We start from the raw sequence: 72,089 nt of genomic DNA on the forward strand, positions 1-72,089 counted from the left end.
CGGATAATCCCACCACCTCACCTCTGTCTAACGGGGTTCCATACATACTATCGGGATTCACCGGTCAGGAGCAGGCGGGGGTATACTCCAGACCTGATTCAGTCCATCTGGGCACGCTTCAAACTAAGTGGACGTGCATCCTGGCAAAGTGGAATAAGGAGGAAGGAAAGGGGATCCTAGGGGCCGACTTCATGGTGAGCCATGGGATCCTCGTGGATCTCCGCAACCATTGCCTTTCGGGGGGCTAGCACAGACAGGAAATAAAGTGTAGTGGTCATCCCGGGCAAGGAGCGGAAGGGGACCTTGTGTACTGTGAAGCCCAAAGAAGGTTACAACCTCAGGCTCATGGTAAATGGTGTCCCGGAGGCACTGCAGGCAGTCGTGCAGGCAAACCTCACAGCGTTTGCCACCCATAAACACGACTGCGGGAGGATCACAGGGTTTGAGGTTAAAATAGACGGGGACCCCATGGCCCGACCACAGAAGCAGTACAATTTCCCCAAGGAGGCAGAACCCGACATGGAGACAGCCATCACCTCCTTAGTTAAACAGGGAGTGTTGAGGCCCATAGCCACTCATGTTAATTCTCCACTTTGGCCGGTTAGGAAACCGGACAACTCATGGAGAGCCACGGTGGACTATCAGGTGCTTAACAGCAATATCCCCGCGTGTGCCCCCACAGTAGAAGCAGTGGCTAATCTTATTAGCAGTATTCCAGCATCCGCGAACACATTCACGGTGCTGGACATTTCAAAAGGTTTCTGGTCCATCCCTTTAAAACGGGAGGACCAATATAATGTTTGCCTTCACCTTTAAGGGACAGCAGTACACCTAGAACTGTCTGCCACAGGGTTTCCACAACAGCCCCAGCATCTTCCACCAATGCATGAAGGATAGTTTAAAAGAGTTCAGTCAGCCCACTCAGTTACTGCAGTATGTGGATGACCTGCTCTTATTTACCGACTCGGTCGGGGAGCATGGCCCACTACTGGCTGAGCTGCTGGAGCAGCTGCAGAGAAAGGGGTTTAAAGTCAACCCCAAGAAGGCGCAGATCGGTCAGCAAGAGGTTAAATTCCTGGGTCTGGCTGTCCGCACAGGAGAGAGGGCCATAGATAAGGCAAGGAGGGAAGCGGTCCAGGAGTTACTGATTCCCAATTCAGTAAGAGGGGTGAGGTCGTTCCAGGGATTGATGGGGTACTGCAGGGATTTTATAGCGGACTATGCAGCCACAGCGGCCCCTCTGCTCCATCTCCTACACAAGGGAGTGGAGTGGTCCTGGGATGAGGGATGCCAGGCGGCATTTGTTAAGTTAAAGGGAGACCTGCAGACCGCACCAGCCCTAGGAACGATAGATGGGAAAAGGGAGCTTTTTCTGGAGGTAGCAGCCAGTGGGGATAGCCTGAGTGCTGTGCTGCTCCAAGAATGGCACGGTAGGCTGAGATCCATGGTCTATTCCTCCAGAATACTCACCGATGTAGAGAGGAGCTGCTCAATGTGTGAAAGGCACATTTTAGCCACATATTGGGCTGTGAAGAAATCCCGGATCTTCGCGGGCACCTCTCCCATCACCCTCCTCACACACCACACACCCACTCAGATGCTTTTGGATGGGAGGATTAAAGATGGGACAGTCAGCAGCATCTGCATTGCGCGCTGGACCCTTCTCCTCTCACAGATGGATCTGAAGATAAAGGGCCTTTGCGAGTCAAAGCTTGCGGCCAATATGGTATACCCTGGGACAGCCCATCGATGTTCCATAGATGAGGTATGGGAAGTGAACATAGGTTTACGGGCCGGGATTCATCCCACGGGCCGCAAGATCTATGTAGACGGTTCCAGCATGGTATCCACTGGAGTACGACTCACGGGTTGCGGGATCTTTGACCCAACGGCAGACATTGCCTTGGCAATCAAGCTCCCTAACACCATGAGTGCCCAGCAGGCTGAAATGTCCGCGGTGATGTACATGGTTACACACCCCGACATCTTCTCTACCCCGTATACGATTTGCTCTGACAGTATGTATACTTGCAACTCGTGTACGGAGTACCTAGCCATCTGGTCCCGTCGTGGGTATACCTCCGCCGACGGGAAGCCCTTGACAGTAAAGCCCCTGCTGGAGAAAATCCTGGCAGCTGTGGGGGAGGAAGGTGCAGTTTTCATCCATAAAGTGAAAGCCCATTCCTCCACAGAACCCCGCAGCCAGGGCAACCAGCAAGCCGATATGCTGGCCAAGGAGGGTGCACGTGCAAGCACTTTCTCGGACCCATATGAGTCCGGGCCAGGTGCAGCGATTACAGGCAGGGATGGGACACAGGGAAAATCCGGAATAGTGTTGGCCCCGGACCTTAAAACGGTCCAGGCACAGGACCCCAGCCTAAAGGCAATAATTAGCGCAGTGATGGAGGGCAAAAGGATAGAGGGCCCCTACAGCACAGCCCCTCTCACTGTAAGGGAGGGCATGCTGTTCAAGGCAGAACAATGGGTAGTACCCCAGCAATACCGGAGGGAGTTCCTTCAGCTGGTGCATGAGGGGCTGGGAGCGGGACACCCTGGGCCTGAGACCACCTGGCAACGGGTGGAACAGGCGGGATGGTGGCCAGGACTCCGGGATGATGTCCGCGAGTTCTGTGCTAGCTGTCTTGTGTGTGCAGCAAATAATCCCGATCCCCACAAAAGGAAGGTGCCCATGGGACACATTAGGAGGGTGGAGGGATCATGGCATTGGATCCAGATCGACCATATAGGGCCCTTGCCCACCACCCAGGGAGGCTACAAATACTGCCTCGTCCTGGTGGATGTGTTTTCCAAGTGGGTGGAAGCCTTCCCCTGCAGGATGGCCACAGCAATGGGGACTGCAAAGATCTTGGTGAAGGAGGTGTTCTCATGGTGGGGACTGCCCCAGTTCATGGAGTCTGACCAGGGAAGCCATTTCACTGGCCAAGTCATGCAGAACATCTCCTCTGGACTGGAGAGAAACTTGGAGTGGGAGGGGGAGGGTCCAGTTGTCGTGGTCCATGTTGGTACCAACGACATAGATAGGACAAGGAAGGAGGTTCTGCTGAGGGAGTTTGAGCAGCTAGGGGTCAAATTAAAAAGCAGAACCACAAGGGTAATAATCTCTGGATTATTACCTGAGCCACGAGCGAATTTGGCTAGGACACATAAAATTAGAGAGTTAAATGCGTGGCTCAAAGACTGGTGTGGGAGAAATGGGTTTTGCTTCCTGGGACACTGGCACCAGTACTGGGGCAGGAGGGAGCTGTTCCGTTGGGACGGGCTTCACTTGGCCAGTGCTGGGACTAGAGTCCTGGTGGATCATATAACTAGGGCTATAGAGAGGGCTTTAAACTAACTAGTGGGGGGGAGGTTCCTAGAGAGCAAATAATAAAAATGACAACAGAGAAGGTCATAGACTTAGGTAGCAGTGGGGAAATTAAAAACCAGAGCGTGTCAGGAAGGGGCAGAAGGTATGGAGTAAAAGGTAAAGTAATAAAAAGGGCAAAAGCAGGAACTAAGTGTCACAAAACATCTTTGAAAGTTCTCTATCTGAATGCACGTAGCATTCGTAACAAAATAGACGAGTTAATGGCGCACATAACTACATATGGGTATGATCTTGTGGCCATTACAGAAACATGGCTGCAGGGTGACAATGCCTGGGAATTAAACATACCAGGTTATTTAACGATCAGGAAGGACAGGCAGGAAGGAAGGGGAGGTGGGGTGGCTATGTTAATAACGGAAGGAATCACTGTAATACAGAGAAATGATATTGGGTCAAAAGATCAGGATAATGAAACAGTTTGGGTGGAGGTAAGGAATAATAAGGGGAAAAAAGCACTAGTGGGCGTAGTCTATAGGCCTCCGAACAGTGGCAACTCTGTTGGACGGAGTATCAATCAGGAAATAGTTGAGGCTTGTAATAAGGGAACATCTATAATTATGGGGGATTTTAACTATCATATTAATTGGACAAATCAAATTGGGCAGGGCTGCCTAGAGGATGAGTTCATTGAGTGTATTAGGGATGGGTTTCTTGAGCAGTATGTAACTGAACCGACCAGGGAGCAAGCAACCTTGCATCTGGTCCTGTGTAACGAGACAGGATTAATTAAAAATGTCCTAGTAAAGGATCCCCTTGGAATGAGTGACCATAACATGGTTGAATTCCATATTCAATTAGAGGGTGAGAAGTTTGGATCTCAAACAAGCGTGCTAAGCTTGAACAAAGGAGACTATGAAGGTATGAGAGCGGAATTGAGTAGAGTGGATTGGGAAAATAGATTAAAGGGTAAGATGATACATGATCAGTGGTGTACATTTAAGGAGTTATTTTACAACTTCCAAAAAATATATATTCCACTGAGAAGAAAAGGGTGTAAAAGAAAAGACAGCCATCCGTGGCTAAGTAAAGAAATTAAGGATAGTATTCGACTAAAAACAAGGGCATATAAGGTAGCCAAATCTAGTGGGAGGATAGAGGATTGGGAAAATTTTAAAAGACAACAAAAAATAACAAAAAGATTGATTAAGAAAGGGAAGATAGATTATGAAAGTAAATTAGCAAAAAATATAAAAACAGATAGTAAGAGTTTTTATAGTTATATAAAAAGAAAAAGGGTGGCTAAAGTAAATGTTGGTCCCTTAGAGGATGAGACTGGGAAATTAATGGTGGGAAATATGGAGATGGCAAAAACACTGAATGAATATTTTATATCAGTCTTTACAGTAGAAGACAGTAAGAATATCCCAACACTGGACAAACAGGGCGCTAAAGGGGGGGAGGAGCTAAACACGATCAAAATCACTAAGGAAGTGGTACTTGGTAAAATAATGGGACTCAAGGCGGATAAATCACCTGGACCTGATGGCTTACATCCTATGGTCTTGAGGGAAGTGGCGGTAGGGATTGTGGATGCATTGGTAATAATTTTCCAAAACTCCCTGGACTCGGCAAAGGTCCCGGCAGACTGGAAAACTGCTAATGTAACACCCTTATTTAAAAAGGGCAGTAGACAGAAGGCTGGAAACTATAGACCGGTTAGCCTAACATCTGTGGTAGGTAAAATTTTGGAGTCCATTATTAAGGAGACAGTAACAGGACATTTGGATAATCATAATTTAATAGGACAAAGTCAGCATGGTTTTATGAAGGGGAAGTCATGTTTGACAAATTTGCTGGAGTTCTTTGAGGAATTAACATATAGGGTGGATAAAGGTGAACCAGTGGACGTAGTGTATTTAGACTTCCAAAAGGCATTTGACAAGGTGCCACATAAAAGATTATTGCTTAAGATAAAAAATCACGGGATTGGGGGTAATATTCTGGCATGGATAGAGGATTGGCTATCTAACAGAAGGCAGAGAGTGGGGATAAATGGTTCATTCTCAGACTGGCAATCAGTAACTAGTGGTGTTCCGCAGGGGTCAGTGCTGGGTCCCCAACTCTTTACAATCTATATTAACGATTTGGAGGAGGGGACCGAGTGTAACATATGAAAGTTTGCAGATGATACTAAGATGCGAGGGAAAGTAGTGAGTGAGGACATAAAAAACCTGCAAGGGGACATAGACAGGCTAATTAAGCGGGCAGAGATTTGGCAGATGGAATACAATACTGGAAAGTGTGAGGTTATGCACTTTGGCAGGAAAAATCGTAGAGCAAGTTATTATCTTAATGGCAAGAAACTGGAAAGTACTGAAGTACAAAGTGATCTGGGGGTCCTGGTGCACGAAACTCAAAAGGTTAGTATGCAGGTGCAGCAAGTGATTAAGAAGGCCAATAGAATGTTGGCTTTCATTGCTAGGGGGATAGAATATAAAAATAGGGAGGTATTGCTTCAGATGTACAAGGTATTGGTGAGACCGCACCTGGAATACTGCGTACAGTTTTAGTGTCCATACTTAAGAAAGGACATACTTGCTCTCGAGTCAGTACAAAGAAGGTTCACTCGGTTAGTCCCGGGGATGAGGGGATGGACATATGAGGAGAGGTTGAGTAGATTGGGACTCTACTCATTGGAGTTCAGAAGAATGAGAGGCGATCTTCTTGAAACATATAAGATTGTGAAGGGGTTGGATCGGGTGGATGCGGGGAAGATGTTCCCGATGATGGGTGAAACAAGAACTAGGGGGCATAGTCTTAGAATAAGGGGCTGCTCTTTCAAAACTTAGATGAGGAGGAACTACTTCACTCAGAGGGTGGTTGGTCCATGGAATATGCTGCCCCAAAAAGCTGTAGAAGCTACATCATTACATAAATTTAAAACAGAAATCGACAGTTTCCTAGAAGTAAAGGGAATTAAGGGTTACGGGGAGCGGGCAGGAATTTGGACATGAGTCTAGTTTCGGATCGGTCATGGCCCTGTGGTTAGCGGAGTGGGCCCAGGGGCCGTGTAGCCTGATCCTGCTCCTATTTCGTGTGTCTAATTCTGTTAGATTCAGGAGATGGTTCTGTGATAGTGGATTGGCGGTTAGGATCAGATCAGCCATGATCTTATTGAATGGCGGAGCAGGCTCGAGGGGCCGATTGGCCTACTCCTGCTCCTATTTCTTATGTTCTTATGTTCTTATGTAAATTCGCTTCAGGGATGGATCCCCGTGAGTTGGTGCAGAACTGTAGGTAAGTTCGGATCTGTTCGTCGCCAATGTAATGTCCGTGTGTAATTGAGACACGGACTGCAGAAGTTGGTTATAACAGGTGTTTACTGAATGGAGACAAAACTGGAACTACTATACAAAGTTAATGCACAGGCTTATATACAGGGGTGGTCACTACTGGTACTGCAGCATACAGGGGCTGCAGAATATAGTTCCTTCTTCAAGGTACATACACTACACAGGGGCCACAGACTCAGGATAAAGTGTAGGCCATTCAAGACTGAGATGAGAAGAAATTTCTTCACACAGCGGGTGGTGAATCTCTGGAATTCTCTATCCCAGAGGGCTGTGGAAGCTCAGTCATTGGGTATATTCAAAACAGATGTCGATAGATTGCTGACTAGCAAGGGCATCAAGGGATTTGGTGATCGGGCCAGTGAATGGAGTTGAGGCAGAAGATCAGCCATGATCTCATTGAATTGCGGAGTAGGCTCGAAGGGCTGAATGGCCTACTCCTGCTCCTATTTCTTATGTTCTTATGTAGGCGGACGGGGAACCTGCTGGGTAAAAAGACGTATGCTGTGGAGTCAAACCTGCACAGTGCACGTCCCGACCAAAACTCCCCCCCATCCCACCTCCTCGCTCACAAAGCCCACCCCAGTAAATATCGTGGCCATTGTATCGCTTAACTAAAATCACTACACTGTTAAATCATAGAATCATACGGCACAGAAGGAGGCCATTCAGCCCATCATGCCTGTGCCAGCTCTTTGAAAGAGCGATCCAATTAGTCCCACCCCCTGCTCTATCCCCATAGCCCTGCAATTTTTTCCTTTTCAAGTATTTATCCAATTTCCTTTTGAAAATTGAAACTGCTTCTACCATGCTTTCAGGCAGTGAATTCCAGAACACAACTCACTGTGTAAAAAAAAATTCTCCTCATTTCCCCCCCAGGATTTTTTTCCAATTATCTTAAATCTGTGTCCTCTGGTTACCGGCCATCCTGCCAGTGGAAACAGTTTCTCCCTATGCACGTGATCAAAACCCCTCATAATTAATCCCCTCAGCACTGACCTATTAAAAATCCCCTTATCCTTCTTTGCTCTAAAGATATCAACCCCAGTTGCTTTCAGGAGTCTCTCTAAGTATATATTTATATATATATTTTTTCTGTCGCTGTGAACCACAGAAATTTAAATAAATCAGTTTGTTTGGTCTCAATATTAACGCGCCACGACAAGCAGGAGAGGGTCAGGGGGGTGGAGGTTTAAAATATACAAACAGGGAACGTGTCCCCAATACGCCGCATACGCGCCCGTTGCCGTTTCCATGGTGTAGAGTTTTGTGTTGTGCAAGTGTCCCACCGTGGAGAGACGAGACACTTCATTAGCTATATTTAAATAAAGCTCCAATAGTGCAATTGGGAGACTGATTTAAATTTAACAACTGCTGCGTGGGTTCCATGGGGAAACCCGGCAGTAAAAGGGAGGTGGGACTGCTGGCTCAAGATAGTAAGTGCCTTTTACGGCACTCCTTGCAGACCAGGAGAGACAGGAATGTTCCCCCTGGCCCCTCAAGAAAGCTTTTGGTCTCCCCTCTGCAGATCATGGCCTCTCTCTCTCCCCAGCAGCGATTGCAGACCTTGCCCCACTAAACACCAACCTCTGGCCTTCTATCATCAAGATTGCCTAGCTTCCCCTCGCCGCCGCCACCCCCCCCCGCACCCCCCAGCCTCGATCGCCGGCCTTTCCCCTCTTGCAATGGCCTCTATCTTCACCACTTCCAAGCCCCAATCTCCAGCCTCACCTCCTCCTGATTGCCTCTCTTTCCCCCTTCTCAAGCTCCGATCTCTGGCTTTCCCCCCTCCTGACTGCCTCTCCGTCCCTCCCCCAACAGGCCCCAATTTCCGGACTTCCTCCCTACCGAGTCCCCCCATCTCCACAGGTCCCTGGCTGCGGCCTCCTGCTGCTGGCTTTCCCGCCCGGCAGCCGGCCAGCCTGTTAATTTGGCTGGCAGAAAACAGAAGAAAAAAATTACGAGATCCTGCCATTAAATTCTCAGCCTTGCTTGATTTTCCCCGCGCTACTGCGCTCCCCCCCTCCCTCCCCGTAAATATCGGGGCCTTTGACTTTAAGAATAATATAAGGTAAGCTAGAATGTAAAATTAAAAGATGATCAGATTATAATCAGCAGCATCCAAATATAGAAAACCCCTTCGCAATGGTGATTTTTTTTATTATAATGTATTTGACAATATTGTTACTAACCCTGGTTTCAAATCAAACCTGGGGTAAGTTACAGATCACTGAGCTATCTTTGATTGAGTCTTGACAATGGATGTCCTTTTTGCGAATTTGCATAGGGTAAATAAGATCAGAGAAATGAATGAGTGGCTCAAAGACTGGTGTGAGAGAAATGGGTTTCGATTTGTGGGGCACTGGCACCAGAACTGGGATAAGAGGGAGCTGTTCCATTTGGATGGGCTTCACTTGAACCATGCTAGGGCTAGAGTCCTGGCGAATCGAATAACTAGGGCTGTATAGAGGGCTTTAATCTTGTGGTGTATGTAACCTGTTCCACCTTAAGAGGACTACTTTAAGAGATGTACTACTTTCTCTTGGCTGCTGTATACTGTAATACCGGTGGTGACCACACCGGTATATAAGTGTTGTGTAAGGATTTGCTGGGCAGTTCAGCCCTGACCTCCGAATAGTAAAGACCTGTTAAAAGTTATTCTTGTTGTCTGTGTCCAGTGATTGATCCTAACATTAACTGGGACATACAGACTCAACAGTGGCGACGAGTGCGATCTTACCCTGCGGCAAATTTACATCCAAGGCAGCTTCGTCCTCAAAACGGGCGTCGAGAAGAGGCATCCGCCCTCATCATCCTGCTGAGCACCATCGCACGGGAGGCATCGAGAACCCGGGTTAAAAAGAAAAAGAATTCTGACCACGAAGCCCTCCATCAGCGATAGGCAGTGATCATCCCTTCTACCACGGTGGTGGGTAAGCCGATCAGCGACACGAGCAGAAAGTCGGCCGCGTTGACTGTGGAGTAGGGGAGGGAAAACGGAGGAATAAGGGCGGAGAGCTCGACCACGGCCGGTAGAAAGGGCCGGGCTTCAATCGAGGCCGAGAGGCGCAGCGACTGGGGCAGCTTAAGGCTCGAGAGCCGCAGAGAACTCAAACGCAGCCGGTGTACAGGACCGGGCTGCGAGCGGGGCTGCGAGGCAAAGCAGCGTCGGGGAGTTGAGAAGCTTAAGGCACGAGAGCCGCGGAGAATTCAAATGCAGCCGGTGTAAAGGACTGGGCTGCAAGCGGGGCTGCAAGGCAAAGCAGCGTCGGGGAGTGAGAACCGCTGGGGAGGCGAGAACGGCAGCAGCAAGGCAATCGCCATTGCAGCCAGCGGGGGAAGAAGGCAAATGCGGGAATCCACCATTGTAGTCGGCGGGGGAAGAAGACGAGCGCGGGAAAGACCGCCAAGCGCGGGAAGCCGCCATTTTAGTAGGCGGGGGAAGAAGACAAGCGCGGGAAGCCGCCATTTTGAGAAAAAGAAAAATTTAAAAACTTGCAAGGATGCCTAAACATGGGAGCATTAATACCTTTGATAGTGATATCAAAGATTGGACCACGTATGTAGAACGCATGGAAGTTTATTGTAAAGCAAATAAGGTACCAGATGATGAGAAAGCATTAACCCTATTAAGCTCAATGGGGGCGAAGACATACGGGCTATTGAAGCACCTTCTATCACCAAATAAACCGGCGGATCAGACCTTCGCGAATATTGTTACTGTCCTGAAAAATCATTTAAACCCCACGCCGCTGATGATAGCGGAACGATTTAAATTTTAGAGAAGAACGCAGTTGAAAGACGAAAGCAACGCTGAATTTTTAATTGAACTACGTAAGCTATCGAAGTACTGTCAGTTTGGAACAGGGCTAGCAGATGCTCTGAGAGATAAATTTGTGTGTGGATTGTTAAAAGAAGGAACACCAAAGCGACTGCTTGAAGAGAATGATCTTACGCTTGATAAAGCTGTCACTATTGCAGCATCGCAAGAAGCCGCAGCGAGAGGCACTGCGGAAATGCAGCTACGGTCACCGGAACTCTGCACCAATCAAATGGTCTTGAGTACAGTAAAATGTTATCGTTGTGGAAAGACAACGCACGATCAGAACCAGTGCTGGTTCAAAAATCAGGAATGCAGAAAATGTGGCAGGCTTGGTCACATAGCTAAAGTATGCCGGTCAGGAAAGAAGACCAGCAACAAAAAGTCACCGCAGGAAAAGTACAAAAAGGTACACAAGGTGACAGAGAACAGTTCGAACAAACAGAAGTCAGATTCAGACTCCAGCAGTAATGAACTGGGTAGTCTAAGAGTACACAATGTTGGTAAGGAAGCAGACCTCCAAACAATTTGGGTCACACTTCAGATAGCAGGAGTCCAAGTGAAGATGGAATTGGACACTGGATCGGCATTGACAGTCATGAATAAGAAAGATTACAAAAGGTTATTCCCACATATTCCCCTACGGGATACGAAGATTGTATTGAAAACATACACGGGGCAAAGAGTATACTGTTGAGATACCGCAGCAAACGTGGGAGTCGAGACCAGAGCTAGTAAAACAGAACAGCTTTTTATTTCAGCCTCATGGCAAAACAGGAACTGGAAGAGCCCGCGCCTGACTTAAATACTCCCCAGACAGGAAGTGCTCCCGGCAGCCTGTCCCTGTGGGAAACAAGTTGCTGGAGGAAAGGGCCCCCGGTTGGGGCCGTCTGCTTAAACTGTCCGTACCGCCGTGAGCGGATTGTGTCCAGTGGTGGCGTGTCGCCACAGAGCTCCCCCCAGAATCCGCTTAGGAGGAATGGACAAGTCGTGACGGTGGTCTGATGGTTCTGCCGCAGCGGCTCTGCATGATCGCTGGTCTAGTTGGCGGGGCCTGGCGGTTCGCCGCCGGCTGTGCTGGCTTGCTGGCGGGACGGCCTCTAGTTGGAGGCCGGGCCACGGGGACCTGTTCCCCTGGTTCTGTGTGTGCTGGTTTGAGCCGGTCGATGGAGACTGTCTCGACCCTGTCGCCGAGTCGCAGCTTGAAGACCTTGTCCCTGGTTTGTAGTACTTCGTACGGTCCATCGTACGGGGGTCGCAAGGGTCCGCGGTGCGCGTCGTGTTGCACGAAGACGAAGCGCGCCTGCTGTAAATTTGGCAGAACGTGAGGTGCGAGTTCGCCGTGTCGGTTGACCGGAAGTGGGGCGAACTGCTGAGCGGAAGAGAAAAGGTTGAGCCGCTGCTGGTCGGCCGACCAAGGCGTGGTAGCCTCCGGAAGGAATTCGCCTGGGACGCGCAGCGGTTGTCCGTAGACTAACTCCGCTGCCGAGGACTGGAGGTCTTCTTTGACCGCGGTGCGTAGGCCTAGTAGTACCCACGGTAGGCGGTCAGTCCAGGTACTGTCCTGCAGGCCGGCGCGGAGTGAGGCCTTGAGTGACCGGTGGAAGCGTTCACAAAGCTCGTTGGCCTGTGGGTGGTACACCGTGGTTCGGTGGAGCGTCACACCGAGGTTGCGTGCTGTGGCCGTCCAGAGTTCGGAGGTGAACTGGGTGCCTCTGTCGGAGGTTATGTCGGCCGGTACGCCGAACCTCGCTACCCAGGTGTTAACGAACACCCTGGCGATGTCGGCTGTGGTGGTGGAGGTCAGCGGCACTGCCTCAGGCCAGCGTGTGTAGCGGTCGACCATCGTGAGGAGCTAAGTCTGGCCTTGCGATGGCGGCAGGGGCCCGACGATGTTGACGTGTACGTGGTCGAAGCGGCGGCTGGGTACCTCGAAGTCTCCCAGGGGTGCTTTTGTATGCTGTTGTACCTTAGCCCGTTGGCATGCGAGGCAGGAGGTGGCCCAAGTCCGAACATCTCTGCTGAGGCCGCGCCAGACGAAACGCTGGGAGAGGAGTTTGACGGACGCGCGGGAACCCGGGTGGGAGAGCCCGTGGAGCGCGTCGAAGACGCGGCGGCGCCAGGTTTCAGGGACGACCGGCCTGGGTTGGCTGAGTGTGATGTCGCAAGTAACTGCCGTGGCTTCGGGCCCATGCGCGATCTTGGCTAGGTGCAGCCCTGGCAGGCTGGTAGCCGCCGAGAGGAGGTCTGGGTCCATGAGCTGGGCCGCTGCTAGTTGCGCGTAGTCGACCGCGAGGTGATTCGCGCAGATGGCGGGACGGGAAAGGCAGTCGGCGACAACGTTGTCTCAACCGGAGACGTGCTGGATGTCCGTGGTAAACTCGGACACGGCCGCGAGCTGGCGTTGCTGCCGAGCGGACCAGGGTTTGGTGTGCTTGGCCATCGCGTATGTGAGTGGCTTGTGGTCCACGTACGCGGTGAAGGGGCGGCCTTCCAGGAGGAACCTGAAATGGCGGACCGACAGGTGGAGCGCGAGAAGCTCGCGGTCGAAAGTGGAGTATTTGACCTCCGGGGGGCGCAGTTGGCGGCTGTAGAAGGCAAGTGGCTGCCACGCGCCATTAACCCACTGCTCGAACATGGCCCCGACCGCGTGGTCGGAGGCGTCGGTGGTGAGCGCGACCCGGGCATCGGCCCTCGGGTGCGCGAGCAGAGTGGCGTCGACGAGCGCGTTTTTGGTGGCATCGAAGGCGGCTGACGTGTCAGTGGTCCAGGCTACGGCCATCTTGCCGGATTTACCTCGGAGGGAGTCGTATAGGGGCTTCATGAGGGCTGCAGCTCTGGGGATGAACCTGTTGTAGAAGTTCACCATCCTGAGGAACTCCTGGAGGCCCTTGATGGTTGTGGGGCGGGGGAACTGCTGGACAGCCTGCACCTTGTTGGGCAGGGGGACGGCCCCAGCAGGGGTGATGTGGTGACCGAGAAAATCGATCTCGGTTAGGCCGAATTGGCACTTTGCCGGGCTGAGGATGAGCCCGTGTTGAGCTAGGCGCCCGAACAGGACGCGAAGGTGTTCGAGGTGTTCCTGTTTGGAGGAGCTGGCCACGAGAATGTCGTCTAGATAGACGAATAGGAAGTTCAGGTCCCGCAGGACCGAGTCCATAAGGCGCTGGAAAGCCTGGGCTGCATTCTTGAGGCCGAAGGGCATCCTCAGGAACTCGAACAGGCCGAATGGGGTGATGACGGCCGTTTTGGGGATGTCCGCGGGGTGTACGGGGACTTGGTGGTAACCGCGCACCAGGTCGACATTGGAAAAGACGGTTCGTCCAGCCAGTCGGGCCGAGAAGTCCTGGATGTGAGGCACCGGGTATCGGCCAGGGGTGGTGGCGTCGTTAAGGCGGCGGTAGTCCCCACAAGGGCGCCAGCGTCCGCTGGGCTTAGGGGCGATGTGGAGGGGCGAGGCCCAGGGGCTGCTGGAGCGGCGGATGATGCCGAGTTGTTCCATGGTGGTGAACTCGGCCCGCGCGATTTCCAGCTTGGCCGGGTTGAGCCTGCGGGCGTGGGCAGAAACTGGAGGGCCGGTGGTGGGGATATAGTGCTCCACCCCGTGTTTGGCGGCTTTGGCCGAAAAGGTCGGGTTGGTGAGGGCGGGAAACTCGGCTAGGAGTGCCGAGTAGTCGTCCACGGCCCTGGCGAGGCAGTAGGTCGTCAGGCCGGCCGAACGGTCCGGGGCAAAGGCGCCGGGGATGGTGGCCATAGTGTTGGCGTCGACGAGGCGGTGCCTCGGAATGTCGACAAGGAGGCCGTGGGCGCGTAGGAAGTCGGCGCCGATGATTGGGCAGAGGACCTCGGCGGTGAGGAACTCCCAGCGGTAGCGGCGGCCCGCGAGGTCGAGCGTGACCATGCGGGTGCCATATGTGCGGATGTCCGAGCCATTGGCGGCGGCCAGCGTGGTACCTCGTGTGCCGCGTTGGATTTCGAGGGTGGAGGCGTGGGGTGATGCTGTGCTGGGCCCCTGTGTCGCACAGAAATCGGCGGTTGGTTCTGTCGTCAGTGACGTACAGTAGAGGCCCCTTTTGCCCCACAGCCATCGCGGGGGCCGGTGCGGGGGGGGAATTGAAGGTACACGGTGGCGTGCAGCGTTGGGTCCTAGTGCCAAAACGGGTGTGGTAGTAACAGTGGCCCGGAGTGGTAGGGCGGGCGGGCCTGGTGGGCCGGGGAGACCGGGTGGTCATTGCCGCGAGGTCGGGCGTGACGTCGCGCGCGGACTGTGCAGAGAGCAGCCGGTCGGCCTTTTCTGCTATGTCATTCAGGTCCGTGGAGCCGGACTCCACAATGAGCGGGCGGATGCTGGCGGGAAGCTGCCGAATGAAAAGCGTGCGAAAGAGGGCGCCGGGGGGCTTGTCGTCCGCGAGGGACAGCATGTGGGAAAGCAAGTCTGATGGTGAAGCATCACCGAGACCAGGGAGGTCAAGGAGTTGGCAGTGGCGCTGGTAAGAGGACGTTTGAAATTTTTTAAGGAGCGCAGCCTTCAGATGTTCGTACTTGCCAGTCTGTGGTGGGTCCTGCAGCGCTGCCCAAACTTTGGGGACGGTAGCGTACGTGAGCGAGGAGACGAGGTAGTCGTACTTCGTGGTGTCGCCTGTGATGCCTTTCAGCCGGAATCTGGACTCGGCTTGAACGAACCAGGCTTCGGCCAAGTTTTCCCAAAAGTCTGGTAATTTAACCGTGACTGCGTTTGTATCCACCATGCTAGCTTAGGATTCGTCCTGAGCGTCGGGGTCACCAGTGTTGAGATACCGCGGCAAACGTGGGAGTCGAGACCAGAGCTAGTAAAACAGAACAGCTTTTTATTTCAGCCTCATGGCAAAACAGGAACTGGAAGAGCCCGCGCCTGACTTAAATACTCCCCAGACAGGAAGTGCTCCTGGCAGCCTGGCCCTGTGGGAAACAAGTTGCTGGAGGAAAGGGCCCCCGGTTGGGGGCGTCTGCTTAAACTGTCCGTACCGCCGTGAGCGGATTGTGTCCAGTGGTGGCGTGTCGCCACAATACCCCATCAGGAAGATAGAGGTAAAGGTGGTCCACAAGGGCAAAGAAAGCCGAGGAATGGACTTATATGTGCTACCTGAGGGAGGTCCACCACTACTGGGATGGGAGTGGATTAGGAAAATAAATATGGACTGGCATTCCTTAAAAGCACTAACGGTAGATTTTGGTACAAAAGCTGTCAAACCTAAACGATTGTCCAGAATATTGGACGATGCTAAAGAGGTGTTCCAACAGGGACTGGGAACACTGAGAGGAATTACGGCAAACATCAAGGTTGAAGAACATGCAAACCCAAAATTTTTCAAAGCCAGACTGGTACCTAATGCAATACGACCTGCTGTGGAAGCTGAGCTGGAAGGGCTAGAATGTTCAGGAGTACTGTCTAAGGTAGACTGGAGTGAGTGGGCCACGCCCATTGTCCCAGTCATGAAGCGTTCATCGAGCAACAAGCCAGGGGAACCGGGGAAGGTTCGCATCTGTGGCGATTTCAAGATCACTGTTAATCCGGTGCTTCACACGGTGCAGTATCCGTTTCCACGGATTGAGGATATCTTCGCTTTGTTGTCTGGCGGGAAACACTTCACCAAGATAGACCTGGCGCAGGCGTACTTACAGATGGAAGTTGAGGAAGAGTCACGCCAGTATCTCACGATCAACACGCATAGAGGCTTGTACCAGTATAATAGACTGGTTTTTGGAGTGGCATCGGCTCCAGCAATTTGGCAGAGGGCCATGGAGCAGGTATTACAGGGAATTCCAGGTACACAATTTTACCTGGACGATATTCTAATTACAGGAGATGATGACGAGGAACACCTTGCAAACTTGGAACTGGTGCTCACCAGATTGAAAGAATATGGTCTTTGAGTTAATCGCCAGAAATGTGAATTCTTTCAGAAGCGGATCTCGTACTGTGGTCATGTCATTGACCAGGAGGGGCTTCATAAGTCTCCTGACAAGATCGAAGCTGTTGTGAAGGCTCCCGCTCCGGATAATGTATCCCAATTGAGGTCGTTTCTAGGGTTGATTAACTATTACCATAAGTTTCTGCCAAATTTATCCACGGTGCTGCACCCGCTGAACGCTCTTTTGCAGAAGGGAGTACCATGGAAGTGGAGTGAGGACTGTAAGAGGGCCTTTCGCGAAAGCAAGGCATTGATCACCTCAGAGGAAGTGTTGGCTCACTTCAACCCAACGCTGCCTATTCGTCTGGCTTGTGATGCTTCTCCATATGGTATTGGGGCAGTACTCTCACACAAGTTGCCAAATGGCCAGGAGAGGCCAGTTGCGTTCGCATCCAGATCATTGACCTCCACTGAGCGCAACTATGCTCAGATAGATAGGGAGGCTCTCAGCCTTGTGTGGGGAGTAAAGAAGTTTAATCATTACCTGCAGGGCCAAAAGTTTACGCTTCTGACAGACCACCAGCCGTTGGTATCCATTTTTAACCCTAAGAAGGGTGTTTCGGTGATGACAGCACAGAGACTCCAGAGATGGTCCCTTTTCCTAGGGGCACATCAATATCAGATAGAATTCAAAGGTACAAAGCAGCATGGTAATGCTGATGGGCTGTCGCGCCTGCCACTACCTACAGAGGAGGAGGCACCGACGGTTGACCCTGTTGAGTTATTTCACTCGACCATCATCGAATGTTTACCAGTCACCAATGCAAGTATTGAAAAAGAAACCAGGAACGACCCGACACTGTCCAGGGTCTACGAAGTGACAGTGAAGGGATGGCCAGCACATGGTGATCCACTGTTACCGGCATTCTCAGCAGGACGAGAACAGCTCTCCATCTGTCAAGGAACATTGACGTATGGAACAAGGGTGATTATTCCTCCTAAGTTAAGAGAGAGAGTTCTAAAGGAACTGCATGAAGGTCATCTGGGGGGAGTCAAGATGAAAAGCCTTGCTAGGGCTTATGTGTGGTGGCCGGGTATCGACCAACAGATAGAGGAGCTGACGAAAAGCTGCTCAGGGTGCCAAAAAAGTGCAAAATGCACCTCCGATTGCATCGCTGCATCCATGGGAATGGCCTTCAACCCCATGGCAACGTGTACATATTGACTTTGCTGGTCCTTTCATGGACTCCATGTTTTTAATTGCGGTGGACGCACATTCTAAATGGCCAGAAGTGATTAAGATGACTACCACTACCTCGGAAAAAACGATCGCAGTGTTAAGAACGATATTTGCGAGAAATGGATTGCCAGAACAAATATGTTCAGACAACGGACCGCAGTTCGTGTCAGAAGAATTCCAGAGATTCATGAAGAAGAATGGGGTGAAACATTATACCTCTGCCCCATATCATCCGGCTACAAACGGGTTGGCCGAGAGATTTGTACAAACGTTTAAAAAAGCAATAAAGGCCATGAGTGAAGATCAGATTCCACTGCAACACAAGGTGGACAAATTCCTACTGGCATATCGAAATGCCACTCATGCAGTGACAAACCAAAGTCCTGCCATGATGTTCTATAACAGGAGGTTGCGGTCCAGGTTGGACTTGTTAAAACCAAATGTGCGGAGGGACGTTGAAAACAAACAGTTCCAGCATATAAATAACAAGACCACTCGGAGTTTCGAAATAGGACAACCAGTGTTAGCCCGGGACTATAAAAACGAGAAATGGCAATCTGGAACAATTCGGGCCAGACAAGGACCCCTGATGTACATGGTAGATATTGGTGAAAATGTAATACGGCGTCATGCTGACCAACTGGTAGAATCCAGAACAAGGGTCGAACCCATGGTTACGGCAGAGACAACCGTGGAAGAAGTTAGTGAACCTGAAGCATCTACCTCAGAAGTGAATGTACCTGATGATGATGTCCAATCCATAAGAGACCAACTAGATGAGTCACCCCAACAACGAGAATCAGAGACCCCTGAAAAGCGTTATCCAACTCGAATCAGGAGGCCTCCTCAGAGACTGAATCTTTGAACTGTTTTGCATGAAGTTGTATATATATGTTATTATGTTATGTTAAATGGGGATATAACTGTTAAGCTAAAAAGGGAGGATTGTGGTGTATGTAACGTGTTCCACCTTAAGAGAACTACTTTAAGAGATGTACTACTTTCTCTTGGCTGCTGTATACTGTAATACCGGTGGTGACCACACCGGTATATAAGTGTTGTGTAAGGATTTGCTGGGCAGTTCAGCCCTGACCTCCGAATAGTAAAGACCTGTTAAAAGTTATTCTTGTTGTTTGTGTCCAGCGATTGATCCTAACATTAACTGGGACATACAGACTCAACAAAACAAAATAGGGGGGGGGGGGGTGGAGGATCCAGGTGAGCGGGAATTTAAAAAGTCAATGAGAAATGAGAAAGCAATAGAGCAAGATAGAGATGGGGGAAAAATAACCAGAGTGTGACAGGAAGGGACAGAATGTTTAAAAATAAGAGTGCAACAGGTAATGGGACTGTTATGAATCTTATCATGACTCATGAAGTAACACTGGGCGGCCAGCTGGTGGCACCGTCCAAGGAGTATAAATACTCGGGCATGGGCCCAGCTTGCTGAGGATGTTTCTGTAACCAGGAACTAGTGATGTAACTAGAAATCTCATGGTTTTGAAACAGTTGATTAAATTGATGTAAAAAGATGACTGAGCCTTGTTTTATACTCCAACCAAGCGTTCAGTAGTCTTTTTACATCAGGGACAAAACAAGGAGAAATGGTAAAAAGACAAAGTTAAAAGCTGAATCTGAATGCATGCAACATTCGTAACAAGATAGATGAGTTGACGGCACAAATAGATACAAATGGGTATGATCTGATCCCCATTACAGAGACGTGGTTGCAAGGTGATCAGGGCTGGGAACTGAATATTCCAGGGTATTTGACAATTCGGAAGGATAGACAGAAAGGAAAGGGAGGTGGGGTGGCTTTGTTGGTAAAGGATGGGATCAGTGCAGTGGTGAGAAGTGATAATGGCTCAGATCAAGATGTAGAATCGGTTTGGGTGGAGATAAAAAATAATAAAGGGAAAAAGTCTCTGGTGGGCATAGTCTACAGGCCTCCAAACAGTAGCAATACTGTTGGACAGAGTATAAATCAACAAATAATGGAGGCCTGTAAAAAAGGTACGGTGATAATTATGGGTGATTTTAATCTCCATATTGATTGGACAAATCAAATTGGCCATGGTAGCCTTGAGGAGGAGTTCATAGAGTGCATCCGGGATGGTTTCCTAGAACAGTATGTAATGGAACCAAACAGGGAGCAGGCTATCTTGGATCTGGCACTGTGTAATGAGACAGAATTAATAAATGATCTCATAGTAAAGGATCCTCTCGGAAAGTGTGATCATAGCATGGTTGAATTTCAAATTCAGTTGGAGGGTGAGAAAGTTGTATCTTAAACAAAAGCAATTACAATGGCATGAGGGCAGAACTGGCTAAAGTGGACTGGAAAAATAAATTAAAGGGTAAGACAGTTGAAATGCAGTGGCGGACATTTAAGGAGATATTTCATAACTCTCAACAAAAATATATTCCAGTGAGAAAGAAAGATTTTAAGAGAAGGGAGCAGCACCCGTGGCTAACTAAGGAAGTAAAGGATGTTGTCAAATTGAAACCAAAGGCATACACTGTTGCCAAGAATGGTGGGAGACCAGAGGATTGGGAAATTTTTAAAAACCAGCAAAGGATGACTAACAAAAAATAGAGAGAGAAGATTAATTATGAGAGTAAACTGGCAAGAAACATTAAAACAGATAGTAAGAGCTTCTACAGGTATATGAAAAGGAAGAGGGTAGCTAAAGTAAATGTTGGTCCCTTAGAGGATGAGACTGGGGAATTAATAATGGGGAATGGGGAAATGGCAGAGACTTTGAACAAATATTTTTTGTAGAAGACACTAACAACATCCCAATAATGGATAATCAAGGGGCCACAGGGAGGGGGGAACTAAAGACAATCACTATCACTAAGGAAATAGTACTTGGTAAAATAATGGGACTAAAAGATGAACAGATGGCCTGCATCCCAGGGTCTTAAAATAAGTGGCAGCAGAGATAGTGGATGCATTGGTTGCAATATGCCAAAATTCCCTAGACTCTGGAGAGGTGCCAGTGGATTGGAAAACCACAAATGTAACACCCCTATTTAAGAAAGGAGGGAGACAGAAAGCAGGAAACTATAGACCAGTTCGCCTAACATCTGTCATTGGGAAAATGATGGAGTCTTTCATTAGGGAAGCAGTAGCAGGTCATTTGGAAAATCATAATGCAGTCAAGCAGAGTCAGCATGGTTTTATGAAAGGGAAATCATGTGTAACAAATTTGCTGGCATTCTTTGAGGAGGTAACGAGCAGGGTGGACCAGTGGATGTGGTGTATTTGGATTTCCAGAAGGCATTCGATAAGGTGCCACATAAAAGATTACTGCATAAGATAAGAGCTCACGGGGTTGGGGGTAATATATTAGCATGGATGGAGAATTGGCTAATTAACAGAAAGCAGAGAGTCGGGATAAATGGGTCATATTCCAGTTGGCAAACAGTAACTAGTGGAGTGGCACAGGGATCGGTGCTGGGGCCTCAACTATTTACAATCTCCATTAATGACTTGGATGAAGGGACCGAGTGTAATGTAGCCAAGTTTGCGGATGTTACAAAATGGGTGGGAAAGCAAATTGTGCAGAAGACTCAAATAACCTGCAAAGGGATATAGACAGGCTAATTGAGTGGGCAAACATTTGGCAGATGGAGTATAATGTGGGAAAGTGCGAGGTTATCCACTTTGGCAGGAAAAATAAAAAAAACAATTTATTATTTAAATGGAGAGAGATTACAAAATGCTACAGTTCAGAGGGACCTGGGGGTCCTTGTGCATGAAACACAAAAAGTTAGCATGCAGGTACAGCAAGTAATCAAAAAGGCAAATGGAATGTTGGCCTTTATTTCAAAGGGGTTGGAGTATAGAAGCAGGGAAGTCCCGCTACAACTGTACAGGGTATTGGTGAGACCACACCTTGAGTACTGCGTACAGTTTTGGTCTCCTTATTTAAGGAAGGATATACTTGCATTGGAGGCAGTTCAGAGACGATTCACTAGGTTAATTCCAGAGATGAGGGGGTTGACTTATGAGGAAAGGTTGAGCAGGCTGGGCCTATACTCATTGGAATTTAGAAGAATGAGAGGTGATCTTATTGAAACATATAAAGATACTGAGGGAGCTCGACAAGGTAGATGCAGAGAGGATGTTTCCCCTCGTGGGGAACTCTAGAACACGGGGGCACAGTTTTAGAATAAAGGGTCGCCATTTTCGGACTGAGATGAGGAGGAATTTCTTCTCTCAGAGGGTCTTAAATCTGTGGAATTCTCTGCCCCAGAGAGCTGAGAAGGCTGGGTCATTAAATACATTTAAGGTGGAGATAGACAGATTTTTACAAGATAAGGGAATGAAGTGTAACATTTGCATATTGAATTATCATTGGCCCGCAGGCATCTGTAAGGAATACCTATTATATTCACAGGTGATCACATGTTGAGTTGTCATTGGCCTGCAGGCATCTGTAAGGACTACGATTGTATTGGAGACCCAGGCTAGGGGTCCTAATGCTAGGCTTTTTCCCACGGGTTCTTCTATGAGTAAGATCAGACCTAATGCTTAATAAAAGAGTTAAACTGTAATATTCTGTTGTCCTGCAAGTTATTATTTGTGTACAAAGTGTGCAAAACAAGACATGGTGTCAGAACAGGGATTGAAAATGGACATCATTGGAGCTCCCTTGCCTCGAATGAATTGGGAATCTTTGAACTTACATAGAGAATGGCGCAAGTTCAAGCAACATGTGGAGTTGATGTTCTCGGGTCCGCTGAAAAGCAAAGGGGAGGAAGAAAGATGCAGCTACCTACTCCTGTGGATTGGAGAAAAAGGGAGAGACATTTTTAACACATGGTCTCTCACCGCGGATGAAGCAAAGGTACTGAAAAGTTATTTTCACCGTTTTGAATCATATGTGATGCCCAAGACAAATACGATATTCACGAGGTACAAGTTTCAGGAGACAGTACAAGGAGTTAGTGAGTCGTTTGAACAGTTCGTGACTGAGTTAAAACTGCTGGTAAAAGACTGTGAATATGCAGATAAAGATGAAATGGTCAGAGACCGCATCGTGTTTGGAATACATTCAGCTAAAGTGAGAGAGAAACTTTTGAATGTTGGGTCCGGGCTAACGCTGGACAAAGCTATGGACATAGCCAGATCGCACGAGATAGCCCAAGCACAGTTGAAAACCATAACCGACGCCACGAACAGCTCGCATGAACAGACAGTGCATGAAGTTAACAGACACACACCAAAGAACCCCGCCCAGAGAGCATGTTTCAGAACAGAAAGAACAGAGAGAGTTCTAAAAATGAGTGACACAGACATAAAACGCTTCAAAAATTGTGGATATTGTGGAAACCAAATGCATGGGGAAAAGGAGTACTGCCCTGCCAAAGGAAGGCAATGTGCTAAATGTGGTAAACGGGACCACTTTGCTAAAGTTTGCAGGGCTGTTTTTTGAAAAACAGTACACACAGTGAGTGACAGCCAAATGCCAGATAGAGAGCCAAATGCAGAGGAACTGTTTATTGATTCTGTGTCACAGAAAAAACAGATTTCAGAGACTGAGAAAGCCTTTGCAGGTATTGAGATAGGAACACAGGGCAAAGAGCTTAAGTTTAAACTAGACACTGGAGCTCAGGTTAATGTAATTCCTCTGAGTGAGTATCACAGCTTGAAGGATGAGTGTGAGCTACAGCCCACATCATGCAGACTGACCAGCTATGGGGGTGAGCAGCTTCTTGTAAAAGGCACATGCGTGATGAAATGCAAGTACAAACAAAGCAACATGATGTTGGACTTTTACATTGTTGACACTCAAGCACCTCCAGTGCTACGTCTAAAGGCATGTTTAGACATGGACCTCGTCAAGCTAGTTCTATCATTGACAGCACCAGTTGAGAAGCAGACAGTCATGGAGGAGTTTGCTGACATTTTCAAAGGAATCGGACTATTCCCAGGTGAATGCACTATTCACCTTGACCCAGCAGCAACACCTGTGGTTTGCCCACCGAGAAGGATACCCCTTGCTCTACGTAGTCACCTGAAGGAGGCGCTGCACAGCATGGAGAATACAGAAATCATCATCCAGGAAACAGAACCGACGGAGTGGGTCAACGTGTTAGTAGTGGTTGAGAAACCACATACAGGCAAGCTCGGAGCCTGTCTCGACCCCAGAGATTTGAACAAGGCTATCAAACGCCCTCACTACCCTCTACCATCGCTAGATGACATCACACCCAAGCTAGTGGGAGCACGTTACTTTAGTGTAATGGACGCACGATCAGGATACTGGACTATCAAGCTCACGGAAGAGTCATCTAAGCTAACAACGTTCAACACACCATTTGGACGCTACCGATTTCTGTGATTACCATTTGGTCTTATCTCAGCTCAGGATGAATTCCAGCGGAAGATCGACAAAAACTATTAAGGCCTCGATGGAGTAGTTGCAATCGTAGACAATATCCTCATCTATGGCAAGAATAGAGAGGAACATGACAGGAACCTCCCTGCGATGCTGCAAAGATCACGGGAGAAAGGTATCCGGCTCAACCCCGAGAAAAGCATAATCGGATCCACCGAGATCAGTTATTTTGGGCATCACTTCTCAACTGATGGCATTAAGCCGGATCCAGAGAAAATCTCCGCCACCAAGAAGATGGCGCCGCCGAAGAACCGCGCAGAGCTAGAGACAGTACTAGGCATAGTTAACTACTTAGCCAAGTTTGCCCCGAGCCTCTCCGAAATCAATGCACCCATGCGTCAGTTGCTCAAACAAACCAATGAGTTCCTGTGGGACAAATAACATGACACAGCATTTCAGAAAATGAAAGACCTAATCACCAGAGAACCAGGACCAGTTCTTGCCTACTTCGACCCCAACAAAGAGCTCAGATTATAAGTGGACGCGTCAAAGTACGGACTAGGTGCAGTATTACTGCAAGAAGGAAAGCCCATCGGCTACGCTTCCAGATCTCTCACAGACAGTGAAATCAACTATGCTCAAATCGAGAAAGAGCTATATGCAATTCTGTTTGGATGTAAGCGTTTCCACCAGTACGTCTATGGCCGACAAGTCATTGTGGAAGCCGACCACAAGCCCCTCGAGTCAATCACGGGGAAACCACTAGCCGCAGCTCCACCAAAGCTACAGAGAATGATCCTTCAGCTAGAGAAGTACGACTTCACAATCATTCACCATCCAGGCAAAGACATTCCTGTCGCAGACACACTCTCCAGGAAGTCTCTTAGCTACCAGGACAGCAGCATCAGTGAAGGCATGGATGTGCAGGTGCAAATGGTGTACAACAGCTTACATGTGAGTGACTCAAAACTGAAGGAGATCCGAGCAGGAACAGAGAAGGCTGCACAAATCACACTGCTGAGCAAAGTCATACATGATGGATGGTCTGAGGAAAGGAGGAAATGCCCTCAGATGATATCTGAGTTGTGGAACCACAGAGACGAACTGTCACAAATCAACGGAATCATCTTCAAAGGGGAGAAAATCATCATTCCTACCAGTCTCAGAGCAGAGATGTTAACAAAAATTCATGCTGGACATATGGGCATGGAAAAATGCAAACAAAGAGCACGTGACATTTAGTTTTGGCCCGGAATATGCAAACACATTTGAGGACATTGTCGGAAAATGTTCCATTTGTCTAGAACGCCGCCCATCAAATGTCAAAGAGCCCATGATACCTCACCGTATCCCAGACAGGCCCTGGCAGGTCACGGCAATGGATCTGTTCACATGGAACAACGAGGACTACGTAGTGACTGTTGATTACTACAGCAGATTTTTTGAACTGGACAAGCTTCACATCTGCAGCTGTGATCCACAAGCTAAAGGCAGCTTTTGCCAGGCATGGCATGGTAGAGACTTTAGTCTCAGACAATGGCCCCCAATACAAATCAAAAGAGTTTGAGTCATTTGCCAAGGCATGGGATTTCACACATGTCACATCAAGCCCACATTACCCTCAAATAATGGCCTTACTGAAAAAACTGTCCAGATTGCAAAAACACTCATGGACAAAGCCAAAGTGGACAAAAGAGACCCCTACATCAGTCTCCTTGAGTACCGCAACACTCCGGTTGACAACTTCAAGTCACCAGCACAGCTGTTGATGAGCCGCAGACTTCGCTCAATCCTTCCACGTACCAACCAGCAGCTGCAGCCAGAGGTCATCAGCTGCAAGCAAGTGCATGCAAAATGTGTACTGAGACAGCAACACCAAAAGAGATACTATGACAGGTCAGCTAGACTACTGCCGCCACTGCACAATCGAGAATCCGTCAAAATCCAGGAGCATGACTACTGGAAGCCAGCAGTCATCATCCAGTCAGCTGACACTGAGCGATTGTATCACGTCCGCACCCCAGAAGGACAGGTGTACCGCCGCAATCGCAGGCACCTCCTGAACACCAAGGAACAACACCGTCATTCCGACGAGAGGATCAGTTCAACAGAGTGTGATAAACAGAGCAATACACAAAACACATCATACTTAGCTGAACCTAAACCTGAAACTGAATTGTTGACCGATTCAGGAGCATGCTCAGTTCCATACCACACAAGGTCAGGACGAGAGGTCAAGCCTAGAGTTATCCTTGACTTGTGAACTGTCAAAGGGTGTAGGCAGATCGCTGCCCTAAAAAAAAACTGTACATTGTTATTGAAACATTGAGATTCTTTCAGTGCTAGTTAAATGCTGAGTTTACTTATATGTTATGCTACTGAGAACATTATGTAGAAGAAAGGTTTAAAAGTAATGCATAACATTTTTCTTTTAAAAGAAAGGGGCTGTAATATTTGCATATTGAATTATCATTGGCCCGCAGGCATCTGTAAGGAATAGCTATTATATTCACATGTGATCACATGCTGAGTTGTCATTGGCCTGCAGGCATCTGTAAGGACTACTATTGTTTGAAGACCCAGGCTAGGGGTCCTAATGCCATGCTTTTCCCCAAGGGTTCTGCAATGAGTAAGATCAGACCTAATGCTTAATAAAAGAGTTAAACTGTAATACTCCGTTGTCCTGCAAGTTATTACTTTTGTACAAAGTGTGCAAAACAAGACATGAAGGGTTATGGGGAGTGGGCGGGGAAGTGGGTTTGAGCCCAAGATCAGCCATGATCTTATTGAATGGAAGAGCAGGCTTGAGGGGCCAAGTGGCCTATTCCTGCACCTATTTCTTATGTTCTTATGTTAGTGACAGTACCCTAGCTGATTGGGGAGGTAGTAACCTAAGAATGAGATTTAGCCCTGGGTACTGTGTGTGCTATGCCAGCAATTCATGCCAAACTGCTGTGCACCCTACAGCTAATCCATCGGGCATTAATAATTCAGATACAAACAGAGAACACAACTAATGACAATTTTGATCAATTGATTTAGAGCGTGATGCACAGAGGAAATTTTTCTTATTGCCACTGTGCAGTATGAGAGCAGCACGGACTAGTCAGCCTAATTAGTACAGGCCAAACTATGCCTGAAATCACTTTAGTGACAGGGTGACATGGGTGGTCTGATAGATCACACCTCCAAGTGTTTAAAAGTGTCAATTACCAACATTAAGGGCAATAATTTGCACAACGTGTCTATCGTACTAAACTTAACTGATGAGTGGCGTTGATCACACAAGAACGACACAAAAAAAAAATCATGAAGCATCAAACAGGACCAAAGAATACTTGTGGCTTTTTCATGAAGTAAATTCACTTCACCAGCAACACTTGTAAATTTCTGAAAAGCAGGGTAGTTTCTGAAGCTTAATACTGTAAATGCATTTTAAAAACAATGAGGTTGATTTTCTCTTGTGCACAAAGGTTATTGGCCCAGAAATTCCAGAACGGGGCTTGCAGCGCGTGCAAGCCCCGTATTTGCACTTACCCCGCGCTCGTGCCGATCAGCTTCTGGGACGCCTGAACTTGCAGAAATAGAAAGCACATTCCCGGGCAGCGTATGACGTCACGCCGCCCAGGAGTGCAGCCAGCGCGAAGCCAGGAGCGTGCAGTGTAAGTGAGACACGCCCCTTGAGGTCTCAGTTTCACTGGACACGCCCCCAATGTTTCTGTCAAGCTGCTAAGGATTTTTACATGCAAAGCAGCAGTTTAAATAGGTTTTTGGAAGTTTTTTGAAGATTTTGGTAACTTTTATAAACTTTTAAAAATGTTTACATTATTTTGAGTAATCTGAAGTAGTTTTAAAGAGAATTAAAGCAATTTAAAGACTTTTAAAAGCCCTAAAAGAATTTTTTTAATTCCATTTATTTATTTAGCAATGTCGTCGTCATACGTGTCTTCACACTGTTCCCTTTGGGGAACTGTATGAAGTGGTGGAAGGATTTATGGCCATGATTAACGCTCATTCCGAGACCGTAACCATCTTTGAACCAGCCATTAGGGCAGTTAGTCCTATGGCGGGAGGGTTTTACGGGCTCCCACAAGCTATACAAGGAGGGGGGGCCACCCACACCCACGGACGCAAATATCCCACTGGATGTCAACCCAGAATTTAGAGCCGGAGCTCCGACTGCACTTGCCGGGACTGTCTGGAGCGGGGTTCGAAACCCTACCCTGATCTGGCCCAGCGGCGGGGATCCTACCGCTATGACAAAGGCCCAATCCAATTAGCAACGTGAAATGGCAGCATAGGGCTCCAGTCACGGGGAGGGAAAAGGCGCAGGAAACGTATGGGTGTCACCTTTTGTGCGGAGTGGGCCTTTTGCGTAGCAGTAAGCATCCCCGCCGCTGGGCCAGAAGGAGTAGGGTTTTGAACCCCACTCCAGACAGTCCCGGCAAGTGGAGTCGGAGCCCCAACTTTAAATTCTGGGTGGACATCCAGCGGGATGCTTGCGTCCGTGGGTGTTGGTGGCCCCCCCCCCTCAGATGGGTTGTGGGAGCCTGTAAAACCCGCCCGCCATAGGACTAACCACCCTAATGGCTGGTTCAAAGATGGTTATGGTCACGGAATGAGCGTTAATCACAGCCATAAATCCTTCCACCACTTCATACAGTTCCCCAAAGGGAACAGTGTGAGGATACGTACGATGATGACCTCTTGCGCAATGCACCTCCTTGGACCCTCAGTCGCAGATGCGAGGGGGCAAGTTGTGCAATTGTTAAATTTTTTATTTTATTGACATGTAAAATGTTGGCCCAGTAATTCCCTTCCAAATGCGCTAGTACGGTTGGGGTACTTACGCATCTGGCTGGATGAAATGCCGGTTTTCAGCATGCACAGTGCATGTGGGGAAAACCGGCATTTCCTGTCCTCTGAACGAAGGGGTTCAGAGGCAGAACGCGTGCGACTGCACAGGCAGCGCGTGCGCAGTATAATTCGCCGCTTTCATTAATGCTTTCAGTGAGGTCCAGTCATTACAACTTACACATGAAAAAAGCATGGGTACAGTTGCTCCAGAGGCTGCGGAGGAAGATATTTATTATCGTGGAGCTTCTGAAAGTATGTATGTCTGTATATATTCCTTTGCGTGTTATGTATATATTCCTTTACTTATGTGTATGAATGTATTATTTAATTATGACTTTCAGAGAAAGTAACTTATTGGAAAATCATAATTAAAAATATACATTCATACACATTAGTAAAGGAATATAAAACATACATACATATACGTAAAGGAATATATGTGGACATACATACATAACTCATTCTCACATTCCATTCACACAGCCACAATTGCTCCTTCTACCTACCGTTCTGAAAACCCGTTTAAAAAAAAAAAATTAAAGTTTAAAACTTAGTTAAAATTTCTTAAAATAACTTCCCTCCCTTTCCCAAACCTAAATATTGCATTTCATAAGCTCCTCCATAAAATATATCTCCTTCCCCAGCCAATGAACAACTTTACACTTGCTTTTTTCAAGTGCAAGTTCTAGGGACTTACCCTCACTGAATCCATCAGTGAAATCTACAAAGTTCACTGCGCAAGCGCTGCCTGTGCAGTCGCACGCGCTGTGAATAGACCTCGGGTCTGGAAATGCCGGCGTTCCCCGCATGCGCTGTTCCTGCTGAACGCCGGCATTTCCAACGGCCAGATGCGTGAGTAACCCGACCATACTCACGCTTCTGGCCTGGAATTTCTGGCCCATTATTTTTCTTCACCTTTGCACACAAAGAAAATGGATACCCCCAATGGCTTTTAGAGGCTCAGCAAGCATCCAATAGGGAACCAGCGTGTAGAAAAGCCACAGTATAGTATCTGGACAGAAAACCACATGGGGGAGGAAAGAATTGCTATGTCTGATGATCAGCATCTTTCTTTATTTGGGTTGGAAATCAGTTGAATTTAGTTTGTTTAGACAGGGAACATCTCTGTGTTCCATTGCTGATGGACTAGAGGTGGGGGGGTGAATACTGAATTGAATCCTACTAGGAAAGACAATGGCAGCCTAATTGAAGATTCTCACAGGTTAAAAGACGTTGACATCACGCTTTGTAGAGCTTCCAGTCCAGACTTAGTTTTCTTCTTTTTTTCCCCAATACATTTTTATTTGCAATGTTTAATCTACGAGACACAGTGTTTTTTTTTTACTGTAATTTAAACATTTAAAATATTTATGAATGGCAGAATTATTTATAAATCTCCAGATGAAGCTACGGACTTGCATTGTTTCATGTGAAACCAATTTATTGAGTTACAAGCAAGTAATTATCGACTCATTAGATATTAAATGTTCATAAAATTGAAATAGTTTTTTGAGGCTGGTTGATTGTGAGTCGCATAATACATATTAATCTAACATAGCACCAAAACAATTTGAATTCTTTAACATAAAAATAGAAAATGCTAGAAATATACAAAAGCTCCACCTATTTATTTGAAGAGAAAAAAAGATAGGGTTAATGGGGGAAATTTTAACCCCAAAACACGGATGGGTTGGGGTCAGTGGGTGGTTAAAGTGGTAGAAATCTGAATCCCGACCCCAACCCGTCGCCAACCCACACACTTCCAGTTTTAACGGAGGCAGGCCAAGGGGCGGGCGACCAATCAGCTCCCAGGAGGCAGCTTGGCCCTTTCAATATTATAACAAGGCTGCGTGCCTCATTTTGAAGCTCCATTTTAAATTTAGCTCTGGTTGACCGGCTTTCCCAGGCCTTGGGAAACCTGCCTGCTAAAGGAAGGCAAGGACTGCTGGCTCCAGGAGGTAAGTGCCTTTCCAATTACCCGCTGGATCCAGTGTTCCTGCCTCGCCAACCCCCCCACAATCAGACAACCCCCCCTGACTTCCCCTCTGAGGCCTCCGACACCCTCCAAGCCCACAAGGCCTCTGGCCTATAATCCCCCCTTCGGCCTTCTGACTCTTTGGGCCTCCAATTCCCCCCTTCGGCCCCCGGCCCCAACCACCCCTCCGGGCTTCCGATCCCCGGCTTTCCTAACCCTACCCCCATCTCTGGTCCCCGACGATCCCCAGTCTTCCTACTGTAATGATATCAGCAAATAGAGATGGTATTTGCCTGTTTGATTATGATGCCTTACCAGCAGGTTTGCATGTATTGATTGCTTGTGCCTGACCAGCAGAGGGCATGTGACAGAGACAAGCAAGGCAGTTTAGTTTAGTTTCAGTTTCGTTCTAGATGCATCACTAGCATGATGTCTCCTGTAAATGCTGTATAAAGAGTTGAACAGACTTTAGATTAAAAGACATTCTCTTTCATAAATGTCTCGTCCTTGAACCCACAAAGAAATCAATACATGGTGTCAGAAATGATTGAAAGAGATGAAGAGGAAAAATCTGAATTTAAATCAGCTCTCCACATATTAGCAAGCCAAAAGAGAACATCGTTACTTACCATTAGAGAATAGCTAACGAAGTGAAAAATGGAAGGTTTACTCCCACCGGCGACGCTTCAGTTGACAGGTAATGTGGCTGAAAATTGGAGGAGGTTCAAACAACGTGTGGGGTTGTATTTAGCGGCAATCGGAGCTGACGAGAAAAGTAATAAAAAGAAATCGTCAGTGTTCTTACATGTCGTGGGTGATGAAGCGCTGGAGGTGTATAATAACTTCACATTCGCTGCTGATGGAGACAAAATAAAGTTAGATAAAATAATGGAACAGTTTGAGGCCTACTGCATACCTAAACGTAACGTGACATTTGAGAGGCACAGATTTTTCACATGTGTACAGAAAACGGGTGAGACTATTGATCAGTATGTGACTGAACTGAGAAACCGAAGCAAAACATGTGAATTTGGGGGACTGACAGACTCGCTGATAAAAGACAGACTGGTGTGTGCTATTCCAGATAAAGGTCTAAGGGAAAGACTGCTAAGAGAGCAAGATCTAGACCTGGGAAAAGCCATAGCACTGTGTAAGGCTACAGAGACTGTGAAGTTGCAGGCAAAGGAGCTGTTCAGTGACAGTAGCTGCAACGTGGATGCAATGAGTAAGAACGGACACAAACCGTTTAACAAAAAGAGCGCCAATGTGAAAAAAGAGGCGTGGCCAGCGAACGAAAATGAAAGGGACAATCGAAAGTCATGTAGTCGATGCGGTACACAGCATCCACCAAGAAAGTGTCCAGCATATGGTAAAACATGCAATAGTTGCAACAAGAACAACCATTATGCCCGTTGCTGTAAGAACCAAATGCAACAAAGCAAGGTCCATGCATTAGATGAAAGCGACATAGAGGAGTTCTATGTAGATGTTGTGTCTGAAAACAAAAAAAGAAGAAACAGACTGGATGTTGACACTAAACGTGAATGACATACACATTCCATTTAAATTGGATACTGGAGCACAAGTTAATGTGATATCAGAGACTGATTTTAAGAAAATTAGACCCAGACCAAAGATACATGGAATAAAAGTGAAAGTGACAGGATACTCAGGTACTGATATACCAGTGAAAGGAAGATGCATTGTCAAAGTAACACACAAGGGCAGAGAGCACACGCTAGCATTAATCGTGGTGCCAAAGGATGTGCAAGCCATACTAGGTTTAAAAGCCTGTGAGAGACTGAACCTGGTAAAGAGAGTCCTCATTGTGGAAAGCGAAGGAGAGACAGTCTATGATGTACTCATGAAAGAGTACAATGACCTATTTAAGGGTCTAGGCTGCATTCCAGGAGAACACACGATCAGAGTAGATAAAAGTATGTCATCGGTCATACATCCATGCAGAAAAGTCCCGTTTGCTCTTCAAAAGCAACTGAAGGCAGAGTTGGACAGGATGGAAAGCCTGAACGTGATTCGGAAGATAGATGAGCCAACTGAGTGGGTGAGTTCCCTCGTCATAGTGGACAAAAAGAATGGAAAGCTCAGAATTTGCCTGGATCCAAGAGATCTAAACAGAGCAAAAAAGAGAGAGCACTTCAAGCTTCCTACACGTGAGGAAATCATGGCACAGTTTGCAAATGCAAAGTATTTCAGCAAGTTAGATGCATCATCAGGATTTTGGCAGATGAAATTGGACGAAGCAAGTTCAAGACTGTGCACATTCAACAGTCCATTTGGCAGATACAGATTCCTAAGGTTACCATTTGGCATTGCCTCAGCTCCTGAAGTGTATCACAAAACTATCCATATGATCTATGAGCACCTGGAGGGAGATGATACATCAATGGATGACATCATAGTATGGGGAACCACGAGAACTGAGCATGACAAGAGACCGAAAAAAGTGCTGGAAGCAACAAGGAAAACAAACCTGAAGCTGAATAGAGAGAAATGCCAGCTCGGGGTGACAGAACTGACATTCGTGGGAGATATCCTTAGCAGTGAGGGCATCAGACCAGATCCCAGAAAGGTGTCTGCCATTGAGAATATGCCAAAGCCACAATGCAAAAAGGACGTGCAGAGGTTTAATGGAATGATCAACTACATGGGGAAATTCATATCCAAACTCTCAGAAAAGATGGCGCCACTGAGAAGACTAACTGAAAAGAACATAGAATGGGAATGGAATCATGAGCATGAGAAGTCATGGAGCGATCTAAAGAAACTGCTCACAGAGGAACCAGTTCTGAGGTTTTATGACCCAGTGAGACCCATCAAGATATCATCAGATGCATCACAGAGTGGGCTCGGTGCCGTTCTTCTGCAACAATATGACTACTGGCAACCTATTGCATATGCATCGCGCTCAATGACAGACACGGAGACGCGATATGCTCAAATAGAAAAGGAGCTGCTCAGCATCACATACGCCTGTGAAAGATTTCACCAGTTTGTGGCAGGACAAGCAATCAGTGTAGAGACTGACCATAAGCCCTTGATTGCATTGTTCCAAAAGCCACTAAATAGCTGTCCGCTTAGAATACAAAGAATGATGATCAGGCTGCAACGCTATACACTGAATGTTGCGTACACACCGGGTAAACTGATGTATACAGCAGACACGTTGTCCAGAGCTGTTGACCCAAGTGAGCCCGCAAACACCACAATGGATGAAAAAGTGAACGCCTACGTGGACATGATCACAAGTGCATTGCCCATAGCAGATGCAAAAATGGAGCTCATAAAGACTGAGACAAACAAAGATGAAACAATGAGACGACTGAGGAAAAGCATCTTGGATGGATGGCCCAACATGAAGCAAGACTGCTCACCTGACATGGCAGAGTACTGGAACTGCAGGGCGGAATTATCAGTGGTCGAAGACATCATCTACAAAGGAAGTAAAATAGTTATCCCAAAGAGTCTGAGAAAAGAGATGTTAAAAAAGATCCATGGAGGACATCTGGGAATCAAAAAGTGTAAGAAAAGAGCACGAGAGGTGATGTACTGGCCACGAATCAACCAAGATTTGACAAATGAGGTGTCAAAGTGCACAATATGCCTGAAATATCGAGCAAGCAATCCGGTAGAACCACTAAAGCCACACCCAGCGCCAGACAGGCCTTACCAGAAGGTAGGCGCTGACCTATTCGTATGTCAAGGGAAGGACTATCTTGTAGTCACAGACTATTACTCCCTGTATCCAGAGGTTTGTAGACTGTACACCACCACTGCAGATGCTGTGATAACATGTATGAAAGCCATATTCTCCAGACATGGCGTGGCAAGCGAGGTCTTCACAGACAACGGACCCCAATTTTACAATGCAAGTTTCCGACACTTTGCCAAAGAGTCGGACTTTGTCCACACAACGTCAAGTCCTCACTTTCCACAGTCCAATGGTCTAGTGGATAAATCAGTCCAGACAGTGAAAAGAATGATGTACAAGGCAAAAGACAGTGGAACTGACTTCTACCAGAGCATGCTTGTATACCGCACAACGCCGCTCGAGTGTGGTATGTCACCAGCCCAACTCCTGATGGGACATCGGCTAAGGTCAAACCTACCCATCCCGGAGAACCTCCTGAAAACAAAAGAGGGGGAGAAAGTGAGGAAGTTCAAAGAACAACAGAAAGAAAAGCAAAAGTACTACTATGACAGAGGAACACAAAACCTACCTGAACTCCACACTGGTGACCAAGTAAGGTTCAAAGACAAAACAAACACATGGACTCAGAAGGGAACTGTCCTGAGTGAAGTTCAACCAAGATCATACACCATTCAGACAGATGAGGGTGCTGTTCTGAGAAGAAATCGTCGAGATCTTCTCATGGGACCAGCCACAGCAGGTCAAGAGACTGATACTGTTGAACAACCTGATCACATAGCTGAGAAACCATCATCTGAGGCAACAACTCAGATTCAAGGACAATCAATCAGAAAATCCTCAAGACACGTGAAGCCTCCTGAGAGACTCATTGAGCCAATTTAAGGACTATTGTTATAGAAGGAAGTAATGTTATCTTATTCTTTCTTCAAGTTCTAGTGTAGTTACATATTTCATGTGAACACACAAAGCAAGGTTAAAAAACCTTGATCATAATAATGATAATGTAAGTTTATTAAGTGTTACCGTTAAAATGCAGATTAATACAAAGAAAACATGTTGTTAGTTAAAAGTAAAATACTTTTGTTTTAAGAAAAGGAGATGTAATGATATCAGCAAATAGAGATGGTATTTGCCTGTTTGATTATGATGCTTTACCAGCAGGTTTGCATGTATTGATTGCTTGTGCCTGACCAGCAGAGGGCATGTGACAGAGACAAGCAAGGCAGTTTAGTTTAGTTTCAGTTTCGTTCTAGATGCATCACTAGCATGATGTCTCCTGTAAATGCTGTATAAAGAGTTGAACAGACTTTAGATTAAAAGACATTCTCTTTCATAAATGTCTCATCATTGAACCCACAAAGAAATCAATACACCTACCCCCCTCGATCTCCAATCCATCCCTCTCTGTTAGCTGCCCGACAGCCAGCCAGCCTCTCAAATTAGCTGGCTGTGGATGGGAAATAGAGAAACAAAATGTTAATCAGGCCCTGCTGTTAAATTCGGCAGGGCCTGAGTGAAACCCATTCTCCCGCATTCCCCAACTACATTCCAGCGTCCCCAGCTCCCTACCTGCCTCCAAGTTAAAATTCCGACCATTTAATGTTCCAGGTAGAGATTCTAACCTTAAAATTAGGTCTGGGCCATTCAGGGGGTGATGTCAGGAAGCACTTCTTCACACAAAGGTAGTGGGCATCTGGAACATTTCCCCCCCCCAACCAAAAAGATGTTGAGGCTAGGTCAATTAAAATTTCAAAACTGGAATTGATAGATTATTGTTAGACAAGAGTATTAAGGGTTACAAAACAAAAGTGTGTAAATTGAGTTAAGATGCACATCAGCCACGATGTAATTGAATGGCGGAACAGGCTCGAGGGTCTGAATGGCCTACTCCTGTGCCTATATTCCTATCAGAATCCTGTCTCTACTTAAACTGCTGATGGACCCTATTGTACATTTGTAGGATTTTATACGTTTATTTTGGATTTCCAGCATTCTGTTTTTTTATAACATTTCGAATTCTTTGGCATGAAGAAATGTGCTTAGCTTTACAAGTTCTGCTACAAACCAATATTTACTCTTACAGTTTGATTTTGCAGTTTTCCCCACATTTGTCATGCGTTACAATGAATGTGTCTAATGGATCAGAGGGAATTCTTCATGTGCTACAGTTACGTGAAACACGAGAGATAAACATCCTTCCTGACCCCCAGTGATTTGCCATGTTACTCATTGTACTATTGTAGATTTGACGAAGTGTCCTTGTTTCATAGTGACGGGGTTGGAGGCACAGATGGAGCCTGTCAGTAAACCTTGTTAATATAACAAGGCATACTGTAACAAGGCATACTGTTAGTTGAACACTGCACCTGATACAATCACTCCTCCAGTCAACAGTGCTGACACCTCTTTCTGCAGCATCAGATTTTCCAGGGTGTGGCCTTACATTGTTAACCATGACCTTTGCTGTTGGAATATAAAGTACCCGGCATGCTTACTGACAAAATCACATCTCTCTCTAGAGGCAACCTTAAAAAAAACATATTATTTTAAAAGGTTTCAGACAGCATTGTGTCTGCATGGCAACCAGATCAAATACTGTCTGTGGATAAAATGGGGGAAAAATTCAGTATCGCCCCGTTTGGGGCGCCAATATCGGCTGTGCGCAAAGTTTAGCGCCTGCCGCTAATTATCACCTCCGACGGCAAACTTGGCTTTTATCGCCCCTGGAGGTGATTGGAGCGTTAAATCAAATGCTTCACACCTGTCTTAAAGTGCAAAGGCCGAGGAGCGAGGCGCTATCTCAGAGCGCTGGCGAAGCTCATGTGATGTCAGTCAGCAATGGAACACAGACACACTGGCGCCGGCCAGTCCTTAAAGGGGAGTTCTGACGAAAGGTCATCGACCTGAAACGTTAACTCTGTTTCTCTCTTCACAGATGCTGCTTGACCTGCTGAGTTTCTCCAGCATTTTCTGTTTTTATCTTAAAGGGGAGGGTTGATTTTGCTCTCAATCCACATCCTGCTCTTTGCAGCCTTGAATCTCAGCCTGGAGAGACCTGTACATCAAATCTGCTGGAAAGAACAATAGAGAGGCCCAGGGAAAGAGCTCAGAGTGCAGCCCCCACAGTCTCTTCTAAATCGATACAAGGCAAATCAAAATGAACCTGTAAAGTGCTGCTCAGTACCCAAAACTCCTTCACACAGCGTTGAATCTCTCCAGAAGTCTCTCTCTCTCTCTCTCTCAGAATGTGTGGTGCAAAAATGTCACCAACAGAAAAAGGCAAGAAGCAGTCACCTTTAAATAGCGCTCCCCCAGTCCCTTCCTGACTGCGAAACACTCCCCTCAACCGGTCGTTGTTAGCGGCAGGTGGTAAGGCAGGGGCACCACTTAATATCCGGTCTGGGGCGCTACCAGGGCGGTGCGCACTCGACTGACGTCACGATTTGCCGGCGCAGGAGATCGTGGCGGTAGTGTTTAGCGCCGCCGTAAAATGTCTCGTTAATTTCGCGAGCGCCACAAACATCGCCGTGCCCGGGCACTAGTTGCTTTGCACCCCATTAGCGCCCTCTTAATGCGCTAATGGGAGGCGCAAACCAACTGAATTTTTCCCCCAATGTGTCTTAAACTGTTATTCTCTCATCCTCTCAGTTTTGTAAAAGCACATTCCTGACATTGACCAGATTTTTATTTTTGTCCTATGCCTAGTATAATGAACATCCCCTTTACTCTAATAGACTGAAAATATACTTCAATGACCTTAATGTTATACAAAGTATATATATTGCATAAAAATATTTTTAGTTACAAAGGACATTGTGGCCTAAAAATTCGATAGTGCCATGCCCATTTTTCAGGTGTAAAGCGGTCACCTAGGCAACCAATATGGTGAGCAGGGCGCACGCGTTCATTACATGGTGGAATGTGCTGCCCGCCATAAAGGTAAAGTCAGAAAAAGAGGCATCCCAGGGCCCGTGGTAAAAACAGGTGTTAGGCCCTTTGTATATACAGATAGAAGATCTAATACCTGTTTTTTTAATTTATTCATTCACGGGATGTGGGCGTCGCTGGCTTGGCCAGCATTTATCAGCCATCCCTAATTGCCCTTGAGATGCAGTGGCCCGAAATTCAAATCCAATTCGCCAGCGAGCTGCCTGGGGACGCCCAGTAGACGTCTGCAGCTCGCCGGTCTCATGTAAATGAGGCCCAATATCAGCTGGGCTTCGGGCCTACCCATTACGACACAGGGATTGTCCCCTGCACCCAGTTTGTGTTGACAGGCTGACACAAACCAATTTCTAGGCTTGCTGAAATGAATGACAGTTCATTTTGACCTTCTTAGTGTAAAGCTGTTAAAATAGCTGAAGCAGTGACTGTAGACTGAGATTTCCAACACCTACTCACAAGCAGCCTCTAACACCTCTTCATGGCATTTTAAAATCCTTTCCCCTGTGTTAGCAGCCTGCTTGATTTGGCTTTGTGTCACTGTAGAAGCATTCACTTCCCTCACAGAGATTTCTGACAATACTATCTCATTCCCATAAGGCCTACGTACTGAGGAAGATGAGTAAAGCAGTACTTTTGACATTCCACATAATGGAATTGGGTTCCATGTCGGTGTGTCCTAGAGGTCAGAGATTAGTGCTGATATTAATTTCTACAGTTTTATGTCTGTGTTAATGCCATTAGAAGCAGATCATGTTGTCTTTTGGTATACGGTTATTGCTGGCTTCTCATAGCAAGCTCTTACTGTGTCGCTTAATTGCTTAGCGCTGACAGCATTGAAATCTGGGGCCACTTCAGGGCACCAATTAAAGAATTGTGAAGGGCAAATCCATGCCAACTGCCTAATAAAGTATACTGGTGAATGGATTTTTCCAATTAATGACAACAAGCAACATCATCTTAAAATAGCATTGAAGATAACTGTTTTTGCAGCATTACTAAGTCGACTGGTAAAATGTGTAACGTTTGAGATATTTTGAGCAGAATTTTTGCAGGTATTAATTTAACAAAGACACGAGAAGTAGGTTGGATTGTTGGAGAAGATATTTCAATAGTGGGTTGGTAGGATGTGGGTCATGCCTACCATTTTCCACGTGGTGAATTCCCAATTCAATGTCCTGTCACAGTTAGGTGCAGAGTTGAGGCCACGAGCTTCTACACAAAGAGGGAGGAGTCAGACTGAGTCACTTTTGTATAGGCTTAGGAAAATGTATGTATAGAATTCCATACCAATGAATTTCAATGCCATCTCAGCAGCAGTGGGAAGGGAATCTGAGATTGTTCATTCACCACCATTTTGTTAACACTGATCCAGAGGATAAGAGGAAGCATGCACTGTACTGGTTTAAGACCCAGGAACTCTGGGTTAGGGGAAGAGGCAAAACAGAATAAGGTATGGTATCGAGAAACGTCATAGCATTTATACAAGACATAAAAACATGTAAAGACCAATGCAGAGTCTTGGGGGGAGAAATTCAGTTAGTTGCGCTACCCGTTAGCGCCTTAAGAGGGCGATAAGTGGGGCGCGAGCCAGCTAGTGCCCAAGCATGGCGAGACCTGCGCCCCTCACGAAATTGAGCAGACATTTAGCAGCGGCGCTAAACCGCAACGCCTGCTCAGCTGCGCACGGAGATCCTGACATCATTTCATGGTGCAACGCCCTTGGGGCGCCCCGAACCGGAAATTCAATGGCGCCCCCCTCCTTTCCGCCTGTCGCTCCCAGCGACTGGTTGACTGGAACGGTTCCCAGTCGCTGTGGGGCTGGGGGGGCGCTATTTAAAGGGGGCTCTTCCTGGCTTCTTTGTGGTAGCCATTTTTGGACCACTCCTTCTGTGAGAGAGAGAGAGAGATTTGCAGAGAGACAAAGGGAGAGAGCTTTCTGCATTGAGTCAGTGCTCGCTGAGGTACTTTTGGCTTCTGACCAGAGCTTTGTAGTTGGTTTGCATTTTCACCGGCATAACCTTGAGTGGCCACATACTATGGGGGCTGCAATGGGTGGAAACGTTGGGCTTCTCCATTACATTGAGAGGGCACAGAGACGCAGAGAGAGAGTGCCAATCATGGCCAGACGGAGGAGGGCCAACAGGCGTCGGCACACGAGACCTTACCGTCCCAGGGTTTTCCACCAACAGTTCTCATACCTCAATATGTCTGAGGAGCAGTGTTTTCGGAGGCTGTGATTCAGCAAGGAGGTGGTCACTGAGCTCTACCACCTGTTTCAGCCAGATCTGCAGCCTCAACTGAGGAGCAGGACGTCTCTGTCGGTGGCAGTGAAGGTCACAGTGGCTTTCAACTTCTATGCCACTGGCTCCTTTCAATCCGCTACTGGGGACATTACCAATATCTCCCAGTTCGCGGTGCATTGCTGCATCCGTCAAGTCACGAATGCCCTCTTTAAAAGGAGATGTCAGTACATCTCCTTCCCCATGACCCCGGACAAGCAGCAAGAACGCGCAATGGGATTTGCAAGAATAGCGGGCTTCCCCATGGCCCAGGGCGCCATTGACTGCACGCATGTGGCTTTGCGGGCGCCGCAAGAGAATGCCGAGGATTACCGCAACCGGAAGGGGTTCCATTCGTTGAATGGCCAGTTGGTCTGTGACCACAGACAGTTGATAGTCGCTGTCAATGCCCACTTTCCAGGCAGCAGCCACGATGCCTTCATCCTGCGCCAGACTTCTGTGGCAAACCTTTTCGAGGCCCCGGCTCACCCAGGAGGCTGGCTTCTCGGGGACAAGGGCTATCCTCTGTGCACCTGGCTGATGACCCCGCTCTGTGCACCCAGCACCCCTGCTGAAGAACGATACAATGAGAGCCATCAAGCGACCAGGAACATCATTGAGCACACAATCGGCATGCTCAAGCAACGGTTCCGCTGTCTGGACCATTCCGGAGGAGCCCTTCAGTACTCGCCTGAGCGAGTCTCCCAGTTCGTTGTTGTGTGCTGCATGCTGCATAACCTGGCAATCCTCAGGACTCAGCCACTGCCACCAGACATTGGAGCACCAGCAGAGGAGGAGGAGGAGGAGAAGCACCAAGATGGGAGGGAGGCACAAAGTGCAAGGGCCGTCCATCAGCAGCTTATTGCAAGTCGGTTCTAGACCCCCTCTGAGGGAATGGCTTCTGCCATTCAAAGAACATGAATGGAACCATGCCGCAACCCCTCAGCCGGTCAAGGCAACATATAGTTCAAAGAGCAAACATGCACATTCTGAATAAAGACACTTCTTTATTTAACAAACTGTGTGCCCTTCCTGCGTGACAAAGTAATAGAGAGAAACCCCAAAAAAAGCAGTCAGTCACATAACTGGCTCTCACAATCTGGAGACAATGAACAAAACAGTAATGATCCTCGGCCTTCAATAAAACATTTAACAGCATTTTGCCACACCTCCTACTTTTTGCCCTTCGAGGGTGATCTGCTTCGCCTGCGAGATTCGCCCCTTCCCACCCTGCAGCTCCTCCGCAATGGGACCCCAGTGGCTGCAGCAAGGCTGGGGGAAGGCTGCTGAGTGTCAGAAACTGAGACTGCAGATACCCTTGAGGGACGGCCCGGACCAGCTCTGGGCCTGGAGGGCCTGGCTGCTGACGGCTCCAACTCTGCATGGGCGGCAGCAGTCTGTCCTACAGGTGGTGGCAGCTGCAGTGGAGAAGTGACAGTGTTGGCAGCAGGAATGCTGTCATCCTGAGAGAGGACAGCAACTCTCTGTTCAGACGACACACTGGCACTCCCACGGGCCAGCACTGCAGCATGCGGAGCAATCTGCTGAAGCACAGACTGCTGGCCTGCTGCGGCGCGGCAAGGGCCCCGGCGATTCATGCCCGATCCAGTGAAGGTGGCAGCAGTCAGTGCTCATGTGGCCTCAATCTGCGTCTGCATCAGACTAGCCACTGACTGCATTGCAGCACTAAGCACTTGTGTGGAAGCCGCCTGTGCTGTGCCAAAGTCCTGGAGACTCCTTGCCTGTGCTGCGCCGAAGTCCTGGAGACGCCTTGCATGTGCTGCGCCAAAGTCCTGGAAACTCCATGCCTGTGCTGCGCCGAAGTCCTGGAGACTCCTTGCCTGTGCTGCGCCGAAGTCCTGGGCACTCCTTGCCAGTGACTCAATGGATTCGGGCATCCTTGCCACTGCAGCCATGAGCTCAGTGTGCTTGTTCTCCGCCTCGGTGCTCATTTCAGTGAGGGGCCGCACCTCTTCTGTGCTCACTGTAGCAGGGCTCGAGGCCAGACTCTCCCTCCGAGGAGAAGGCCGCCGAGCTTCCCTACCCCCCCCCCCCGCATTGCTTCACCCTCCTCAGACCATTCCCCCCTGCTCCCCTCCAGGGAAGACATGTCCCCATTATGGCCATGGGCTGCCTCGACTGAGGGTGGCACTGATGGTCCGGCTTCCTCCTCGTCGTCGCCTTCAGAGTCACTCACAGTGGCAGCTTGAGGGCCCGCCTCCTCACCTGGCGAATCAGCATCTGAAAGCAGGGAGGTACAAGAGTGGCTTTAGCGTGAGGACAGGGTGGCAGCGAGGGAGGCATGAGTGCTGCAATGTACTGTATTGGTTCGATAGTGGCAAAGGATGCTGGTGTGAGGCACAAGTGGAAGGAGAGAGGTCAAAAAGGTGATGACCTTACCATTGCTGTCCATAATGGGGTCGGCATCTCCAGTGGTGACGGGGCCAATCATCCGGCCTGCCATAATCTGCTGGACTCGCTGCTCCAGATCAGTGAGGGCTTGAAGGTGAGGCCGGCCTCCCCCGGTCCATTGCTGCTGCCTCCTGTTATGCGCCAGCTTGCCCTGCAAGAGAAAGGATGGGCTCTGAGTACAGTGTGAAGCCCTGATCTTGGCTGCACTGCCTCCCATGGTCGAATAGCCCTTACAGTGTGAAGCCCTGATCTTGGCTGCACTGCCTCCCATGGTCGAATAGCCCTTACAGTGTGAAGCCCTGATCTTGGCTTCACTGCCTCCCATGGTTGAATAGCCCTTACAGTGTGAAGCCCTGATCTTGGTTGCACTGCCTCCCATTTTCAAATAGCCCTTACAGTGTGAAGCCCTGATCTTGGCTGCACTGCCTCCCATGGTCGATTAGCCCTTACAGTGTGTAAAGTGCTGAATGTGCGTGTGAGTTTCCTGAAAGGGCCATAGGTGTTGGATGAGGGCTGGGCATTAGGGCTTTCAGGACCCTTTGGCCATAAAGTGAGGTCGACATGCAGGGATGAAGAGGATCCTGAAAAGGGCACTCACCCTGACGACCCGAGTAAGGTCATTGAACTTCTTCCTGCATTGCACAGGGGTCCTAGACACCATGCTGCTGGAGGTCACTCTTTAAGCCACCTCCCTCCAAACTTTGCGATAGTCGTTGGGCAGCGGCCTCCTGCCACTGTCCGGGAACAGGATAGATCGCCTGCGCTCCACCGCGCCAACCAGAACCTGCAAGGCCCCCTCGCTGAACCGCTGCGCTCGCTCCCTGGCCCTCTCCATGGTCCTAGGCTTAAGAATGTGGCAGCAGGTCTGTCCAGGCCGAGAATCAGGGCTCCAATGCGCAGGGTGTGGCTGCAATCCAAGATCGAACCTCCCCTTTAAGAGCTGACCGGCGCCAGCGTGTCTGCGTGCAATCGCTAACCGGCCGCACCTGCGCTGTGCCCGCCCTCGGTGGTAGCGCCTTGCTTCTCCGGCTTAGCACCTTAAGACTGTCGTGCAGCACCTGTTTTAGCGCTCCAAGCACCTCCTGGGGCGAAGCAGGCCAATTTACCAGTAGGTGGCGATAATTTGCGCCGGGCACAAAATTTCGCGCCCGCCCGATACTTACGCCCCAGATGGGGCGATACTGAATTTCTCCCCCTTGAAGTTTAAAAAAAGCAGCTATAAGCTCACAATCCATATTTTCTGTCAATAATTTAGATAATCCGGCATTATTTTGCAGAGTATTTGTGTTATTATCCACGCACATCTCATTTACCCACCAGCTTTAATAATTCTGCAAAAATATGGTGTATGAAATGGAATTGAATTATCACAGTATATTTCTGCATAAGGTTTGAACCCATTATGCTTCCTCCCCAGACAGTGCTACAGAGAACCGGCGCTGGATTGAGCCGGTTTAAAGCACCATTTCAGTCTGATAGTAGCGCACATAGAGTAGCTTGTTTAACTTGAATGCGATAATACAGAAGGAATACCCTTTATTATAGATGTAGTTTTAAAAGCCCTATTCATAGTTAAGAATAAGCATTGCGTCCTTATATGGTTCAAGCATAAACATATAAGTAATTAATAACTAGTATTAAAAATGAGACATTTTTGTCATTAAATTTGGATGACGAGACGCACGGTTGAGTGTGTGATTACATTTGGCTGATGTCATTACAGTATATGTAAATTGCTAATACTGCACATGTCCACCAAGGGAACAAACTGTGGACTTTGTGGGGGTAATTTTAACCTAACTCGCTGGGTGGGAATCCCTCGGGATCAGGTGGAATGCCGGTTTTACACCTCGTCTGGCTTCAATAGGGAGTAAAATCAGGCAGGGTGTAAAATCAACGCAACACCCAATCCCATCAGTTTCCCAATGGGCGGGTTAGGTTAAAATTGCTCCCATGGTGGAGGCTAGTTGGATGCCTTCAGGTTTTTACTTTTCACTTATGCAGGAAAAGACAAGTGATAGATATAGAGAGAAAGCAATTAACTGTCACATGCCAATCCAATGGAAAGCATGTTATATTGTAAAATAGTCTGGGAAAACGTGTACCATGAGAATTCACACCTTAGCCCTTGAAGAACAAATATGAAGAAAGGCTGAGGCAGGGATCTATATAGTTTGAAAGCAAATAAAAAATAAAAAAAAGGCTTTCCAAGCTTGTAATATGCAGTTAGGCCTCAGCCTCCTCTGTGATTTATGTGTTCATCTGTGAAGTATCTCTGGCACCAGCCTCTGGGTATAGTCAGAGCATCCGAGCTTCCAAATCAGGCAATTTGATCTGCCCATGGGACTGGGCGGTACACAGAAAAAAACACATTTACTTTATAATCCAAGCACTGGCAATCTGGCATACTGGTAGACTGGAATTATTTGGCAAAATAAAGTAGGCTGCAAACAGCAAAGAATAAATGCATTTAAATTGTAAATAAATGAATTGAGCTTAGTTAAAATGGTATTAGTTGCTAATATATGTGTTTTAATTATCTTACTTACTCTGTTGCGACTTTGTGCTAGTATAGTAGTTTCAAATTTCAAGCCAGCTCAATAGAGGGCCTCTTACAGTGGGATAACATTTTGATGGAATTTAATACGTTATTATTTTTTCAGACCAGATTGTGAATCATTAAAAATAAAGTAACTGACTTGTGTTGCAGCACACATTAAAGAAGCAGGACAAAGGGCGTCTCAGGTAATTATAAAGATGTATCTGGTCTCTTGTTACTTTTGACAAAGCTGTTTTCATGATTAATGGCATGTACTTGTTTATAAACCCTTTTTGCTCAGGAACAGCTAGGAGCATTTATCATACTGCCTGAGCTTCATTATTAGATAAATATCACGCAGACACAACCCCACCCTGAGGGCCGCTGACCTCTGCACATTAACCTACTGTCTCATATTTAACTTTATGTAATTCCCATATTGACCTAAAAATACTTTTGGAGGCATCTACTGAAGATGTTATTCTTGATAATTTCAGAAAAAATATCAATTCTCCCATTGGTTTAGATAAGTATTAACGGAGCTGCGCCTATCTGCACAGTTTCTTTCTTCATGTGGTTTATTGCCCTATAGAAATCTCACTCTTTTGGTGAAAATGTTCCTGGTGAGTTGTACTTGTTGTGAGACTTGTAAATAGCATGATGTTAACACATGAGGTGCAATTAGAGGATAAGTCCATTTGATTATTTGCAATCGTGCAAAAGCTAAAATTGAAGCTTATTTCTGATTATTTGAAGGTTATTTCCCTTCACTTCCCAATTATCGAAGCTGGGGCTATTTGCTCAAGTAGAACATTTTGGGTTGTAGTGCTGGCAAGCTAATCTAGTGGAAGGTAATCGGTATGTGAAAAGATTTACGTGTACCTTCTGTACTCTCAGAAATTTCAGGTCATTGGGAAACTCTCCAAGGCCAAAGTGACATCTGCTTGTCTACAACGGAGGTATTTAATATGAAGTGGGCAGGAAAACATCTTCTCTGTACTATGCCCCATTCATCCATGTTGCTGCATGCTGAAGCTTTGTCACCCAATAGGGAAGATGAGCATTTCAGTTCACTGTAAAATATCTTTTATAATCCAAAATAAATTAAGAGGGATTTGTGCCCAGGTCTTGGAACCTTCATAAGGGATAGCATTTACAGTCACTTTAACTGAAGAAGTCAGTCTGGGTCGGTGTTTTCATCTGGGTGCATTTACGACACATGTTTAGCATTAATATGAGTGCTTTTGGGTTCACAATGATACTAAACTTGTGTAGCAGTAAATTGGATGTAAGGGCTGATCTAACTCCAAAGTGAAATGGAGTGAGACTCGTTCCCCCACTGCGCTCCGGTATCAGATCAGGCCCTGATGCCAAATTCAGGTGGCACTTACACTACAGAGGAAGTTGTGTGAGGTGAGGCTCTCTGTGCAAAGCCTCGCTCAATAGAAGCGCAGAATAAAGGATTGGAAGTGAAAGCTGGTGCGTTTAATTCACTGAGCTCCCCATCTGCTGGTGACGAACCTGCCTGCCTGGATCTCTGATCCACGTTTCCACCAAACGAGGCTTCCAAGTGGAGCATTACAAAATTTACCCTTAAAACTGCAGCTTTATTGCGAAGTGAATCAGTTGCACACCAACCCTATGTAGTGTTATATCATGTGCTGTTTTTTCTTTTTATAGTGTCTGTATTGAAACATAAGGGTAAAGGGTTATACTGTAATACTGACAGTTGTTACTGAGCAAGAGTTATTAACCAAACATTGTGGAACAGGGAGGTGTCAAAACCTGTCTTTTTACCTTTGTATTACTCGCAAAGTACTTTTGCTATTTGGGACAAATGACACAGTCATTTGTGAAACCAGCCAAGGCTAAAGTCTGTCACTTGGCACCCAGACACTGTGCTGAGTACGAGCGACACCCGCTGATTGGGCAGATCAGAGGAGTGGCGAAACTGTCATGTTTACCTGGCAGAAACTGCTGTTGTGTGTATTGCAAACGTCTGTATAAAAGAGGAGAAGCATCCAGGAAGGCGCCGAACACCTCGAGTCTCTTCGCCGGAAGCAAACGGAAGCCAAGCGCAAGCAGCACAAGAAGCGCACGTCAACCCAAGCACCCCACCCAGCTGCCCCTTCAACCACCATCTGCCCCACCTGTGACAGAGACTGTAGGTCCTGCATTGGACTAATCAGTCACCTGCAAACTCATTTTTAATGTGGAAGTAAGTCATCCTCGGTTCCGAGGGACTGCCTAAGAAGAAGAATAAAAAAGAAGAGTGTGAGAAGACAGGTTGTAGAGAGGAAATCTGGAAAAGAGACGCCTGGCCAAGGAGTGGTAGCGGAGTTGAATCAGAGGAATAGAACGCGGTGAACCCGATCTCTACCCAGAACCAAAACGGGTATTACGTTTCTTGTACTGTGTTGGGAACTACTGCTTGCACACTTCCATATGTTAATCCTGGTGTGGAACTAATAAAATATCACGCTAATCATTACAGTGTCAGGTCGAATTATTGGACAGGGAAGAAATCCCTACACCTAGGATTGTAGTATAAATGCACCCTTAAATGCTTCAGCATATCTCAGCCATGAAATGGATAGGAGCGATCAAACAAACTGGTGGCTTTGAACTTACTAATGAAATTCAGAATAAATTTCTCTGTTTAGGGCCATGATATTAAAGGTCATGAGCAGAGGAATTCCCAGGGCTGGGGTGGGGGTGGGGGACAGTTTCAGTGATGCAATTGGTCGCAAAAGATTTTTTTTTAATTCTCCACCTCTCAGAGCTTAATGGACTTCCGAACTCCTAATTGCCTCCCTCCTGCTCAAGCAGGTACCTCAGTTGTGCTGTAAAAAGCACAGCTAGCTGACCAAAATATTGAAACATAGAAACATAGAAGATAGGAGCAGGAGTAGGCCATTCGGCCCCTCGAGCCTGCTCCGCCATTCAATGCAATCATGGCTGATGATCCAGATTCAGTACCCAGTCCCTGCTTTCTCCCCATACCCCTTGATCCCTTTAGCCTTAAGAAATATATCTAACTCCTTCTTGAATATATTTAATGAACTGGCCTCTACTGCCTTCTGTGGTAGAGAATTCCACAGGTTCACCACTCTCTGGGTGAAGAAATTCCTCCTAATTTCTGTCCTAAATGGCCTACCTCTTATCCTTAGACTGTGACCCCTGGTTCTGGACTCACTGACCATCGGGAACATCCTTCCTGCATCTAGTCTGTCCAGTCCTGTCAGAATTTTATAAGTTTCAATGAGATCCCCTCTCATTCTTCTAAACTCCAGCGAGTACAAGCCCAATCGTCCCAATCTCTCCTCATACGTCATTCCTGCCATCCCAGGTATTAGCCTGGTGTATCTTCGCTGAACTCCTTCCATGGTAAGAACATCCTTCCTCAGATAAGGCGACCAAAACTGCACACAATACTCAAAATGTTGTCTCACCAAGGCCCTGTACAATTGCAGCAAGACATCCTTGCTCCTGTACTCAAACCCTCTCGCTACGAAGGCCAACATACCATTTGCCTTCTTAACCGCCTGCTGCACCTGCATGCTTACCTTCAGCGACTGGTGCACAAGGACACCCAGGTCTCATTGCACTTCCCCTTTTCCCAATCAATTGCCATTCAGATAATAACCTGCCTTCCTGTTTTTGCCACCAAAGTGGATAACCTCACATTTATCCATGTTATATTGCATCTGCCATACTTCTGCCCAATCACCCAACCTGTCTAAATCATCCTGTAGTTTCTCGGCATCCTCCTTACAGCACACATGCCCACCCAGCTTTGTGTCATCTGCAAATTTGGAGATATTACATCTAGTTCCCTTGATTCCAAAATAATTCCAAGGTTTTGGATTGGGTCAGAGACTTCGCCGGTGGCCAGACAAAAGTTCCGCTCTGCCTAAGTCCACTCACCAAAGCCTCCCCAGGAATATCTTGTCCATGATATTCATGGAATCATAGAATCATAGAATAGTACAGCACAGAAGGAGGCCATTTGGCCCATCGAGTCTGCGCCGGCTCTTTCGAAGAGCAATCCAGTTAGTCCCACTCCCCCGCTCTTTCCCCATATCCCTGCAATTTTTCTCCTTCAAGTGTTTATCCAATTCCCTTTTGAAAGATACTATTCAATTTGTTTCCACCACCCAATCAAACAGCGCATTCCAAATCCTAACCACTCATTGTGTAAAAAAAATGTTTTCCTCATGTCACCTCTGGTTCTTTTGCTATTAAAGTTCATTGCTTAGCGAGAGTAAGATTCAGAGGTGACAAGGTATATTTGAGCTTGATGTAAGATTTTTGTGGGTAAAAATCTTTGATGGGGAAGGACATAAGAACATAAGAAATAGGAGCAGTAGCAGACCATTGAGCCCCTCGAGTCTGCTCCACCTTTTAATGAGATCATGGCTGATCCGATGTTGGCCTCAACTCCACTTCCCTGCCCGGTCCCCATAACCCTTGACTCCCAAAAATCTGTCTATCTCAGCCTTGAATATATTCAATGACTCAGCTTCCACAGCTCTCTGGGGTAAAGTTTCACGGCCCTCTGAGAGAAGAAATTCCTCCTCATCTCTGTCTTAAATGGGTGACCCCTTATTCTAAGACTATGCCCCCTCGTCCTAGATTCCCCCACGAGAGGAAACATCCTCTCAGCATCTACCCTGTCCAACCCCCTCAGAATCTTATTTGTTTCAATAAGATCATCTCTTATTCTTCTAAACTCCAATGAGTATAGGCCCAATCTGCTCAACTTTTCATCATAAGACAACCCTTCCATCCCAGGAATCAACCTCGTGAACCTTCTTTGAACTGCCTCCAATGCAAGTATATCCCTCCTTAAATAAGGGGACCAAAACTGTATGCAATACTCTAGGTGTGGTCTTACCAGCGCCCTGTAAAGTTGTAGCAAGACTTCCCTCTTTTATACTCCATTCCCCTTGAAATAAAGGCCAACATTCCATTTACCTTCCTAATTACTTGCTGCACCTGCATGTTAACTTTTTGTGTTTCGTGTGCGAGGACACCCAAATCCCTCTGTACTGGTGCATTCTGTAGTCTTTCTCCATTTAAATAATATTTTTCTTTTCTATTCTTCCTACCAAGGTGGCTAACTTCACATTTTCCCACATTATACGCCACCTGCCAAATTCTTGCCCGCTCACTTGACCTATCTCGCTCCCTTTGCAGACTCTTTAGCTGCGATTTTGCAAATTGATGCAGCTTGGGAGCGGGTCAGCTGGTTTCCAGGTTCCAGTCCCGCCCCCAACTGCATCCAGCCAACGGACGTGATTTTACTTCGATTGGCCTTGATAAGCCCGCCCTGCGGGCTTGCCGGCCAATTAAGAAAAAGCTGGTCAGATGACGTCATTTGATGACGTGTCATCTGCCGATTTTCTTAAAGGGATCATGCACAATTTTTCTTTGATAGCTCATTTCTCAGTGTTTGACAGCATTGAGGTGCTGTAAACACTGACAATGACTGTTCACAGGTGAGCTCTTGCACCCAGGCTCTCCAGTGGCTCCCTCCTTAGGCTAGAACAGATGGCAGCTGCAGGTGAGGTTACAGAAGCGATCTGTCACTGGTGAGAGAGGTTCTCCCAATGAGATGGGACTAGACATCCAATTCAAAACTTGTTACCTACAGAAAAGAGTAAATACATTAAACATGATTTTCCCAACATTTCTTACCTCTGAAACTCACCAGTGCACCATTGGATCCTTCACACCACTTCTATAGCTGTCATCAATGCAGAAACATTACAGTAGACCCACAACACACCACACTTACATGGCACGGTGTCCGGACATCAGGGAAACCGAGGCAGAAGTGGCAAAACTGAAAAAGTGCCGTTAACAAGTGTCAAGTACCTGTTAATAGCCAGGTAAGTGGCTATAATCCTCTTCCCGCCGCTAGGTGTCGGGCCCATGCGCAAATTGGGGACCTGACAGTTGGGAAGATTGATTGGAGGCGGGTTGACAGTGGCTTTCCTGCCTGCTGTCAATCTTTGCCATTTTGACAGCGATCCCACCTCCAATCTTGCACTCTAATTATCGGCAAAATTCCGGCCTTGATGTCCTCCTCACAACTTGATGTCACACCTATCTTAGTATCGTCTGCAAAGTTGAAAAATAAACCTAAATATTAACAAAAAATCCCTGCGAATGACTGCAGTTTCTATCCGAGACACTCCCAGCTATTACTCAGATGCTCCAGTCTTTCACTGGCCTTGATTATGATTAGTCACTCATTCTTCTCATTTCTTTTTCAGCCTGTCCAAATATTTGCCAAGATCTTAGTGGATAAATAATTCAGAAGTACATCTGCTTTTTCCATATTTGAAGCAAACCCACAGCAATGTAACACGGCAGTTGGTGTCAAATAACTCATCAGGCATAATTACAATTCTGCATATCTAACATATGAGAAGACGTAGTTTGGTATTCTGTTACAACTCCTACACTGGCTCTGTAATGTACCCTTTAGTGTGGCTGCGTGGTAGGAATGTGAAATCTAAACCTATGTGAGAAATACCTCACCAAATCTGTCAGTGGTAACAAGTTGTGCCAGCATCAAATGCTTGATTTGCTACCTGCCGTTTTTATTCTGCTTTATGATTAATACAGGACCGCAAAGTTATATACTAGGGTGTGTCAAGGATTCCAATTAGTTGAACAGGCAGAGTGATGTAAACAAACAGCAGTTCAAGTGGACTGCATGCCTCTTGAAAATTACTGTGCAGAGGTTCACGTGAATGACTAATGGTACAACTGCATGTCAAAGGTCACAACGTCCCTTGCTTTTTGTGGTATATCTCAATGAGTTAGACGTCAATGTAGGGGGCATGATCAAGAAGTTTGCCGATAATACAAAAATTGGCCATGTGGTTGATAGTGAGGAAGAAAGCTGTAGCCTGCAGGAAGATATCAATGGACTGGTCAGGTGGGTAGAAAAGTGGCAAATGGAATTCAATCCAGAGAAGTGTGAGGTAATGCATTTAGGGAGGGCTAACAAGGCAAGGGAATACACAATAAATGGTAGGTACTGAGAAGTGTAGAGGAACAGAGGGACCTTGGAGTGCATGCCCACAGATCCCTGAAGGTAGCAGGACAGGTAGATAAGGTGGTTAAGAAGGCATATGGGATACTTTCCTTTATTAGCCGAGGCATAGAATATAAGAGCAGGGAGGTTATGCTTGAACTGTATAAAACACTAGTTAGGCCACAGCTGGAGTATTGCGTACAGTTCGGGTCACCACATTGCAGGAAAGATGTGATTGCACTAGAGAGGGTACAGAGGAGATTTACGAGGATGTTGCCAGGACTAGGGAAGTTTAGCAATGAGGAAAGATTGGATAGGCTGGGGTTGTTTTCTTTGGAACAGAAGCTGAGGGAGACTTAATTGAGGTGTATAAAATTATGAGGGGCCTAGATAGAGTGGATAGGAAGGACCTATTTCGCTTAGCAGAGAGGTCAATAACCAGGGGACATAGATTTAAAGTAATTGGTAGAAGGAATAGAGGTGAGTTGAGGAGAACTTTTCTCACCCAGAGGGTGCTGGGGGTCTGGAACTCACTGCCTGAAAGGGTGGTAGTAACCTTCATTACATTTAAAAAGTACTTGGATATGCACTTGAAGTGTCGTAAACTGCAAGGCTACGGACCAAGAGCTGGAAAGTGGGATTAGGCTGGATAGCCCTTTTTTGGCTGGCACAGACACGATGGGTCGAATGGCCTCCTTCTGTGCCGTAAATTTCTATGGCCATGATTTTCCCTACCTCGGTGGGTCCGGTGAGGTTGACGTCAGTGTTGGGTCCTGACACCACTGCTGGCTCCAGCCCACTGTCCAATATGATTTTCCTCTGATTGGGCTTGCTAAGCCCGCCCAGCGTGGTTGCCGGCCAATTGAAGGAAGCGGGTCTGATGACATCATCTGATGACATATCATCAGCTGGTTTCTTTAAAGAGACCATGCGCAAATTGTTTTTGACAGTTGTGCTGTCAGTGTTCTATAGCATTGAGGTGCTGCAAACACTGACAATAACATAGAAACATAGAAGATAGGAGCAGGAGTAGGCCATTCGGCCCCTCGAGCCTGCTCCGCCATTCAATGAGATCATGGCTGATCATCCAAATTCAGTACCCCGTTCCTGCCTTCTCCCCATATCCCTTGATCCCTTTAGCCTTAAGAAATATATCCAACTCCTTCTTGAATATATTTAATGAATTGGCCTCCACCGCCCTCTGTGGTAGAGAATTCCACAGGTTCACCACTCTCTGGGTGAAGAAATTCCACCTCATCTCAGTCCTAAATGGTTTACCCCTTATCCTTAGACTATGACCCCTAGTTCTGGACTCCCCGGCCATCGGGAACATCCTTCCTGCATCCCAGCTGGTGCCCTGTGTGTTACCCTGTGATAGTCCCTCTGGCTAACAGAATTCCCCACCCCCCTCTGGTGACCGTAGCTGGGCTGCTGTTTGAGTAAGTAGGAGCCACATTGCTCTTCAATATGGTCATCAGTTTCTTGTTGAGGGGTTAAAAAGGGAAAACCTTTATGAAGGGGAGGAGTCACCATTTTTTCTCTGAAAATGTAACTGAGCAATGAAAGGAGACTGTACAGTATCAGCTGTGGCTCAGTTGGTAGCACTCTTGCCTCTGAGTCAGAAGGTTGTGTGTTCACGTTCCACGCCCTGCACAAAACATTTAGGCTGACACTCCAGTGCAGTACTGAGGGAGTGCTGCACTGTGCTGTCTTTCAGATGAGATGTTAAACCAAGGCCCTGTCTGCTCTCTCAGGTGGACGTAAAATATCTTATGGCAATATTTCAAAGAAGAGCAGGGGAGTTATCTGTAATGATCAGTAACATGTCATTCTAGAATGGTACACTAGGTGGAGCTGTATGTTTAGTAGTGGGCTACCCACAAGGCAGTAGTCAAGATGGATGCCTGTACACTAGTCCACATGGCTGAATAAATGACTAGCTCAAGCTAGCTGTTCATAATGAAAACGCCTATTTATTTATGAACATAACATTATCAACATCTAAAACAGATTATCTGGTCATTGTCACACTGCTGTTTTGGCAGCTTGCCATAAGCAAATTGGCTGCCGTGTTTCCTACATTACAACAGTGACTACACTTCAAAAAGCACTTAAATGGCTGTAAAGCGCTTAGGGATGTCCGGTGGTCATGAAAGGCGCTATATATGCAAATATTTCTTTCTTTCTTTCTTTCTATTAATGTTGAACATCTTTACACTATAACTACTCACTGTACTGCAGATGATCCCTGACATTATCAACCTCTCGCTGACAGCTTGCCTCCTACATTCTCAACTCCCACTGCCTCTCCTGCATGTTTCCGAGGAGTGAAAGGGCTTTCCCCTTGGGCATAGTTAGAGATCATATTGCCGTTATTCCTTCCTCTGTTGCTGTTCTTTGCTGCTGATTGTGGGCCACCTTTTCCTTTACAAGGAGAATACATGGCTGGAGTCATACCTAACACAAAGGAAGATGGTTGCAGTGGTTGAAGGTCAATCATCACAGCCCCAGGACATCGCTGCACCTCCTGACTCCCCAAAGCCTTTCCACCATCTACAAGGCACAAGTCAGGAGTGTTAGGGAATACTCTCCCCTTGCCTGGATGAGTGCAGCTCCAACAACACTCAAGAAGCTCGACACCATTCAGGACAAAACAGCCCACTTGATTGGCACCCCATCCACCACCTTAAGCATTCACTCCCTCCACCACTGGCGTACCGTGACTACAGTGTGCACCATCTACAAGATGCACTGCAGCAACTCACCAAGGCTTCTTCGGCAGCACCTCCTAAACCCGCGACCTCTTCCACCTAGTAGGACAAGGGCAGCAGGCGCATGGGAACACCACCACCTCCAAGTTTCCCTCCAAGTCACACACCATCCTGACGTGGAAGTATATCGCCGATCCTTCATCGTTGCTGGGTTAAGATCCTGGAACTCCCTACCTAAAAGCACTGTGGGAGTACCTTCACCACATGGACTGCAGCAGTTTAAGAAGGCGGCTCACCATCACCTTTTCAGGGCAATTAGGGATGGGCAATAAATGCTGGCCTTGCCAGTGATGCCAACATCCCATAAAAACAAATTTTAAAAAACATAGTGAGAAAGGCACCTGATCGGCACGGCATTGATTTTCACCCAGGTGTCTGCAGCCATTCCACGGTGAGAATGCATTCAGGTGCAAGATAGCGGCAGTCAGCTCTTATTTGCACCTCAAACGCTTGGTCACAGGAATTGAAGAAGGCACAGTGGTCTGGTGGGAAAGGAGTGTTGAGTGGGGCAGCAGGTGTCTTATGTATTTGAACTATCACATTCATGTCATGATTTTCAATGTGAGGGTATGGGGGGTCTGAAGGAGAGTTGCGATATTGTTTTAGGATGTGCCTGGGTACTTGTGCCTTCACTTATCTTGGCCAACCCCGTGAGATAATGAAACCTTTCTAGCACTCTGTGGGCATACATGGGGTGGCAAGGGTGGCACACACTGCCTGAGCCATCTCCCCTCATATTAACATCTTCTGTTGCTTCCTATCCACTGTTCTCAGGTTACATTCCTCCCTGCTCTTATCACTGCAGCTAGGACATTGACAGGAGCATCTGAAAATCTGGGACCTCTTGCCACTGCTGAAACCCTCGAGGTTGCTCCTCCTTCTGACATTCTGGAGTATTCCTGCCCCTGCCTCTGTGCTAATGATTGTATCAAGTCGCCTGCCCATTGAATCACCGGCTGTTTCATAGAGTGTAGGAGCACAGCATGCCCCACCCCTGGCAAGAGCTCCATTGAGAGCCTGAGGAGAGTGTTATGGGCAGAATTTCTGGGAACTCCCCCAGATAAACCACAAACAATATCTCTGAACACAGAGGGGCGGCTGGAAGACTCACTCATGCCCCCACCCTACTGGAATTTGGCACAGATCTTACACAAGGTACAAACCTGGAAGATTTGGATTCCTCCCCAAATTCCAGCACCCTGGTGGGCAATCTGTCCCATCCTATGCCCTCCATGACCCACTGAATTTTGGGCCTGTGTCCATGTTAGTGATACCAGTACAATTCAAAAGTTGGCATCTCTTATATGGCAACACCACACAGTTTCCCACAATCAATGTCACATTTGTATTCAACGCCAATTTGTCATTGGTTGGGTAGATGGTCTGATCATTAATAAAAGCACAACCCAACAAACTAAAGTTGAATAGGGTGGCAGATTAAGAGGGTAGTCCTCAACAGGTTGTTTGACTTGCCCAGGTGGTGCAGTTAGAAGCATTGACAATCTCACTAGTTGCTCAGCTTTGACCTTAAACAACAACAACCGAGACTCCAGCTGTTCTTTGTGAGATCATTAGATTTATCAGTAACATCCCCTGCCTCAAGGCTTTGCGTAAGATGGAAGCTCATGCTAAACAAACTGCAGTGTGAAATGCTCCATGTGCCCAAGCTCATTTTTACACCAATTATTCTTCTGTATAAAAAAATTATGTGCCATATTTTCTTCCTGCTGTTAATTTTAATGGCAAATGAATAAACAAGCAAGCAAGATCAGCAGAAAGTGGTTGTTACTGTTATTACCACAACTCGCAGTCTTGCTTCCATTTCAAAATGGGTGAGAGGAAATTAGCAAAGAATTCAAAATGAATTGCTTGGTAATCGTTTGTTAAGGTCTATGAAGTCCTTGTTGAAGGTCAATCGTGATAAAATTGTGCACATAATTCTGAACTCTTATTCAGAATGAGTTTAGTCATTCAAAGGTCAACATTTAAAAGTATCAGCTCAGGTAGTACCTACGTTTAAAAATGACTGATGTGGACACTGCTAACAAAGCAACAATTCAGAGGATGCTGCCTCATCCATAATCCTATGGTATACTCAACATGAGAGTACTGATTTGCATTCTGCTCTCCTTCCACAGACTGTAAATAATTATTGCATGCAACAATATTCACTCAGCCCCAGTCTGTAATGTAGAACAAGTAGTTAGTCATAACTCAGTTATACTGCAAAGACCATTTTTACATGTACCTGGTTTTAGAGTGGTGGGAGCAGATTGTACTGAGTTATATACAATCCTCCAGACAGAGCACTATACAGACCTATTTAGAGGCACACACAGAGCTTTGCTGACCATCCTCTGAATGCCGGTGAAATATCTAGCACTGGAAAAGAGAATGGTTTTCTGACATTGATCATTTAGAAAGAAGGCACCTTTCACGACCTCAGGATGTTCCGAAACGCTTTACAGTCAATGACGTACTTTTGAGGTGTAATCACTGTTGTAACGTAGGAATAGCGGCAGCCAATTTGCACACAGCAAGGTCCCACAAACAGCAATAAAATAAATGACCAGATAATCTGTTTGAGTGACGTTGGTTGAGAAATAAATATTGGCCAAACACCAGGGAGAACGCCCCTGCTCTTCTACAAATAGTGCCATGGGATATTTTACGTCCACCTGTGTGAGGGCAGCAAGGGCCTCAGTTTAATATCTCATCCAAAGGACGGTACCTCCGACAATGCAACACACCCTCAGTACTGCATTGAAGTATCAGCCTGGACTATCAATTCTTTGGAGTGGAACCCACGACCTTCTGACTCAGAGCTGAGAGAGCCAAGGCTGAAACGCTTAAAAACTTAAAAAACACTCCCCATAGAAATTCTTAAACTTTAATTCCACACTGGTCACAGTTATCGATACAGTTAAGAGGCATCCACTCCCAGGTGGGCTCCCACTCAGTGCAAAGAACTGATTAATGCCAGTTGGAATGGAGTTATACAACTCATCTTGGCTGATTATGAAATGGAAATCACTTTGCAGTGACAAAGGATATACAGCACAATTATCCTGGCACTTATTTGGTTGCTAACAGTAGTGGTGGTCTCAGTTTGCAAAACTAACTTTAAGACATTGAGCCTCATTATTTAAAGATGCCCTGCCAGTGATTTATGGAATACTTTGGGCAATGCTTCAGCTCAACTCAGAAAGCTGACAACTGTCAGAGAGCCAGCAATACCTTTCCCTTGTCTGCATATTTAAAATAATTGAGACTGGTTTAAGGGTTTGATAAATAGTAAAACTTGAACTTACTGAATAATATACAAAAAATGTTTACCCTCAGATATAGAATCAAAGGGGGAAGTTTTTCGGTGGGGTCAGTGAGCACATTTGGTGGCAGGTCGGGTGGGAAAAAAAAAATTTTGACAGCGGGTCGAGACCCCGCTGTCAACCCACTGCCGCACACCTTTCCTAGATGTTGGGTCTGCCAACATTAAGCAGCCCCAACATGCAACAGCGATGAGGCAATTCAGGTCATTATGACCTTGTTAGCAGCCCATTAAGAGGTATATTGAGCTCACCTTTACATTTTACGATGTTGCCCATGGGGTCCACGCTACTCAGAGATCACCTCAGTTAAGGAGGTCGGGAGTTGTATGACCATGGAATCATTTCTTTACTTGACAGCTGCAAATGTGCTATAAAAGCTCCCATCTCACATCTGTTCACTTTCCAAGCTCAGAAGCTGTTGCTTACAGCATTTGGAAGACAGATTGAGCTTTATGCAGATTGCAAGTGTTTGGGGTAAACTCTCTATCCAGTGTCACCTCATTGGGACAACCTCTCTCACCATTGACAGATCGCTTTTCTCATCGCAAGTTCACCTGCCATCTATTACATCAACATCGGTGCCCTTGAAACTATCTCAACTTGGTCCTCAGAATGCCACCACGATCAGCCCCAACACCAGCGGCACCAGGAACACCAGCAGCAGCATAAACAACACCAACCTTCTCTGCAATCAACTGATGCTGCACAGGACACAGGGTATCAGTACCTGACCACATTGCTGCCCGGGACGCCAGGGATGGCCTCACCATGGCCAGATTTACTTCACTTGATGCTGCACACCCTGGCTGCCACATGAGGTGCCAGGTTGGCACGACCCCACACCAACACTATAAAGCATCCCTACAATGCCCAAGCCATTCCTTTAACACTCATCACCACTGCGGTGGGTACCATTATGTCTCACCATTCACTGCAACTCACCAAGACACTTCCAAAGGTTCACACAAATCTGTCCAAGAATGCAAAGTGTTGAAAATAAAGGTTTCAAAGCTTGACAGCCCCTCCGAACCACGCCAAGTTAGTGAGGTGGACCATCGGTCTGCAGGGGTTGGAGGGGTCGAGATGTCTGTTGTGAGTGATGGGTGCATGTGTGCAGAGGTAAGTGTGTGAGGTAAGTGTAAAGTGTTTTAATAAGTATTACTTACCTTTACTTTCTCCTGCAGGCTTCCTTCCTTCAGTTCTCGGGAGTCTCTCAGCTCGCCGGCACAGAAAACAGAATGGCCGCTGAACTGTCAAAAGCTGCAGCCTCTGCTTTCTGGGCTGGAGAGATCTCTAACTGAGTCTGAGTAGAAGGACTCAAGTTAGAAGACAGATTGTCGGTGTTTGGCTGCTTCACAGAGCTGTCAAACGCTGATTTTTCATCTGTCAAGAGCTCTTGACGGATGAAATGCCAATCGCTGACGTCACCAGTAACCAGGTGTCCCTTAATTGGCCTGCTGAGCCCGCTGGGAAAATAGAGTGGGTTGGCCACAATTCAATGGAGGTGGGACTACAACCCAAAAAGTGGGAGTCCCGCCTCCAAAAGCTCTCCATTGACAAAATTGAGCCCAAGGAGTGAACTGTGGCTGACCCAAGGGTGGAGAAATGACAGCCCTCAGCTGAGGAGCTTAGGGACATGATGTATAAAAAAAATGTTACAGAAGCAGACAATGAAGATAGTTTCCACGAATGAGCTGCAGATGGTGGCTATGTTGAAATAATCCATTACACACACCTGGAACACAATGAAAGAAGTTTGTGAGGCCATGCAGACTACCCTGGAGCATGACGCAGTCCAGGCAAGATCTATGGCAACAAGGCCCGAGGAGGAGGGTCTAAAGAAGGAAAGAAAGACTTGCATTTATTTAGCACCTTTCACGACCACCGGACGTCCCAAAGCATTTTGAAGTGTAGTCACTGTTGTAATGTAGGAAAAACGGCAGCCAATTTGCGCACAGCAAGGTCTTACAAACAGTAATGTGATAATGGCCAGATAATCTGTTTTAGTGGTGTTGATTGAGGGATAAATATTGGCTAGGACACTGGGGATAACTCCCCTGCTCTTCTTCGAAATAGTGCCATGGGATCTTTTAAGTCCACCTAAGAGGGCAGACGGGGCCTCGGTTTAACATCTCATCCGAAAGACAGTCTAAGGATAGTTGTAGCAGATAGGACTGCTTCCATTGATTCCATGCAAGAGGGCTGTAAGGTGTCAGAACAGGAGCGGCATACCTACTCAGGCCAGGCCTCTCAAGCACAAGAGAGATACAGGTGGAAGTGGACATCAGCATCACTCAACCAAGTGTCATTGCAATCCTCAGAAGCTTCAGAGGGAATGTCAAAGCCACCCAGGTCAGGGAGTAAGAGGTTAAGCTCTCGTGTAAGTAGGGTTTTAGGCACTGCTTGCGTGAATTATGGTCAGCAGTGGTCAATTACAAGGGGATATTCACTGAACGTTAGTTTCTGGTGATAGATTGTGTAATATCTAGTGGAAGCAATTAGTAATGATTTGTTGCCTCGTCTCTCTTGCTGCTGGTAGGGGGTTGTCATATGACATTACCTCTCTCTCATGGGCAACTTCTTCATGCCCTGGAGTTGGAGGGCCTGGGATTTCTTCCTTCTCATCATTTGCTGATGGAAGGACAAATCCTTTCTGAATTGCAAAATTATGGAGTATGCAGCATGCCATTATAATTTTGGACACCCTCACAAGCCTTCCCCACACCTATTGAGGCACTCCAAGTGCTCTGTTAGTATCATAGAATCATAGAATGGTTACAGCACAGAAGGGGGCCATTTGTCCCATTGAGCCCATGCCGGCTCGCTGCAAGAGCGCTTCAGCTAGTCCCACTCCCCTGCCGTTTCCCCGTAACCCTGCAAATTTTTTTCTTTCAGGTACTTATCCAACTCCCTTTAGAAAGCCACAATTGAGTCTGCCTCCACCACCCTTTCAGGCAGAGCACTCCAGATCCTAACCACTTGTGGCGTAAAAAAGTTTTTCCTCATGTTGCTTTTGGTTCTTTTGCCAATCGCCTTAAATCTGTATCCTCTGGTTCTCGAACCTTCTGCCAATGGGAACAGTTTCTCTCTATCTACTCTGTCCAGACCCCTCATGATTTTGAACACCTCTATCAAATCTCCTCTCAACCTTCTGTGCTCTAAGGAGAACAGCCCTAGCTACTCTAGTCTATCCACATAACTGAAGTCCCTCATCCCTGGAATCATTGTTGTAAATCTTTTCTGCACCCTGTTATACCTATTATCTGCAGTTAACCTTAGATGCCAGAGTGGGGTCATCAGCCATTACATAGGATTACATAGGATATACAGCACAGAAACAGGCTATTCGGCCCAACAAGTCCATGCCGGCGTTTATGCTCCACTCAAGCCTCCTCCCATCTTTCCTCATCTAACTCTTTCAGCATAACCCTCTATTCCCTTCTCCCTCATATGCTTATCTAACTGCCCCTTAAATGCATCTATACTATTCGCCTCAACCACTCCCTGTGGTAGCGAGTTCCACATTCTCATTCTGGTATCATCCTTGTAAACCTTCTCTGCACCCTCTCCAATTCCTCTATATCCTTTTTATAATATGGCAGCCAGAATTGTACGCAGTACTCCAAGTGTGGTCTAACCAAGGTTTGATACAGGTTTAGCATAACTTCCCTACTTTTCAATTCTATCACTCTAGAAATAAACCCTAGTGCTTGGTTGGCTTTTTTATGGCCTTGTTAACCTGGGTCGCTACTTTTATTGATTTGTGTATTTGTACTCCGAGATCCCTTTGTTCCTCTACCCCATTTAGATTCTTATTTTCCAAGTAATATGTGACCTCCCTATTTTTCTTACCAAAATGTAATACTTCACACTTATCTGTGTTGAATTTCATTTGTAATTATATATCAATTCGGCAACTTTATTAATGTCTTGTTGTAATTTGTTGCAGTCCTCCTCAGTATTGACTCCCTCGCAATTTGGTGTCATCCGCAAATTTAGAAATTGTGTTTTTGATTCCAATGTCTAAATTGTTAATATAAATTGTGAACAACAGTGGTCCCAGCACTGATCCTTAAGGAACACCACTTCCCACCTTCTGCCACTCTGAATAGCTACCCTTTACCCCTACTCTCTGCTTTCTGTCTTGAAGCCAGCCAGCTATCCACTCTGCTACTTATCCCGACTCCGCATTCCACGACCTTATTCATTAGTCTATTATGTGGTACCTTATCGAAGGCCTTTTGAAAATCTAGATAAATTACATCAACTGCATTACCCTTGTCTGCTCTCTCTGTTACCTCTTCAAAACATTCAATTAGATTGGTTAAGCAAGACTTTCCCTTTTGAAATCCATGCTGACTATTTAATGTTATATTTTTGGTTTCTAGACGTTCTTCCATTTTCTCCCTTAGTAGGGATTCCATTAGTTTTCCTACCACCAATGTTAAGCTGACTGGTCTATAGTTCCCTGGACATGTTCTATCTCCCTTCTTAAACATAGGTATTACATTAGCTATCTGCCAGTTCTCTGGCACTACACCTTTTTCTAACGAATTACTAAATATGTGTAGTAATGCCTCTGCTATCTCTTCCCTAAATTCTTTTAAAATGCACGGATGTAATCCGTCCGGATCAGGGGTTTTATCCTCTTTGAGTTTCATTAGTTTAGTTAATATATCTCCTCCTTTTATTTTAAATGCAGTTCTCTCATTACTAATCTCATCATCCAATGTCATGTCCACCAGTTCTATCTCCCTGCTAAATACTGAAGCAAAGTAATTATTTAATATCTCTGCCATCTCTATCATTACCTGTGGTATTATCCTATCCATTCCTTAGTGGCCCTATTCCCATCCCAACCTTCCTTTTTTTATTGACGAGCCTGTAAAATATTTTACTATTTTGTTTTATGTTCCTTGATAATTTAATTTCATAGTTCCTCTTTGCCTTCTCAATTGTTTTTTTGACACCGTTAGAAAAATAGCTTTTTTCCATTTATTTTGAGCATGCACCTTCGGTCTCAATAATGTCATTGACCCTAAAATACATCTCCATCCACTCAATGTAAGAACTGAATGGTTCGCGAGCTCGGTCATACAGCCGAGGCTTCCGATGAATCCCATAGATGCGGCCATGATTGTCCCGATCCCATCGAACAGTGACTCAGCACGCTACCTGTGTACCTCTGAGAATCAATGCCACTGTTGCCGTGTATACATACACGCGAAGGCGAAGCACAGAAGATTTTGCATGAGTATTAGCGGTAAAACATCACAAAAATTCATTTTAGGTGTCACAAATTCATCTTAAACTTTTCCACTCAAAGGTTAAACATTGTGTCCTTCCACAATCCCTAAAAGTGGCTTTGGGATCCCATTCTTGTCGCCAAAAATGTAATATATGTGGATAGAACAAATGAAGGACAGAGACACAAGTTGCTAGTCAATGTGCTTGCTTTACTAGGCCAGAGTGTACTAAGCATGCTCATACTAATCCATGTGACAAACCAGAGTTCATGTTTGGCCAGTAGAGTGCCTCACGTGCTCTCCTTTTTGACTTTTCTGCACCTAGGTGCCCTTCATGTATCCTGTTGAGCATTTCTCGTCGCATAGAGGTGGGCACTACTATCCTGTCACACTTAAGCAGTAGTCCATTGACCACAGAGAGCTCAGACTGAATGTGATAATATTGTTTACATGACCCTTTCTTCCAGCCCTCTTGAAGATTTCTCATTACTTTACTCAGGACTGGGTCCTTTAATGTCTCTGTGACTATCACTGATAGTTGTTCCTGTGTGGCGGGCAATGCTGCGTAGACCATATCCACATGAAGAGCCACATCCTCTTCTGATTCACTGTTTTGTGTGGCGTAAGGCGCAGCCCTGGATAGTGTGTTTGCAATGAACATTTCTGTCCCTGGCACATATGTTAGCTCAAAATTGTAACGTTGAAGTCTCATCATTAGGCGTTGTACCCGTGGTGACATGTCACACAGATTCTTCTTTGCGATCCCTAGCAGTGGCTTATGGTCCGTTTCTAGGAAAACCTTGGGAAGACCATAGATGTAGGTATGAAATTTTTCACACCGAAATGCCAAGCCAAGGCACTCCTTCTCGATTTGCGCGTACCGGCACTCTGTAGCCGTCATGGAAGGTGACGCATACGCCACTGGTCGCCATTCTCCTTCATCTTCCTGTAGAAGGACAGCCCCTAATCCATTCTTAGAGGCATCTGTGGACACTTTTGTCCTCTTTTTGGGCAGAAGAACTGCAGTAGGTGTTCACTTGCTAGAATGTGTAGCAGCCCCTTCCATTCTCTCTCATGTTCATGTCCCCATTGGAACTCTGTCTCTTGCTGCAGCAGTTTTCTCAGATGAACAGTTTTCACTGCTAGATTTGGAATGAATTTTCCTAGGTAGTTAACCATGCCAAGGGCCCACTGATCCCCTTTCTTGTCCTTTGGTTTCTTCATGTCATGTATAGCCTTTATCTTTGACTTGTCTGGCTGAATCCCCTCTGTAGAGATCTTGTCTCTGAGGAATGTGATTTCATTGACACTGAACTGACATTTGTCTTTATTTAGTTTGAGTCCATATTGCTGTATTCTCTGAAGTGTTTTCTTCAGTCTGGTGTCGTGCTCCCCCTGAGTGGAGCCCCATACTACCAGATCATCCACGTACACCCGCACTCCCTCCTTGATGATTTGCTCCATTGCTCTGTGAAAGATTTCTGGGGCGGAGCTAATACCAAAGGGCAGACGCCGGTAGGAGTATCGACCAAACGGGGTGTTAAAAGTGCACAACTTAGCACTTTCTTCATCAAGTTTCAACTGCCAGAAACCATGCGAGGCATCCATCTTGGAGAAGACTTTCACTTCTGTCATTTCGCTGACTATTTCCTCTCTCTTTGGAATTTGGTAGTGCTCTCTTTTGATATTGGCGTTAAGTCCTTGGGATCCATGCAGACACGCAATTTATCAGTTTTCTTTGAATTGACGCAGACCATGGAATTTACCCAGTCAGTCGGTTCCTCAATCTTCTTTATGACAGCTAGTCCCTCCATGCTGTCGAGCTCTTTCCTCAGTTTTTCACGGAGAGCCACTGGAACTCTCCGGGGTGTGTGAATCACAGGTTGTGCATCCTCTCTCAGTTTGATGGAGTATGTAAAGGGCAGTGCTCTGAAACCCTGAAATACATCTGCATATTTGTGTGCTATAGTCTCATGAGTCAGATTTGTATTATCTTGGGGGGCACTCTGCACACAGTTCAGTTCATTGATAGTATAGACTCATTTTACCAAGCCCAAATCCACACAGAACTTATCCCCCAACAGTGACTCATGTCCTTCAGGCACTATAACAAAGGTCAAAGGGTGAATGTGATTTTTTACCTTAACATTCAGCCTACACGTTCCTTTTGTTTCAATGCTTTGTCCATTGTATGCCTTCAAAGACACTGTCTTGTTCAGTATTTTAGGTCGCACTTTGAGATTCCGTGCATCACTCCAACTTATGAGGTTTGCCTTAGCTCCTGTATTTAGCTTAAAGGGAACAATGGTGCCATTTACCAGCAAGGGAGCTATCCAAACTTCAGTCTTTGGTCCTACAAAGTGCACTTCATTAGCATATTTGCCCTGTTTTGACTCATTTTGCACCATTCCAACAAACAAAGTCTCTGCTCCTGTCTCTTCAGTCTCAATAGCATGCACTGTCTTTTTACCTTCAGTTTTCTCTTCCCAAAAACACATCTTGGTAAAGTGATTCCTGCCTTTACATTTTGCACAGTTCTTCCCATAAGCAGGACACTGTCTGGCTACGTGTTTATTACCGCACCATCTGCATTCATAAGGTGTCATCGTCTTGAACTTCGTGGGCCCTCTTGTGTCCCTTTTGTGTACCACATCCACCGGCAGGATTTCTGCTGTGCTGCTCCCTTCGAAAGTTTTTGTGTGCATGGCTGAGAGTTAACTAGCATGACATATTTTCACTGCTGCATCCAAATTTAGGTCATTGTCTGTAAGCATTCTCTCCCTCACCTTCTTGTCGAGTATTCCAAAAATGACTTGATCGCGTATCATCGATTCCTTCAGGTCCCTAAAGTTGCATGTTTGTGCTTTTATTTTCAAGTCCGTCAAAAAAACATCAAAGGATTCTCCTTGCTTTTGCACGCAGGAGTGAAACATGAATCTCTCATACGTTTCATTCTTTTTTGGAGTGCAGTATTCGTCGAACCGTTCTATCACCTTGTCCAGATCATTTTTATCATCTTTGGCTGCAAACGTAAATGTATTAAACAGCTCGATTGCCTGCGAGCAGCCACTGTTAGCAACAAAGCTACTTTACGTGTTCCAGAGCTAGTCAAAGCGTCAATCGCTGTGAGGTAGAGAAGAAAGCGTTGCTTGAAGACACGCCAATTTTCATCCACATTTCCTTCCAGTTGCAGGCTAGCCGGAGGTTTTATTCCTTCCATTGTTGTAGTATGTCCTTATCATGAGTTCTATAAATCCTGGTACCATGTAATGTTATCTTAATAATGTAATTACGAGTCTCCCAAGCTGTTGTAGTGGAGTGCCATTTATTCAGTCCTGACTCTATGTCTTGTAGTACAGTACTTCAAGCATGGCCAAGATGGCATCGGATCCCACCCCGGATATGACGTCAGCCGTCAACCAGCTGTCAATCAAACCCCGCTGTCTTTACGACAGCTACGGTTATCCATACACCTCTGTTTTGATGTAATTGAGGGGATGGTCAAACAGATACTTTAATGTCACATGGGTCCTATCTGGAGGAATCGTGCCACTTGATAATAGTTGAATGCTCACTCTCTCTAATTTGCTGGGTCAATGGGGAAGGAGATTCCCACCTAAACATGGCATCTGTGATCTTTTTAATGTAGCAGTGCACTACTGAGTGACTAATGTGTTTGAGGTTACTCAAGGTTGCCCGGCATGAAGCAGTGTATAAAAATTAAGTGCTGTTGTTATTTTAACAGCCACTGACAAGGTTCTGTTCCTGTTAGAAATTGACTGTAAATCTGCAGCCAGCTTCTGATATAAATATCATATTGCCTTCTCAAATACTGCCCATTTTAGAAATCCAGACATGACTGCTTAGGTCTGTATGCTCATTGGCTACATAGGGTGCTAATGGCATATCTGTTGACTGATTCTCCATTCTTTTGTCATTTCCTCCTCAAAGCAGAGGAACAAAGGAATTCCAAAGGGAAAGCTACAGCTTCCCCAAACATTTACAGAAATTTCAAAGTACTCTAAGGTCTTGACAGGCTCAGCAACCCTCAGTTCATGGAAGGACCTGCAGATTCCGAGCAATGCTTCAGCAATGGCCTCCACTGTGCTCTCCCGCCTCTGGGACACTACTGCTCCTGACAATGCCACCTTCATAGTGGTGTTATTTCTTGTGGCAGGATAGGGGCAGGAGAGCAAGAAAATACCAGGGAGAACAAGGCCTCACTCACCCATCGGCCTTTACATGTGATGACGAAGTGAGCTCAGAGTGAATGGCTACATTCTCAATCAGATGGGGTAAAAATTTTGACCGGCCTTATTTTGGGGTGGAGTTTTGGCAGAAGGCATCCCCACCCTTTTCCTTGTTTCTCCATCACCATACCACCTGATACTGGGCAGTATTTGAGAGGAAAATTAAAGCCATAGAATCGTTTATGGATTTTTCTTTGAAGTGACGAGTGTGTTCAATCAACAGACCCAGCATTCTACATATCCTCCAAACACTCAACCCCTTCAACAATTTTGATTTGCTTATAATTTTTTTGGGGGGTGGGAGAAATATTAATAATGTCCCTTTTAAGAAAATAGCCCCTTTTAAGTTTTAAAATAGACTTAATTAAAAAAAACCTGTCAGGTACCAGAGGCACATTTTTCAGTCAGACACTGTTCTGCTCACAAGATCCAGTCCACAGTTTGCAGCTGTCTCTAGCTGAAATGTGGCCATAGAATTGTTTGCTAAGTGTTAAGTAGCAAATAATTACGGAGAATTTTATGTTTAGATCAGGATTTTAGCACAGTATTTAAATCATGATTGTTTATGCAATAGAAATTACGAGGATGTGGTCTGGTACATTATTGTGCAATATTTTCAACAGAATCATGCTTGGATCAGATGGATGTGTATTACATCTGCTTAGTAGACAAGAGGGCCTACTTTCCTCTGGTGCTAGTATTGCACCAATCTCTTAAAACCATTTAAAATGCATTGCAATACAAACATGCTATCAGCGGCATTCTGCATGAAAATATATTAAAAGAATTTTTATAGGATTCGGCAACACTTAATACAATGTCTTGCTGGTCTTTGTACAGAATGGGCCTTAGAGGATTGAATGAAGGCTGCTTCCAAAATGTAAGCATTCAATAGTTTCATAAATAACCATATTTTAAAATGTATTATTCCATAAACAACATTATGTTTCTGTGTTTGAGTATGACTTCCTCTCACTTGTTTTCTACTGTTTTGTTTATATAGTTCAACATTGTATCAGTTGTGTTGATTGCTGGTGTGCAGTGTTTGGGCATGTTGAGTATCAAGCTAATTAAGATTCTTAGGGTCTCTTTCAACTTAATTTCAGCTTTTTCAGCACCATTCATAGGTACATGTGTTGCCCACATTTCCTTCTTATCCACAGTACTTTACACTTGTCCACATTCAATTTCATCAGCCATAGTTCTACCCACTTATGTATTTTGTCCAGGTAATTTTTGTAGATTCTAAGCTGCCTTTCCGAATTCCCTGCCCTTCCTAATTTTGTAACATCTCCAAATTTGAACAATTTTGCATTGGGTTTCTGAGTCCATGGCCATGAACTTTTTCATTGGCTGCGATTTTGCTGACCTCGGCAGGTTTATGGTGGGTAACGTCGGTGGCAGATCCCGACCCTGCTGCTGGCTCCATCCTGTCGTCTGAAATGAAATTCCCCTGATTGGGCTTGTTAAGCCGTTTCCCGGCCAATTAGAGGAAGCGGGTCTGCTGAAGTCATTTGATGATGCATCATCAGCCGATTTCCTTAAAGGGACCATGGCCAACTTTATTTTGACATTTGCGCTGACAGTGTTCTACAACATTGAGGTGTTGCAAACACTGACGAGCACTGCACAGAGGTGCAGGGCTGCACCCAGGTTCTCCCATGACTCCCTCCATATGCTTATGGAGGAAGTCACAGCACACGGGGAGGTTCTCTCCTCTTCCCTTCCCATGGGCGGAAGAGACCTCCCCAGGTGATCAACACAGCCTGGTTGCACATTGCAGATAAAGGAAGAAGCAGGCATGTGGTCAAGAGGTCCTGGGTGCAGTGCTGCAAACATTTCAATGATCTCAGTAGGTCATGAAACGTTAGAACAAAGCCACACTCAACTACATCCTGCTGTGCCACTCATCACACCCCCATCACGCTACCTTCCCTAATCTAGTCCTGCACATCCTTAGTCAAACCAACTTACCTTGTACCTCCACCCATCCCTCTCTATCTATATTATCACATCCCCATCTCACGAGCCACCCCTTACACTCACCCTCATCCTAGTGCAATCATACCAACCAACAACACACAAGGGTAGGTGCTTGGGATTTTATGCAATGTTCATGTAAAGTTTCTGTTAATGTGCTGTCAAAATTTGAAACCTTTATTTTCAACACTTTGCATTCTTGGACAGATTTGTGTGCACCTTTGGAAGTGTCTTAGTGAGTTGCAGTGAATGGTGAGACATAATGGTAGCCCCCGCAATGGTGATGAGTGTGAAAGGAATGGCTTGGGCATGTAAGATTTGCCAAATACCCACATTCTCCCAAGGTTATTAATAAAAGGGACGCTATGGACATTTTAAAAAGGGTACCCAAAGATGGCGTCCGGACCTCGTGACCAAAAGCCTGTAAGATTTTAAAAGCTTGGACTCTGCAGCTCACAAGCTGCTTTGGGAAATCGAAACCTAAAATGCATTTTCTGTGAAAAGGACTTTGTGTTTTGAAAGCCAGACAGCAAACATGGAATATGCATTACGTCAGATCGTAGACAGATCAAAACCAGGTAGGCCTATGCTTGAGGCCATTAGGTTGTCTGCATAAATAATCGGAAACATCTTATGGGAGCCATCAAGGCTGGACAAGCCGATCAAAATGCATCAATGACAATACAGCCCAGACATCAGGCCATTAGGTGCGATAAACGGCCATCTAAAACCAGTTAACTTAGATTGGTACAATCATTTAAAACAGCCCGCCAAAATTGAAACAATGAACTAACCTGATTTGGCATGCAGATAAGTGGCCATCGGAAAAGGTATAACTGTAGGCCCTTAGTACCAATTGCTCTGCTGGCTGTTGCCTTCTTCTCTCTGGTCGCTCTGCTCTGGTCAGGCTTGGGGCTGCCGCCGCTCACACTCATGCCCTGGCCTCTTGGCGGGTCTCTCCTCACTTCCCGCAGTAAAGATTCTAGCAGTCAAGGACATCCATACCAACAGCGGGGGAGGGGAACGAGACCCGAGTCCATAGTCATCCAGGACACCCAGGCCACAAATAGGGGCGAGACGAAACTGAGCAGGTAGCTCAGGATTTGTATAGTAGCTGTACGTGACGAGACGAGCCGAGACGAAAAGTAGGGTAGACCCGACAAAGAGCAGAGAAGGGCAGCAGAAGGCGTATTAATTAAAAAACCCGAGCGCCGAGTTATAAGCTGACGCTCGGGGAAGAAAGTATCTGAGGACAGTGAGAAGGAGTTGGTTGGGCGAACCCTGCAATTAAGCTGGCGCTTGGGGGCAAGCCTCTCATTGAACATTGCGAATAAACGCAGGTGTCCACGCCATGACAAATATGTTGGCGTTCTAAGCTTGGGTAGCAAAATCTAAGCAGTAAAAACTGCTAATTGTCCCATTGACGTAACGTTACCGCCGACGACCGCCCGAGGGAGAAGAAGGGAACCCATCGTGACGAGATGACAATGCAAGCTGAGGAAAAGAAAGGTGTGTCGCAGCAGCAGCTCCAGCACCGCACCCTGAGACCACGTGGCGACGGGGTACCTAAAAGGACAAAAGACCAAACCTCAAAACCCTCATCCGTTAAAACAACTGGCTTTGCTTTGGTTTGGTGAGCATGAATTCTGGCCCCTCATAGCTTAATCTAGTTAGGTATAGGGGTGGGATAAGGTTTAAGGGGATTGTTAAAGTAATTGTTTTTCCCTTGATGTGCCGTGTGTTCCCCATTCCCTGTATAAGTGTAAATATTTTGTATTTGCCTGTATTTTATACTAGTGACTTCTC

Source organism: Somniosus microcephalus, chromosome 4 (genome assembly GCF_052327205.1).
Source record: "Somniosus microcephalus isolate GS21.2 chromosome 4, FLI_Smic_1.0, whole genome shotgun sequence".
NCBI classification, from domain to species: domain Eukaryota; kingdom Metazoa; phylum Chordata; class Chondrichthyes; order Squaliformes; family Somniosidae; genus Somniosus; species Somniosus microcephalus.